Source organism: Podarcis pityusensis, assembly GCF_964106645.2.
Source record: "Podarcis pityusensis genome assembly, chromosome: 13".
Taxonomy (NCBI): Eukaryota; Metazoa; Chordata; class Lepidosauria; order Squamata; family Lacertidae; genus Podarcis; species Podarcis pityusensis.
In genome coordinates this window covers 32,998,229-33,070,317 of record NC_138038.1, presented here as the reverse complement: position 1 = coordinate 33,070,317, position 72,089 = coordinate 32,998,229, and the positions used below count along the sequence as shown (strand labels likewise).

The window sequence follows — 72,089 nt, the reverse complement described above, 5'->3', positions numbered from 1 at the left end:
TACTAGAATGTAATGAGGGATCGGTGACTATGTTTTACTGTGTTCTGGGCTACATGGGGCTCCTGGCTTTTGTGAGCTTTACTGTGGCTTTCCTTGCCAGAAGGTTGCCTGACAGTTTCAACGAAGCCAAGTTTATCACTTTCAGTATGTTACTTTTTTGCAGTGTTTGGTTATCCTTTATTCCATCCTACCTGAGCACTAAGGGGAAGTACATGGTAGCAGTGGAGATCTTTTCTATCTTAGCCTCCAGTGCTGGGTTGCTGGGTTGCATCTTTTCCCCAAAATGTTACATTATTTTGCTGAGACCTGAGCTGAACAACCGGGAACAGCTAATAAGAAGGAAACCTTGAAGAATGCCTATTTCTGAGTCTTTGTTGTTTGCTGTTAAGTGGTGTTTCCACAGCAAAAAATAAAATAAAAAATTAGCTAAGATATATAATGAATCAAATTACATGTGAGAGTTTGAAAGTCGCCCACGATCCTGTCACTGTCGAAAACATTGTATGAAAAGTATGCATGTACGTATATGGGGAGTTGGCACAGCTTAAATGCAAACATATATACATACAATGAAAGGAAAAAAGAAGGCTGTTGTGAAATTTATTAAGACTTTTTTTTAAAAAAAAACAATTTTCCAAATTATTACAAATCAAACCAAATTACTTTAATTTAATACAATTTCTCAAAATCAGGTTTCCTGCTCCTGTTGCAAACATATGTCAAACATTTCCTCCCTTAGCCGCATCATCTCTTATTTAATGTCCAATTGATCCTTCACTTGTTGTTAGTCCATTCTTCCAGCTGGCCACATTATTTTTTCTCCTTACAGACAGTGCCTTTGTTACATCTTTTAAATAAAAAAATCCATTTCATGTGTGTAGTCCTTCATATACATTGTTGGTTCAGACCTGGTGTGCTGGAAGAAACAATCTTCCATTGTTCAGTTCTTTGCAGTGCTTATCTAGATGGGACAAGGTCACATTCCATTCCTTCCATGTCCATGTCCACTCTCCGCCATTAAAATTCCATTCTGGAGTTCTTTCTTGGCACACAGTTAAAAGCAAAATCTTTTCTCAAATTCGGCCTCTTGACAGATTTATTCAGCAGCCATTCAATCTTCTTGCTCTGCATTGTTCCTTCTCACTCCTGCTCTAATCCAAATATAATTTTCAATAAAGTCCATTCAACCTTGGTCGAGAGGGGAGGGCATAATAAAACCTTGCTAAATTCCTTGTTGAGCATAAATCAAAAGCTTCTCCCCTCCTTTTCATGGTAATAGCCAGAATAACATAGCTACAGCTTCACACATCTCTTTCATTTTACAGGGGAGGACAAGAAAAAAGACCATTTGAAAACCATATGAAAGCAAAAAACACCCTGTCCTCCCCCTTCCTTCCCTGGCTGTTGTGAGGCTTCTCAAGCTTCGGGAAAAACATTCAAATGCCTTCAAAGAGCCAAGCCCAGTCCTTTTGGCAGCTGATTGATTGCAGCCCTTTATCATGTCGGTCCAGGAGCACCTCTTGATTAAACGACAATATTCCAGATTAAGGAGGAACCAACCACAAATCATGCTGGAGAAAGAGGCTCGTACATGGCAGAGACACGCTCCCAGGTCACACGCACTCTGCCTTTCAAGTTGGCAGACACAGGCTTGAGCAGCACAGCCGGAAGCAGCGAGCTCCCCAGACCCCATTGGGGAACATTGCCAGGATTTTTGCCTCATAAATCCTGGCTTTCCCCTGCCTGAACCTTCCCGCTGCCTGTGGAGGGCAGTGGGGAGCTATCGCCATTGACTTGTGGCATAACCGGAAATCGAAATCTATTAAAACTTTAGCTGCTCCAGAGACACTGGCCTCAGCATGAATGTTGAAATCACTCAAACCAGGTTTTATCCGCTGGTTCTTCGTTCCAGCTCTGCTATACACATAGAAGGAAAACAACCATGAAAATAGAATTTCTAAGCCATATAGAGCCAGTGAAAATACATTCAGTAATTTGAAAAGATTGTAGACTCGAGAATAAAAAATATTAATGTACAGTCGTACCTTGGAAGTTTAATAAAATCTGTTCTGGAAGTCCGTTCGACTTCCAAAGTGTGGCTTCTGATTGGCTGCAGGAAACTCCTGCAGCCAATCAGAAGCTGCGGAAGCACCATCAGACATTCGGATTCCAAAAGAATGTTCGAAAACTGTAACACTCACTTCCAGTTTTTGATCGTTGGGGAGCCGACTCCCAAGGTGTTCAGGAGCTGAGATGCAATTGTATCTTCATGTGTGGCAGTTCTGTCACAAAATAATACATTTATTATCTCTTGCCCCAGAACCAAGTGTTTAGCTGCATTCCTTGCTATGATTCAAGAGTATCCAATTACTGAAGATGTGGCAAACATTATTCAGCAGGATTACAGGGAATACACAACTTTGTGTTAAGTAATGTGTGATTATTAGAACAACTACAATGAATTGGGCAACCTGCTAATTTACCTGTGGAGTACTCAGACATTGAAAAATAAGGCATATATAACCCATTACTATTTGAATCAGAAACCTAGAAACAGAGATAGGCAAGGCTCTATCAAATTGGATCCTTAATCACTTGATTCAAGTTAGGTTGTTTTAATCACAGTGACTAATGAAAGCATGCAGTAGAGGTGAATAGAAGACTCTTCAGTCAGATGTAAGATTTCTGTTCAGGATAGGGATAATAGTGATATGTGCTGTTGCTGATTCCATATATGGTGTGCAAACCTGTGGGCAGAATGTGGGCTCCCCACCCCATTTATCACTAGTACTTTCAACCAGGAGAGCTCATCTTCAGTGGCCTTTTTTATCATACTTTCTTTATGAGCACTTCAAAGGCTTTGAATGAACGCCCTCCAGAGCAAGCACACGTTGCGTTCACATGCCCAAGGCTTGCTTAGCACTGAGGGGGATTTTTCTCTCAATGACTGTAGAATGTGGCTGTTTACATGCTCAGTGATGGAGAAGGATTCTTTCAGAGTACACACTTAACACTTTACATTATTGTCCTTTTGTACATCTGCTCTACTGATCAACAACACTGCATGCTCACAGTCTCATATTGAACCATATTGGGGAGGATGTCATTGACATCACTAATTACTACTGAGGAGGGGGGTGTTGCAATGCCTAACTGTCAAACAAGGGTTCAAAGCACTCACATTGTCAGCCTCAAATTCAAAAGCAGCCTATCTTATTATCAGATGTTAATTCATCTATTTGTGGTATTCTTTACTCTTGACGGGTCATTCAAACCCCAAGCGCCGTTCAACACCCTGTCAAGTATAAAAATGAAAGCTTTTGTTCTGATGTCGGAAACATCCCCCCTCCTCCCCCAAAATCACCAGAGTGCCTCTAACTTTAATTTGATGATTATCATACCCTGCAGTTAAAGACCTATAATTATTTTTGTTGTCTTTCAAAAACCCTTGGGGAGCTGTAGTTTTCACTCATAACACAGTCTGCTAAATGTCAAAAAAATAATTTCTAGCATTCAGAGACAGGTCTAGTGATTAAGAATGGATGCATAGATATATATATATACACAGTGTATTTTGAGATTTAGCTTTCAAGTTCATCAGGCCATTGTAATAATGGTGGCACACGTGGCGTTTCTGTAGATGGAAATAAGAGAATCTGCATATAGAATGAGTGTTTGCATTTGTGCTCAGAATGATGGTCCTTGTGGTGTTGCTGCTCATTCGTCTTCCTCATATGGCATGCAAGGCTCCCGTTAAATGCAGGGTCCAGTATCCACACAGTCCACTGCACAAATACCATCAGAAAGGAGACCTCATCATTGGTGTCATTGCCTCTCAAAGTTTCATCGTGTCCAGCTCAATATCATTCACTGAAATACCACCTCCAGTATTGGCTGAAGAGTTGATGTAAGATTTTTTATGTTTCTTTTTCCATTTTCTTCATTTGTGCAGAGTAAGAAGTGTCATGGTGTGAGGAGATCAGTCCTATGAACGTTACTTACTTACTTACTTACCTACTTACTTCTCCAAGGAGCTCAATATGATTCTTTTCCTCCCCATTTTATTATCACAGCAACCCTGTGTGTTCGGCTGAGAGATTGTGAGTGGCCCAAAATCACCCAGAGAGTTTCATGTCTGAGTGCATATTGAAACCCTTGGATCATAACACAGTGCAGACCTTCAGTGATCTGAATCTGTCCTTTTCACTTTGTCTCCTATTAACTACTTAAATACCAAAGGAAATCCTGATCATGGATGTCTTCTCTCTCAATTGTCCTTAACGTTTATGCTTGAAGAAAATATCTGCTTCTTATCATGGATGGGGGAGGCAGTAGTAGAATCAATTTAAGCTCCCACCCAACCAAAAACTATGATCAGTTACTACTTCACAGCAAACTTCTCTAAAATTACTGTATTCAAGCTCACATTTTTCTCTCTCACCTTCATTCTAAGTCCACATTCCTTCTGATATTTTTTCACATAAAAGTAGTTTGTTTCTTTAGTCTGATTTACATCATAAGAATCCTTAAGCATCTGTAATTTGACTACTGCCGCACATAGAAATGGATGGTAAATGTTAATAGTATATAATAAGAAGGTTATTCGTATGAATGTACATACTGTAGGATTAGAACATATTTAGAAATATAATTAGAAACAGTGTTTATGTGTGAGGGAGTGCAAAATAGTGTTTCCAAGCTATTTTAAATCATAGAGATTACAGTAGAGCCTTCTCTACGTAAGTAAATTATCACAACATTATCCAGAATTCCAAGTTTTAACAGTGATGGTGTTAAACAACTGATAGCGTTCATCAAAATGTGAAATTCTGCATACTGTCATTGTAATGTATCTATTCTAATACAGAATGTAACTCTTGTTTTAGAGTAGTACCTAAAAATTACCAGCATATCTTGGCCTTGGAATTTGCAGTAAAGGAGATCAATGAAAACCCTCAGCTCTTACCCAATGTCACTTTGGGTTTCGACATCTATGACAGTCATTTTACTGCAATGAGGACCTATCATGCCACAATGTTACTCATGTCCACATTGGAGAGATTTTTCCCTAACTATGTATGTGACACCCCGAATAACCTAATAGCTGTCATTGGAGGACTGGACTCTGAAACCTCCCTTCATGTGGCAAATATCTTGGATATCTACAAGATGCCCCAGGTAAGATGTTTATGGGTATATTTTTGTGTACACGTCTCTCTCTCTCTCTCTCTCTCTCTCTCTCTCTCTCTCTCTCTCTCTATATGTAGTCTACCATAGAACTGAAACACTTCTGCACACATCCACAATCCTTGCAGATTACACCTCATGTTTGACAACAGAAATAGGTGCATTTTATGTACTCAAATATATTTGAATGCCATATGTTAAGTCAAGGACACTTGAACTTTCACAATGGAGAGGAATAAAATTGTTGTGAATTTAGACTATGATTATATTGGTGACTTTTTTTTTTTAAATGATCAGAATACAGTGGTGCCCCGCAAGACGAATGCCTCGCAAGACGTAAAACTCGCTAGACGAAAGAGTTTTCCGTTTTGGAGGTGCTTCACAAAACGAATCTCCTATGGGCTTGCTTCGCAAGACGAAAATGTCTTGCGAGTTCCTGCGGTTTTTTTCCCCTCCCCCCCTTTTTCTAAGCCGCTAAGCCGCTCATCAGCTGATCCGATAAGCCGATAAGCCGCTAAAAGCCGCTAATAGCGCTAATCCGCTAATCCGTCAATGGGCTTGCTTCGCAAGACGAAAAAACCGCTAGACGAAGAGAATCACAGAACGGATTCTTTTCGTCTTGCGAGGCACCACTGTACTTACCACCCCCACTTTCTTCACATTGTAAAATGATAGATTAGTTGCCAGGATTGACCTTTCCCTTACATGTTGAAGTAGCTAATCTGACAGAACAAAAGATTTAGCCAGAATCTCTTTCCCTGATTCTTAAGAGCAGGGGTCCTCAAACTATGGGCCGTGGGCCAGATCCGGACTGCTGGGGTCCTAGATCCGGACCACCCAGCAACTGCCCTAAGCCCTCTCCCTCCCTCCTTTATTCCTCACCCCATGAAGGCACATTAACCCTTCGGCGCCCATGCAGTGCGGCTTCCTCCCATTTTCTCCCACTAACATGGGGAGGGGCAGGAGGGAAACCGCCAAGGGAGGTGACGCTGAGCAGCCGTCGGTTAAATGCCCTTGCGCAGCAGGGTGGCAGAGGTGGTGTTGTTTGTGAAGCAAGCTTTCTGGAGGCTGGGCAGCGGCGTGATAGCCTCCAGCCTGTTGGGCTCCGCGGCAAGCAAGACCAGCCTGGAAGCCGCATGTGTGGAAATGGAGGCAGGGAGGAGGGTGGCCAGAGTCCAGCGGGGACAGGGCTGCTGCTGGACCCTGGAAGTGCAGGGATTGGGAAGGGGGATGTTTGCTGGTGTCGCTGAAGCCTGATGCAAGCGGCGACTTCCCAAAGGTGAAGGAGGAGCCCCTTCCTTTTTCACCTCTCCACATCCTCCCTTTCTCCGGGGTCTCCTCTTCTCTGGTCTCCCGAGGCCAGAAGGGAATCATCTGCTGGCGGGGACAGCGTTGGTTTCGCCGCGCTGTGCACCCAGCAGTTGGGGAAGGAGCCTCCTGCATCTTGCACACCTGGCGAATGGGACGGATTCTGCCCCTTTACACGCACGACTCCAGCATTACACTAAAGCTTTCCTTATGAGTCACCCCTGCCCCTACTCCGACACAAGAAAAGCTCTCTGCCCCCCCCTCGCCCAGTTATCAGAACAGTGACAAAATAATTTCTCCCGCTTTGCAGTGGCAAAAATAGGTGACAGTGTAGAAGTGGGTGCACTCTGAGACATATCTTAATTTCAGGAACCATGCACTTAAAATTGCAACCATCTTTGGCAGCACCTATGTCTGTGAACAGACTTTTCCCTGAATGAAACATCTGAAATCTCCAGCAAGATCCAGACTAACTGATGAACACTTGCATCACTTGCTACGACTAGCAGTGACAAATATGGAACCGGATATTGACCATCTCATTAGCCAAAACCAGGCCCGTGCTTCCCATTGAAATACTTATAAGTTTATGTTGATTAAAGTCGTTCTTCATTTTAAATATTGTATTGATTTTCCTGTATTTTTTGCACTATAAATAAAATATGTGCAGTTTGCATAGGAATTCATTCATATTTTTTTCAAACTATCGTCTGGCCCCCAACAGTGTCTGAGGTACAGTGAACTAGGCACCTGTGTAAAAAGTTTGAGGACTCCTGCTTAAGAGTTATGTAGCTGTTAATGAATGAACATGATCCTCAGCAACTGGCATCCAGAGGTATACTGCCTCCAATGCTGGAGGCAATATATACACATAATAACGGAAGAAATGTAATGTTTAATGAATTGGCATTATGAGCTGGGTAATCCCCATTCCAATACTTCCGTCAACGATACATATATGGAGCAGAGGTATTTCAAAAGTGTGCTGCCAATATGGCAGTTGTGTTGCAAGATTGGACCTAGTGGTCTTCATCAGAGTTGCTTCTATGTGACCCTCACCTGATGGAAGTGTGGAGCCCTATGAGAATGTGATTTTTCAGTGGTGAAATCATATGTGGGGACGATTGTCTCTAGTGTGAGCTGCCTAGCACCATCTTTAGTCCTCAAGTCCACTTTGCTGACCTTGGACTTTTGTTCATTAATGTTGCCTCCAACGGTAGTAGCGGTTACCTTTTATTTTTATTTTCTTCATAATTTTTTTTATTCACCCTCCACCATTTTAACAATATAGAACATTTATATACTCTCAATCTGAAAAATACAAGAACAAATACATATGCATATACATATACATTATTTGTTCTTGGTTTTGTTCTAGTGCTTACATTTAAGTGGGGTGGGTAGGACTTCTACTTGTTAATATGTTACTAAATGAACATTTTAAGTATTGTATTGTTTATTAACTTAAATTGTTATGTATTAAATTTCTTTTATGTGGCATATTTTTTCTGTGCAAGTCACTTTGTGACTTTTTACTGTATAAAGTGACTGATAAATGCAAGCAACAACAATGCTGATGATTGCTGTTATAAAGAAAGCAAATAGTTCAGAACACTAGAAAGGCCCATAACAATTGTATACTTATTTTATATTTACTTTATCTTCATTTCCTTCTCTCTTAAATCTTCTTTTAGCTAGTATATAGCCCTGCCCCGGTGATGAATGATAAAACACCAGGCCTCCCTTTCTATCAGATGATTCCGAAGGAAACCATTCAGTATGAGGGGATTCTCTCTTTGCTTCTGCATTTCAAATGGACATGGGTTGGGGTTGTTGTTATGGATACTACTGAAGGAGAAAGATTTGTGCAAACTGTGGTTCCAATGTTTTCCCAGAATGGCGTCTGTTTTGATTTCATAGTAAGAATCCCCACACTAACTTTTGTCCCCAATGTTAAAGAGATTCTTGCCCATGGGGCAAAAATATATGTCAAGGTGATGGCCAGCAAAGCCAGTGCTATGCTGGCATATGGGCCGTCTTATTCCATGGCATTTTTTAGATTTTTCCCATTTTTATCAGAAGAAAAGCAAGTGTCAGATTATCCAAAAGGCAAAGTGTGGATTAGAACAGCCCAGGTGGAGCTCACTTCATTTGTTTTTCAGAAGGATTGGGATATGCAAATTTTCCCTGGAGCCATATCCTTACAAATTCACTCCAGTGATCTCCCACGTTTTCACCAATTTGTTGAGAGCAGAAAACCCTCTAACACGGCAGGAGATGGTTTCATCAGGGACTTCTGGCAAAATGCCTTCGGCTGTGTGTTTCTGCATCAAGATATGGATGTGGTGGAAGGGGACATTTGCACTGAGGAAGAGAAGCTGGAGAGCCTTACGGCACCATTTTTTGAAATGAGTATGATTGGCCACAGCTACAGCATCTACAATGCTATCTATGCTGTGGCCCATGCTTTGCATGCCATGCCCTCCTCTAGACTCAAATACATGGGGTTGTTGAATGGAGGGAGACTGAAGCTTCAGAATCTACATCCATGGCAGGTAATGTAGGAATTCTTTGCCAACTTGGGCTCCTTTGGGAGGAAGGATGTATAAATGTAATAATAATAAAATGCTTAACATCCTCATATGGCGGTGCATACCTTTTTTGGGGCAGGGGATGAAACTACACCTTCATCCATGTACTAAATGTCTCCCCAAACTGTATCAGTGTTCCCATTTTCACCCTCCTTCCACTCTATACAATTAAATTATTTGTCTCCATTATCTCTCTGTGTAACATAAGCACAGTACAGTATATATATCTGCACAGGGCTTTTTTCCAGCAGGAACTCAATGGAATTGAGTTCCTGCACCTCTCTAGTGAGCATGATTGCCAGTCTAAGAGAATGGGGGAGGTGTTCAGGGTGAATTCCAGCCCCTCTTTTTCTAGAAAAATAGCGCTGAGTCTGCATTGTCTGAATGACATACTCCTGCTATCTCAGAGTCAATAAGCATTGAGATGAATGAGCTCTTCCATCACACATTGGATTGGTTCAGAAAAGAACCATACTATTCCTAATTAAATTGGAAAATAGTTTCATTCTTTGCTGTTGGAACCCAACTGTTTCTGTTGTTTGCTATGGAGTTGATATGGGCAACTGTCTATAGCAAAGTTGAGTTGGGTCCCAATATTTATCATCAAAAGGGGTCCATTTTACATTTTGGCCAACAGGGATATATAAATAAACCATCCATTGAATCGAACCCCTAGTTTTCTTGGGTTCACATCTTCAAAGCTGCTTCAAATAGAAAAGCCTGAGAAAACCATAGCTAGGAGAAGAAGCCCAATCCTAGACAAAGCACAGTGATCAGTTAAGTATGAGATGATCAAAACTATACATAGAGAGGCCAATTTTACTTAGTTCAAAGGGACATAGCAGCGCTGGATTTAAGGCAGTGCAGGCAGTTCCCACACACAGCAGCAAGCCAATGAGGGCACAAAATAATAATGAATAAAAATGAATTATTGTTAAAACAAGAAATATTTTGGGAGCACCACATTTTGTCCTTGGCCAAGGTGCCCTGGACAGAGTCTTAGATAAGTGTGAATGAAATAGCAATGAATATAAGTAACAGCATTTCTCCCAATCTACCCTTTTCCTTTTCAATTTAGGTCCATCATTCCCTGAGAACTGTCTCATTTAACAACAGTGCTGGGGACACAATTTCTTTTGACAAGAATGGAGAGCTAGTGGCTAGATTTGATGTCATCAACTGGATTTTTTCGTCAAACCAAACTAAACAGAAAATTGGCCAGTTAGATCCTGAGGCTCTTTCAGACCAAGGGTTCACTATCAATGAGGATGTCATAATTTGGCACAGCTGGTTTAACCAGGTAAATTGCTGCTGTTAGCAGTTGAGGAACTGAGCTTTGATCCCTATATGACTGCTGTCCTCCTGTGCAATGTGAATTTTTTGGGAGTTTTCTGGATTTCATTTATCTCTGAAGTAACAATTTATAATTCCCCAGCCTCCAGCAACTTGTGATAACCATTCTAGCATCTTGTGAAATAAGCTGTAGTCCACAAAAGTTTGTGCTCAAATACATTTGTTCATCTTTAAGGTGTGAAAGGCACTTTGGTGTTTTTGTTGCAAGAGAACAAATTTGCACCTCTGGTAATTATATCAAATACCATTTTGAAGTCTCCAGCCCTAGGAGCCTTCATAAGGGAGCTATTCCCAGAGGAAGAACCTTAAATGGAGAGAGATTCTGTGTTGGCCATCACCTGTGGTTCTTCTGCTCCAGCAGAAGAAGCCTTCAGAAGAGAGTTGCTGCCATGGGTGTTATGTGTATCTTCATGAGATGAATAGGGTGAAAGATTATGAGTCCGGATGGTATGGAGAGTGTGTATGAACTTAGCAGTGCTTAGTTTATTATTTGGTTGCTATTTGGTAATATTGTTAGTATGGTTTTCAGATGCTGTATTGATTAGTTAATCATACAATACGGCTTTTCCTTTAATTATGATGTTCAGCTTATTTTTTTAGTTGTTGCTTTGTTAAGTGTTTTCTGGATGGTTTCACTAATGATATGTTAATTATTCTATATGATTTATGCTGCATCGGTGTTCTATCATGTTGTTGTTGTTGTTTGTTTGTAAGCCACTTTCGGATTCATTTGAATGAAAAGCTGCATAGAAATATAATCAAAGAAATAGTGCATTAGTGTTTTTATCAGCTCAGAACTTAACAATCTTTTCTGGGCTTACCAAAGCGCATTGTTTTCAAAACTGCTATTGCGTGTCGAGACCCCGCAGCCAACCCCTCGTTGGGAAATAACTCACACAAGGACATGGATATTAGGTTTATGTTACTGGGCAAATTTGGCCAGAACTTTATTGAATTACAGAATATAAGTGGTATTGGCTCAGGCATTGATTGGACCTGACTATATCTGACTCCTGCCCACTGCACAGGAAGTCTGGTAAAGGTAAGCCACCGGAAGGGGGAGCCCTGTCGATGCGTACCAACTAGAGCTCCCCCTAGTGTTCCCATCTGGGTCGTGTCATGGCCCTAGCCCCTGACTGGGCTTCGGACAAGATCAACACCCCCGGGTTCCTTTAACGGAATACCTTTAAGCATGGAGGGGCAGGTGATGGCCACACCTCCCCTCCCCCCCACAAGGTCAAACAATGCCTAACCACCACAATTCTCTTTCATTTGCCTTCTTAGACTCGTCCACTCTCAGTTTGTACTGACAGCTGCCATCCTGGTTTTAGCAAGAAAGTGAAGGAGGGGAAACCATTTTGCTGCTATGATTGCATTCCATGTCCAGAAGGGAAGATTTCAGACCATGAGGGTAAGAAACACACTTTACCTAGAATGGATGTAATTTGGCAAAACATGAATTCTGGGGTTGCTTTTCTTTGGTATTTACATTGGGTTGCCATACATGGGGAAAACTCAAACGTATGGCAGCCCTAATTTACAAGTTCCATACAAATCTTTCTTTAATAGAATGATTTGGTAACTCTGGATAGAAAATTAAAGAAAAAGATAATTCTGATGATATTTGAGGACTGTTCAGTGTTGCATATTCAGTTTTACTTTTGACTTTTGTTTTGAACACCATCAGTAAAATGATGAGTCATTGCCATTTGCAAAAGCTATCATTTTGTTTAAAGTCTTCAGATACTTTAATTGAAAAGAAATGTCAAACTCAAAGTGCAAAATTGTAACATTCATTTCGATAAGAAGCTAATTAAGTGTTTCCCATGTTTTGCTTGTATCTGTCTTAACATTTTTTAAATTGAAAGGTGGAATGTAAATGACAAATAAATCCCTTGTATCTACGCAAGAGGAACTGTTATGGCATGTTGAATAAATTTATTACACATATCTGAGAGTGAGAGCACACCTTTATTTTTCAGACCTGAGCGACTGTTATGAATGCACAGATGAAACTTTTCCAAATAAAAATCAGGATCTATGCATTCCCAAGCGCATCAGCTACTTGACTTTTGGAGAACCTTTGGGGATCATCTTAGCCTCTTTTGCTCTTTGCCTTTTTTTGATCACAGCTTTGGTGCTGGGAATATTTGTGAAGTGGAAGGATACTCCCATTGTCAAAGCCAACAACCGGAACCTCACCTACACCCTTCTCGTTTCACTTCTGCTCTGTTTCCTGAGTGCTCTGCTATTTATTGGCAAGCCTCACATTGTGACATGCTTCTTCCGGCAAACTGCTTTTGGCATCATCTTCTCAGTGGCTGTTTCTTGTGTGTTGGCAAAAACCATCACAGTAGTTCTGGCTTTCCTGGCCACCAAACCAGGATCCAGGATGAGGAAATGGGTGGGGAAAGGACTGGCAAACACCATTGTGTTTTCTTGCTCCTTTGTTCAAGTAGGCCTCTGCATCATGTGGCTGGTAGCCAATCCTCCATTCCCAGATGTTGACATGCACTCATTGACTGAACAAATTGTACTAGAATGTAATGAGGGATCGGTGACTATGTTTTACTGTGTTCTGGGCTACATGGGGCTCCTGGCCTTTGTGAGCTTTACTGTGGCTTTCCTTGCCAGAAGGTTGCCTGACAGTTTCAACGAAGCCAAGTTTATCACTTTCAGTATGTTACTTTTTTGCAGTGTTTGGTTATCCTTTATTCCATCCTACCTGAGCACTAAGGGGAAGTACATGGTAGCAGTGGAGATCTTTTCTATCTTAGCCTCCAGTGCTGGGTTGCTAGGTTGCATCTTTTCCCCCAAATGTTACATTATTTTGCTGAGACCAGAGCTGAACAACCGGGAACAGCTAATAAGAAGGAAACCTTGAAGAATGCCTATTTCTGAGTCTTTGTTGTTTGCTGTTAAGTGGTGTTTCCACAGCAAAAAATAAAATAAAAAATTAGCTAAGATATATAATGAATCAAATTACATGTGAGAGTTTGAAAGTCACCCATGATCTTGTCAATATCCAAAAGTATGCATATATGTATATGGGGAGTTGGCACAGCTTAAATGCAAACATATACACATACAATGAAAAAAGAAGAAGGCTGTTGTGAAATCTTTTAAGACTTTAGCTGCTCCAGAGATACTGGTCTCAGCATGAATATTGAAATTACTCAAACCAGGTTTTATTCATTTGTTCTTCATTCCTCCTCTGCTATACACATAGCAAGAAAACAACCATGAAAATAGAATTTCTAAGCCATATAGAACCAGTGCAGATACATTCAGTAACTGAAAATAAATCTTGGTTATCTTTATGTTTCCTGAATCATGATTTTACTTTAGGAAGGTTTCATTGTCTGTGCAAAACTCCATTCTTTCCTACAGGAAACTTTACTGATAACAGAGGATTAGTGCGCTGATCTGTACTGCAGGTATTAAGAGGTCCAGATACTTAGTTATAACTTCCTGGTCATGATTAGGATAAAGACAAGTACCAGGTTCAAGATCCTTCATTGAGTGTCTTCTGTATAAACTACAGAAGAAGTTCAGATTGGCATGCACCATTACAATTATATTTGTTAACACTACAGTGGTACCTCTAGTTGTGCTTCGAGCCCCCAAACCCATCCTGAATGGAAATAAAGACACAGTGGAGACAGAATTTAGTTTAAATGTCAATGGACAAATTTTGGCCACAACTTTATTAAAATACACAAATGTGACTGGTATTGGCTTAGGCATTGGTATCAAACTATATCTGGCTCCTGCCACACCCTACAGGAAGTATGGAAGGGTAAACAACCAGCAGGGGGATCTCCGTCAGTGTATATTGACTGGTTCTCACCCCTGGGCTTCCCAGGGGTCCTGGCATGGCCCTAGCCCCTCTCCAGGCTTCAGATGAGATCCAGACCCCCAGATTCCTTTAATGGAATACACTATTCATTGGAGGGGCAGGTGATGGCCGCACCTCTCCTCCCCACATTCCCCTAAACCAATGCCTAACCGCTAAACCTTACAAAGTTGTGACGATTGCTAAGAGGTAGGCAAAAACCAAGTGGCCACAGCCAATCTGCCACATTGGAAAAAAATTCCTACCTGGCCCCCATTCCAAAAACAGGTGACCAACCGAAGTCCAAAGCAAGGCCAAACACGACCTAATTAATGGGTGGGTGGGCGGGTGTTCGGCAGCGCGAAGCAAAAGGAGGTCCCTACATTGTGCTGCCAAATAGATACCCCCAACCCCCAATCTTGCCATTCCGCTGATTGGCAAAAGGCCATTGGCATAACTGTGGCACCACCGGCTTGGAGTGGGGCAAGCCCTGCCCACAAGCTGGTTAGGGAAGAGTTTCAGGGCCGAGCACAACATGAACCCTCTGTTAGGAGGATCCAATTTATGAACTTAATTCGTTCTGGAGGTCCGTTCTTAACCTGAAACGGTTCTTAACTAGAGGCGTGCTTCCGCTAATGGGGCCTTTTGCTGCTGCCACTATGCTGCCGGTACACAATTTCCCTTCTCATCCTGGGGCAAAGTTCTCAGCTCGAGGTAACTCGAGGTTAGCGGAGTTCGTAACCTGAAGCGTTTGTAACCTGAAGCGTTTGTAACTTGAGGTACCACTGTAGTTGAATTGTGGTTGCTGCTGACGCTGTTTTTAAAATAGGATGTAGTTTTTTCTTAAGCATTCGTACCACTTGAACTTCATTAATGCTACTTAATCTTTACAAGAGTCTTCTTCTGTATGTTTAAGCTCAGTCTCTCCATATACTTAATGTCTGGATTCCTAGAACCAGTGGGTAATGTGGGAAAGACATTGGCCTAATAGTCCATGACGTATAGCCACGCAAAGGCGGTGATCGCGCAAAGATTAAGGGATATTGCCAGACAGGAGGACATAGCCCGTGTGAAACCTGGGTTGTTTCTGGGGGAGCAGTTGTATCGGGCTGCTCCAGCTCGCTACCTGGCGGATATCCACTACGTGGAATACCGCAGACTATTTACTGCGGCTAGGCTGAATGTTCTTGACTCGGCGGTCCTGAAGGGAAGATATGGAGGAGTCCCATATGACCAGAGATTATGCCACTGTGCATTGGGTGAGGTAGAATCCACAGAGCACATTTTATTGAGCTGTCCCTTCTACAACGATTTAAGACAGTATCTTATAACTCCATACTTACCCCAGCTCAGTTCCCGACAAAGAGGAAAGCAGACAGCATATCTGCTAAATAAGTCTTCTGGGAAAACAACCTTGTCAGTGGCTAAATTTCTTTTCCTGGCACTCAAGTGTCGGAAACGTATAATTGAATGCTTTGACGTGGGTTATCTGTGAGAGGTCTAGTACTGTGGCCCTACCTTACTTATGTACCTTATGTAACTTATGATGTTATAGTTTATAATTATTGTGTAATGTTTTAATTCTGACTATCGGTCGAATAAAGAAATTGATTGATTGACATTGGCCTAATGTCCATCTGCGGGGTAATGGGAGTAATGTCACTCCTTGAGTAGCATGATAATATGACAGAGTTAGGAGAGTATTCATTGCAATGCTGTTCCTATCGTTGAGTGGGGGTAAATCTGCCACACCCCAATTTTCATATGGAGAAGACATAAGTTTATTTATAATATATTGCCTTTCATCAGGGGATCAGAGAGTGCTTTACAGTAAAAGGTGACGTGTTCCAGCGGAGGAACATGGGTAGGCATGTAGATCCCAACAGGCCAATCAAGAAGGGGGAGGAACCAGATTGGCTCCACATCCAAACTCTTCCACTTTTCTTCCTTTTCATACCATCCCTCCCATTGCAATGTTGATTTTTGCTGGTAGAGTATTTGGAGGCCGAGTAGGAATTTTTGTGGGAAACTCCTGATTGGCCTTGGGGTTCATATTTTTCACCATTTCACATTGTTGGGAATTCTTGCCTGTTTGGAGTGGTGGTCCTCCCCTTATTTGGATTAATTGGCTTGTAGTTTGAGTAGGACAGAAAATCTAAACAACTGGTGAGTAAATACCTGAGACATGATGGCAAGGCATTGCTGCTGCAGGAGAGGAAGCTCAGGGTGTTTGTTACAAGAGAGGAAATTCAGGGAAAGTTAAATGCAGCTCCTGAAGTTATATTGTCCTGCACAATCATAAGATACATTGCAAATTTCTATTACACCAAGGTTAATAAAGATGTGGAGTTAGTTAAGCAAATAAAAAGTGCCTCATATTCTTATTTTGGAAGTCGTTGCGGCGGTAGGCCGCAAGTATGCTACCTTAGTCAACAGCATAACAGACCAAACAGGAACATCTTCCTCCCCACCCTACCCCATGAATAATATAAAATCAAGCTGTTCATAAGACTGGCAATCTTTGGGCTCATCTTCCCCATTCAAGTTATTTCAGCAGGTTCTTTACTCCCCATTGCCATGGACAGAAAGCTAGGACAATGGCCTCCAGTAGTCCATAATTGAGAAAAGACATTTTGGGGTGCCAAAATTTTGGGCCCATCCTGGGAACCATATTATGAATGATTACCAAAGTCCTCCTCTAACAACTTGTTGGTTAGCTTCTGAGATAACCAATTATAACATATTGTTAGTAGGCTGTTGCTTCATCATGTCCTTATTAGGAGGTCTTAGAGAAAGAAGAGACATAGGTGACACCACCCAAGTTCCAGTGATCATGGGTAGCAGAAAACATGGACATGTGGCGGGTGTGTATGCGAGTGACAAGGGTGAGGTTGTTTCAACCTTGTTCTTAACTCCCATACCTCCTATAGGAGGTATGATTGCTCATCTACTGTTCTCATCAGTTTCTGTGTGATGTTGCTTATTGCCAGATTGGTACAAAATAAAGTCTTCATAAATTTATGGTTTGGTTGTGGACAAGGGTTCCAGTTTTGCTTGCATAACTGAGACCTGAGTATGTGAGTTGATATGACCCAACTGTACCCACTCAGATACTCAGTGCAGCATCTGCACTGACTTTAGGGATCAGATGGGGCAGGGCTATGATCCACAGAAATCCCATCTCCAACACCAGGAAACTCCAGGTGTCAGGCTGAGAAGAAAGTATCATTCCAACTCCATATCCTGTTTTCAACCAAGTGTAAGAGAAAAGTTTTATTTAGATGTAACAGATTTTCTTCAACAAGTCCTCAGAGAAATCCTCTTTTTTTGAATTGACAATTATCTTACCCTTTGATTGTCATAAGGACTATAATTGTTTTTCATTGCTGTGCAAAACCCCTGTGGAGATGTTAGTTATGACAGCAGAAACTCCATCGCGGTCTTCAAATAATAATGTCATAAATGCACCCTCTAGCATTCAAACATAGGGCTAGAGACTAGGAGTGAGCACATGTGTACCAATAATTGCATTTCAGGATCTAGACATCAGGTCTATCAGGAGACAGGCCTATCAAGCCATTTTTATCCTGCAGGCTGTTGTGACAGTGTTGTATGAGGAAACAGGAGAATCTGCATGTAAAAGAAAGATTTGCACTTGTGCTCAAGATGACCGTACTAGTGGTGCTACTGCTGGTACTGGTTCCTCACATGGCATGCAAGGCTCACAGAGTTAAATGCAGGGTCCAGTATCCACATCGTCCACTGCACAAATATCTTCAGTCAGGAGACCTCATCATTGGTGGCATTGTTTCTCATGGTGGTTTCATCTCCAGTTCAATAGAGTTCACTGAAGAACCTTCACCACCATTGCCAGAAGAACTTGTGTAAGAATTTAACTTTTCTTTGTTATCTTCATTTACTTTGCCAGCAGAGTGGTCAGTGCTAGAGCTCCATCCTCAGAACAGTAACTTTGGCTATACATAAAGCAAATAAATTATAAAATTACTCCCCAATTTTAAAATTACTCCCCTAACCCACTCCCACAAGTCTATTAACTCTTTATGGCCAAATTGTGAAGCCTGCATATATGTGGTCCTGATATAGACTGAGGCCAAGGAAATTATGGCAGAAATTTAAGTATGTCCAATCCTATTTTGACAAATAATCAAATGAATATTCTTGGTTTTAGCAAGGGACTGGATAGGAAACCACAGTATATCTGTTATACTTTTTTGTTCTCTGTTAACCCTTACATCATGCCAAATTCCTCTGCAGTTCTTCATTTTATGCCTTCTTTCTCTCTTCCAATATTTTAAATTCCTCCTCATATTTTCATCATATATTGCAGGGACAATTTCTTGTGACCTGCAACCACTATCTCACTTCATTTTTCAATAATGAAATTAGTAATGGATTGATTCCTGATTCCTTGATGTCATTTCCTTTTTAGAGCCCTGTTTTACAGAAGGTAGCTTCATAAGAAATGATGAGTGTGTGGAATAAAAGAAAATGTACTTTAACTGTAGGATATGTTTTGGTACCTCTTGCTCTAAATAGCATCTTAATCAGAACATATAGTAATATTTGTTGTTAATAATATTGTTAATATTATTGTTGTTGCTGCTGTTATTTCTTTATATAGAGTTTTTAGGAGGCTAAATATTGCCTCAGAAATATGGTATATAAATATTGCAGTAATTATTAATTTAGATGATGATACAGTGATGATCAAGTGTGTATTCCTCTGATGCAGAATGTACCTCTAATTCTAGTGTCTTGTCTAAGAATTACCAGCACATTCTGGCCTTGACCTTTGCAGTGAAAGAGATAAATGAAAACCCTAGAATCTTACCCAATATAACTTTGGGCTTTCACATTTATGACAATTATTACAATGCTAAGTGGAGCTTCCATTCTACAATGTTGCTTATTTATACACTGGAGAGATTTTCCCCAAACTATAACTGTGATCTTCAGAATAAACTAACTGCAGTAATTGGGGGACTGGATTCCGAAACTTCTCTTAATATGGCAATTGTCTTGGATATCTACAAGATTCCACAGGTAAGATATTTAAACAGGACACCATTTTCTTTACCTTGCCAGATACAATTCTGTTGCTTGAAAACCACAATGAGTGCATTTGAAGCAATCAGTTGGACCTGATTTTTTGTGTGTCATGTTTAGGATAGTGCAGTATTTATGGTCTTTTCATGATCTAGGAAAATATGTAGCTTCAAATTGGGACTAGATTCCTATGTGTTATGATAAGAGCTGAAGCATGAAATAGTCTCTGTAATGTAACAGAGGTCATGTTAATATTCAGTTCCAAATATCAAAAATACAATGTCCTTAATTACTTCCCCCAATATTGTTCATCCTGTGAATTCACATAAGTCATTATTATCGCATCCCGCTCTCATCGTAGTAAAACAACAACTAAAAAGTATTATTAAAAACATCTACTCTAGACAAGAAGGACTGACCATGTCTAAGGCTGCTTGTGATGGAAGGAAGGCCTTAGAATCTTCCCTGTGCTCAGCTGCTTACTGCAGTGTAGGCAAATGGCATACCTGGCTGGAATCCATTTCCAACTTAAAGTGATCCCAGGGTTTGTGTGTGATTGTATTTCTTGCTTTTAAAAATGAGTGGGATTTATATAGGCAGCAAATTGAAAAAAGATGCCACCTCCTAGTGCCAAAAAAGAACAAACTAAACAAACAAAAAAGCATCCCTGTGGAGAAGCAAGCCCTCACTTTATTGCCACAATCCAATTTTTAACAGGAGGACCCAATATGAGGATTGTTTCTGCACATGATAGACTAATATTGGAAGAGATATTTGTTTAGGTACCAGGGGCACAAGCCATGAAGGGGTTTGTATGTTGAAGCTACAATCTTGAACTGGGCCAGCAAATGCAAGAATACGTAAGCTTTCAGTTTTGCTGCCTCATTATTTCTCCTCCTCCTCCTCCTCCTCCTCCTCCTCCTCCTCCTTCTTTACATGCCACCCTTTATCCAAAGATCCCAGAGCAGTGTACAACACGAAGAACATAATTTATACAGCATAATAATAATTTCCAGGGCTCTTTAGCATTTCTCCATACTTTCACTGGGTTCGTAGTTCAGCTTCCTTTGCTGTTGTGTAATGACTGAGGGTGCTGTGCAGTTTCCACCCCTGTTAGTCATTTCTCCAGTGCTAATGGGTAACAGAGTAGTCAATGAAAGGGAATGGTGACCTAAGCTGATATTATGCATATTCAGTGATTTGAATAACTGAAAGTGGTAATTAAATACTATGGTTATTTTCTCTCCCATCTCACCCTCAATGCATATTTAGATAACATATAGCCCTGCTCCAGTGATGAACGATAAAATCCCAGGCCTTTACTTTTACCAGATGGTCCCTAAGGAAGACCTTCAATATGAGGGGATTCTCTCTTTGCTTCTGCACTTCAGGTGGTCATGGATTGGCGTTGTTGTTATGGATACTGACAATGGAGAGAGATTTGTGCAAACTGTGCTTCTAGTGTTTCCCCAAAAAGGTATTTGTATAGACTTTATTGAAAGAATCCCCACTCCAACTTTTATCCCTGATCTAAAAGGCATGCTGGATCGGGGGAAAGAAATACACGATACTCTAATGAACAGCAAAGCCAATGTAATACTGGCATTTGGAGAATCTTATTCCTTATCATTTTTTAGATGGTTGTCATTTCTATCAGAAATGCACAGCCTGTCAAAGAAGCCAAAAGGAAAAGTTTGGATAACTACAGCACAGGTGGAGGTCACGTCATTTTCCTATCAAAGGACTTGGGATGCAGAGATATTCCATGGTGCCATAGGCTTCACATTCCACTCCAGTGATCTGCCAGAATTTCGCCAGTTTGCTAAGGGTAAAAACCCATCCAGCACTTCAGGAGATGATTTCATCAAGGACTTTTGGCACACTGCTTTTGGATGTGTATTTCTAAACACAGCTGTGGATGAGGTAGAGGGGGATATTTGCACAGGGGTGGAGAAGCTGGAGGACCTTCCTATCCCCTTCTTTGAAATGAGCATGACTGGACATAGCTACAATGTCTACAATGCAGTCTATGTTGTGGCTCATGCTTTACATGCCATGTCCTTAGCCAGATTCAAACAGAGATCCCTGTTGGCTGGACCGGAATTGAAGCTGCAGAATCAACCATTTTGGCAGGTATTTAGCTAAACATCTTAATGGTTTTGGGTGTGATGGGCTCTGATATGTATAGCAATCTACCTTCACAAACATCCAAGGGCAAGCATGGGGAGGACCAGGGGGGCTGTGGCCCTTGGCACACATCTATGAAAGGGTGTAAGGGGCACAATCATGTACCCCACAACAGGCTTCCTTACTTGCCAAGCTTTGCCCAGGCCAGACCTTCAGGGCTGGAGCAATGATGTTGCCTCCTTACACTTGTGGCCAGTGAAGGGGGCGTCTGGCTGAGAGGGAGGGGGTGCTGCCATTGCTGCCCACCCAGGAGAAGTGAGAGGGTCTGGCAGCTGCCTCCTCCTCTGTGAACAGGGTGCCTCTTCAAGCCTTTCTCCCTCACCTCACTCTCCACTGGCTCAGACCACTGGCTTAGTCAGCAGTGAGGGCTTGGCTTGGTGTGGCCATGCTACCTATGTCCTGGGTTCCAATAACCGACACTATGCTGCTGCAAACTTCAGCTGATTTTATCAGTCAACTATTCTTTAGTGGCCACCAATTTCTTTCCCTAGAGTCCACTGTATGTTGTATATTTGAACATTCCAGGAAATAAATGGCCCAGGCAAGAAGGGGCTGCTACTTTTTTTTGTTTGTTTTTTTGTAAGCTTGTCCCAACCCAAATCAGATGCACCATTGTGATCCAGGAAAATCATAAAATGGCGGCCAACAAGAGAGACTAAAATTTGTTCAGGGGATAGGGTGGGAATCCCTACCTTAAATAACAAAGTCAATTTTGCAAATAAGAAATAAATGAATAAATTATGAAAGGTGTGACCTAAATTAATGAAAAAATAGAAGAAAGATATTTCTTGCTCACCTCTCCCATTTGTAGCCTTTTACGTGTCGAGGTCCCCAAGCCACCCCTCAAATAACCCACAACTCACACATAATTTTTGTTTAAGGTTTTTAGCATAATTTTGGCCACAACTTTATTAAAATACATATCTGTGAGTGGTTGCTTAGGCATTGGTTAAGACTATCTGTCCCCCCACCTGGGACAGAACTGACTTCCGAATTCCCTCGGAAGCCAGTGAAGGGAAAACAATATTGGGGAGCAATGGAGCTGAGTCACAGGCCCTCACCGCTCACCCACATGCTCCCCAGGGCTTGCCGGCCTTAGTCTCATTTCAGGGATTCTGACGAAATCGTGGCAAGCCCCTGGATTCCTTTAATGGAATTCCCTTGCGCACCAGCATTGGAGGGGCAAGACCAGCCTGTCCTTACCCCTCCTCCAACCAATTTATAACCAATGCCTAACCGCAACCTTACAAGTTGTGACGATTTGCTACGTAGTAGGCAAAAACCAAATGGCTCAGCCAATCAGCCATATGGACAAAATTCCTACTAGGCTCCTGCCCCAACGGCAGACGACCCCATGACAGGCATAGCAAGGTCAAACAAAACACCCTGAACTCAGGGCGGGCGGGGGGTGATCCGATGCACTCAGCGAAAGAGAAAGCAATAAGCTGAGTGCCCCAATATTTAAAGCCTTCGGACCCACCCACCACATTGCAACATGCAATTTGCCCCAGCAAACCAGCCATCCAATCATTGCCCCAGGCAGCCTTTTTTTACCCCTGCCTGGCAACAGAGGGATGGCTCGGCAGACCCCACCGCAACACGTGCTCTCATTTCAGGCAGAACACGCTTTCTAAAACCATTATTTTTCAGTCTAGCTGCATCACTTTCTGCGAGGTGCCTCATTTAACAACAATGCTGGGGACAAGATTTCATTTGACAAGAATGGGAAATTAGTAGCTGGATATGATATTATCAACTGTTTACTGTTATCAAATCAGTCAAAAGTGAAGATTGGGAAGGTGGATCCACAGGCTCCTGCTGACCAAGTGTTAGCCATTAATGCAGATGCCATCACATGGCATAGCTGGTTTAACCAGGTAGGATACAATATATAGCAATTTGGGGAGTCTTTGGTTCTTTTCTGAGTACAGGATCTCAGTCATAACAGACAGAATTACTTTCACTAGATACTGCTAATTTAATGGTACTTTAGGGATTTGATCTTTATGAATTGCAATATGATTTAGTCTCATCATACCTCCTGGAATAATTTGCACCTGAATGTGTGCATCGGAATGTTATCTTATTCCAAAAGAAAAGGTAAAGGACCTCTGACAGTTAAGTCCAGTCACAGACGACTCTGGGTTTGCAGCACTCATCTTGCTTTACAGGCCGAGGGAGCCGGCGTTTGTCCGCTGAAAGTTTTTCCTGGTCATGTGGTCAGCATGACTAAGCCGCTTCTGGAGCAATGGAACACCGAAACCAGAGCAGCACATGGAAACACCGTTTATCTTCCTGCCGAAGCAGTACCTATTTATCTACTTGCACATTTTTTGGGCATGCTTTCGAATTGCTAGGTTGACAGGAGCTGGGACTGAGCAACGGGAGCTCACCCTGTGGTGGAGATTCGAACCGCCAACATTCTGATCGGCAAGCCCAAGAGGCTCAGTGGTTTAGACCACAGTGCCACCCTCTTTCCCAAATGTTGCTCAGAAGCATCAACAGGCTCAAACAGCTGCAGTCAGATTTTTGAGTGGGGCTGGTTATAGGGAATATATGCCTCTGTTGTTACAGCACCTCCACTGGCTACCACCATTCTGTCTCCAGGCACAATTCAAAGGGCTGGTTATGGCCTATAAAGCCCTACAAAGCTTAGACCATATTTCCTCATACAAAGCTGCCCAGGTTTTGAGCTCCTCAAGGGCCCTTCTCTCAGTCCAACCCCTCTTACAGGAAGTTTTGTGGGGATGCAGGAAAGGACCTTCTCAGTGGTTGCTCCCAGACTCTGAAACGAACTTCCTGAAGAAACTAGACTGGCTCCCTCCTTTTTGTCCTTCTGCTGAGAGAAAGAACATCTTGTTCTAACAGACTTTTGGGAATTGATTGTTTTTAATGAAAGGGTTGGCGCTGTGCTGTTTTTATTGTAATCATTTGTATGTTCTAAGCAGATTTTATATATGTATATGGTTTTAATTCTATTAAATTGTTTTTTTATATATTTTTTTTACCAAATCTTGTTTTTATATGGAAGCTGCCTTGATGCCTGTCAGGAGAAAATGCAGTGGTAAATAGATATATAATAATCTAATAACACACAATCTATAAAAGCTATAGACAGATCAACATAATTATATCTATATCTATATCTATATCATCTATATCTATATCTATATCTATATCTATATCTATATCTATATCTATCTATCTATCTATAATCTATATAGATATAGATATATGTATACATATATACATATATACACAGTAGGACAATGACTATAGCTTTTCTAGATCTATAGGGTAGGAGGGAAAAACATTTTGAATAATTAAACATGGCGGATGGCCATCTCAGTTACGAAGATGCAAGCAAGAGAACAAGGGAAAAGGTGCACCTCAAAAAAGCAGAATAATACTTGAAATTTATTTAAATATGAGGTGACTGAAGTAGTACTTTCTGAATGTCCTGAATCATCATCAGATGTCTATGAGTTCCAGTGTTATGAGGGTGAAACACTTTTCTCTATGCACCTCCCCTATGCCAAGCTTAACTTTGTAAATTTCTACTAAATCACCTCTCATTCATTTTTCATTTAAATTAAAGAAGTCCCAAACCTGTAACCTTTCTTTGTAAGGGAGTCACCCCATCCACTTGATTGTATTAGTCCCCCTTTTCCGAACTTTCCCCAGCTCTACAATGTCCATTTTGAGGTGATCTGAACTGTACACAGTATTCCAAATGTGGTTGCACCATAGATTTGTGTAATGGCAATATGATTTTGGAAATTCGATATTTTATATTTTATTAGGCTTGGTGTCACAGGTCTATTTTTTCAGGTGGGTAGGGCTGCCCACCTCTTAATCATATGACATCATTAGGATATAACATGATAGTTGGACAGCTTCACTGCCCACCTCTCAAAATCTCTTGTGCAGGGATGGGAAACCAAATGTGGCCTAGAAACCCTCCCCAATTTGCACCTGAGGCAAATTGTTTTGAACTGTGTTTTGTTCAGAGCATGCCCATTTGTCCCAGACCTCATATCATATATATCATATGTGGGACATGTAGAGATGTACCTGGATCCAACCCACCTATTAAATTTGGCTTCTTTTTTGGTAAACAAAGATCTGGGCCCCCTCTGCCCTACAACCTCAGAACTTCCAAGGTAATAATATTAAAATATAATTGTGGTCCTCTTTCATTTGTGGATTAGACACGACCTCTTTCCCTATGCACTGAGACTTGCAAGCCAGGTTTTAGCAAGAAAGTGAAGGAAGGGGAGCCATTTTGCTGTTATGATTGCATCTCATGCCCAGCAGGGAAGATTTCATATGAGGGTAAGACCCAGAGTTTTCTTAATATGATTGGCTATATGTAAAGAAATAGGCCTCTAAAATAAGGAACACAAAGTGATTATGGTAAGTCTGAGTCAGAGGGACTTGTTGGAGATGCAAAAATCCAATATGGTTTTCTTGGTGGAATCATTTGACCTTGTTTCGAATGTGAGCTGGTCGCCCATGGCCTCCTTGCCTAAACTTCATCCCAAGACCTCAGAACAGGTAAAGAGAGGGGTTGGTCTCATCTGACATCCTTGTATGAGTTTCTGTGTTTATGAGCAATCTCCTCCTTGAAGTCTCATTCAGGTTCACAAATGCAGTGTGGCTAGTTATTTATCGACTCAACAATAGGGAAGTTGGGATAGGCTTGGAAGATTATGGCCTCTGTGGTTCATATTTATCTTCCAAAATCCTGTTGTCTCATTATTGGAAAACAAGAGGGTTGGCTTCTGGAAATTTTGTTTATATAAAATACAGTTGCATATAAAAATATGCAATATACATATTAATTTCCCTTCTGACACACTCCGCCTCCCAGCCTCTGGGTCCTCATGTAGGGTCCAAACTCTCAGCTCACCCACAAAAGTCTTGCAATGAGAAGAGTTCCTGGAAACAGTGGGCATCACCCTAGTCTCTTGTTTCTTATGAGCAGGCACAAGCGGGATGGTACTTCCTCAGGCTGCCCACAACTATGTCCCATTCAGTTGCACTCTCCACAACCAGTTCCAGGAGCAGCAGGTTTGTTGAGTTTCTCAGGTGGTCCAAAGAATGGGGAAGGGATCCCCTCACTCAGAGCCCCCCATTTGTATTATTATTGAATTTATATACCGCCCTATACCAGAGGTCTCTCTCTTCACCTCTGTCCTTTTCTCCTCCAGCTGCTAGAGAGAGAGAGAGAGGTGTGAGATGAGAAGTGAGCACAATGTACTAGTTGAGAAGAAAGTATACATTTTAATTCATTTTAGATTAAAAAAATGAAAATAGCATAAAGAGTAAAACAAAACAAAAAACAGCATAATGGTTTACTAAATTGTCTTCAACATTGATTATAAACTGCCTTAGAAAAGGAAAATCAGGACCTGGTGTAACATTGTCCTTGGTAATGCACTACATCTGAGGTTTTGTTGTATATATTCAAAAATGCCCAATTTTCATAGATAAGTCATTGCTTGGAGTCTCTTGGGATGACAGGATTACATAAACTTTAATCTATGCAAGATTAGCATGGATTGTATGGTTTGGGACACAAATATAAACCTCATAACTCATTGCTTCCTCTTCAGATATGAATGACTGTTTTAAATGTCCAGATGGGTTTCTTATTTCTTATTTCTTATTTCTTATGGAGAAATTGTTCTAGAATGCAATGAGGGTTCTGTAACTATGTTTTATTGTGTCCTGGGTTACATGGGCTTTCTGGCTATGGCCAGTTTCAGTGTGGCTTTCCTTGCCAGGAAGTTGCCCGACAGTTTCAATGAAGCCAAGTTCATCACTTTCAGCATGTTGGTCTTTTGCAGTGTTTGGTTATCCTTTATTCCCTCCTACCTGAGCACTAAAGGAAAATATATGGTAGCTGTGGAGATCTTTTCTATCTTAGCCTCCAGTGCTGGGGTGGTGGGGTGCATCTTTTCCCCTAAATGCTATATCATTGTTTTAAGGCCTGAACTGAACGATAAGGAACAGCTGATAAGACGAAAGGCTGGATGAATGTGTGGGTGTGTTTTGCTTTAGTCTGCACAACCAATAGATATTTGGTTGTTTGGGTGTTTATGAATTTTTTTTCTTGGTAGATCTGTTCTATTTAAATTTTCTTTGGACCTCTCTATCTTTTAAACATATATACACACTCTCTTTCCTAAAAAACAAAACCCTTGCACTCTGTAGCAAGATCTCCTTATGTATATACATGTGGCCATACATTTGAATTATTTAGAGCAAGTCATCTTGCAACCCATGAACCTATAACACCAGTGGCGTAGCGTGGGTTGTCAGCACCCGGGGCAAGGCAAGTAATTTGTGCCCCCTAACCCGTGGATTTTAGCACTCGAGTCTCTTCCGCCCCCCCCCCCGATGTTGTGCCCGGTGCGGCCGGCCCCCCCTGCACCCCCCACGCTACGCTATTGTATAACACAGAGTTGAGCAGAGTTGTGTAACTTAAACTCTAAGAGTAAGGATTCAGAGAATTTAGCCAAATAATGAATGTGCATAGCCTGGACACAATGAGGAGAACACTCCACAAATAGGGAATCACTGCAAAAAAGGCCTGTTCTCCTGTTGCCACCCTCTGGATCTCTTGTGGAGCAGGCACAGGAAGAAGGGCCTCATATGATGAGCACATGGTCTGGGTCAGTTCATTTGGGGAGAGGCAGTCCTTGTGACATTGTGATCCTGAACAACTGAAGGCTTCATTGGAAAAACCAGCACTTTTATTTGACCTGGAAACTAATGGGTAGTGTGGCAGTTGTGCCATTATTGTTGTTATATGCTCAAACATTCTTGCACCGGTGAGCAACCTGGCCACTGAATTCTACACTAGCTGTAGTTTCCAAACAATCTTCGGAGGCAGACCCTTATATAACACATTGCTGTGATCTCACCTAAAAGTTACCTTTCAAGTACTCATCCAAGCCAAAGCATCCTTTGATACTCAAGTAAATGGAAGGAAAGAGGAAATCTTCAGATGTAACAAACAAGTTTCCTTCTGCAATTACACAGAGGAACCCCAACCTTGACTTTGTAATTATTTCCCTCTGTTATTACAGCAATTACTATTATTAATTATGTTGCATGTTGAACCTCCTGTGGAATTTGAATAGGAAAGAAATTGAAAGTTGTTATTTAGTCAATATACCCATTAGAATTTATAACTACTGTAAGGGTATAGTGGTGATTAAACTTCAGGGTTCTGGCCTATTTGAAAACTGAATAAACATTTAAATCAGCTGGTGACATTCAAATAATGGAATTTTCAGTGAAAAGAATGTCATGTTTCTCAAGTGAATATTTGCCTTCAGACTCAGGATGGCGACATTTGCTATTTTGCTGCTGACACTGCTTCCTGAAATGACATGCAAGAGTCACATGGTGAAGTGTCATGTCCATGATCCACACCCTCCACTTCACAAGTATCACCGGTCAGGAGACCTCATCCTTGGTGGCTTAGCTTCTCACAGCTTCATCATTTCCAATGCATTAGCCTTCACTAAAGAACCCCCACAGGCATTGCCTGAAGAGCTTGCGTAAGGAGTTGCTCTTTCTTTTATCTCTTTCTGTTTTTCTTAGCTTCTTTCTCTGAATATTGAAAGCTAGGGCATATGGATTTTTGAACATAGAAAGCATAAAGAATTCAATTAAGGATATGTCCCTTGTTCCCCATAGCAAGATAATAGAATATGATAAATATAAATTTCTTTCACTGACTAATATAGGCTTGCAAAGACTAGTTCCATATCTATTTTGAAATCTGTTGTGGTCCATCTTAACAGGGAAAGGAATCTCAGTGATATGTGATAGATTTTGTATTCTTCCTTTATATGTTCCAGAGTTTAAAAAATGTTTTTAACACATAAAAGGGGGTTAATAGGTTTACTGAAAAACAAAAACCAAGCAATTTTGTACACTACCCTGGACTGCATCTACAAATGTGGTTTAAAATACTCTACTATTTCATAAAGCAAACAATGATAAGAATTCAATAATTGTGATTTATAAAATGAGAGATATCTTTTTGATTCGTATTTCAGAGTAGTGACTAAGAATTACCAGCACATCCTAGCCTTGGAATTTGCAGTGAAGGAGATCAATGACAACCCTCAGATCTTACCCAATACCACCTTGGGCTTCCACATATTTGACAGCTATTTCATTGCAAAAGGGACCTATCATGCTACAATGCTGCTAATGTCCAGCCCAAACAGATTGGTCCCCAACTACAAATGCGACATCCATCATCATTTGATAGCAGTTATTGGGGGACTGGACCCCCTAACCTCTCTTCATGCTGCAACAGTCTTGGATATCTATAAAATTCCACAGGTATAATGTATCCATCTCTGTGCTGAGCATCATGGATTTAAAGTTGTTGTTTTACTTTCATGGTTGCATTGCCTGCCATATTTCAACTTGTGGTTCAGAGGCCAAAATATATGAACTGGTGTGGTGAATAAAGCATAAGCATAAGCTTCAATACCACAGCAAGACTCTTATACAGGGGATACGGTTTTAAATTTATTGATACAATTTGGAAAACACACACGAAATAAATACTTTTTATTTGAAGAGAGACTAATTACGCAGGTTGATTTCCATTCAGTCACCAATCTTTTGGGGGGAAATGTACAAAAGTCTCCGGGTTGTAAACATAATTGTCTCACAAATTTAATACAAGGAGATTGAAATGATGGTGATTGAGTGGGAGTTGAAAACGGCAGCTTTCGGATTGTGCTTCTCAGAAGCGGAGTAACAAGTTATGGAGCATAAATCCCATCAAAGGAAAATTTAGATGAGAATTCATGGGACTATGCTAAAATTAACCCACATGTGGTATCGAATATCTACTAGACTGTACTACATGAAGTTGATGTTATGTCCACATTGTATGTCTTTATGAAGGAAATTTGTATTTACTAAGGATTTGTGGTGCCGTAGCATAGGATCAACATGGGCATGCAAAATGTTGGCAGAAGGGTGTCTGTGTGTCTTTATGCCGGGAGTATAAGCCCATGTTATAACAGAAGCTGGGAAATGTGTTTTGACTGAAAAAGAAAACTACAACAATGTAGAGTGTCCAGGGTTTAAATACAGCAGGACACTTCTTTTCTTGGAAACATGGTACCTTTCTTGTTCTTCTTTATAGTGACTGTCTTCAACCTCCAATTTTCACTTTTATTTGGTGTGTATGCTTAATTTCCAACAGTAACACAAAATAATTTCAGTATTATTATTTTCAGCATCTTGTATTGAGTGATGGAGCAACATTGTCCTTACTCAAAAGGTAACTTAAATGTTGAATAAAAATGACTGAATATATTCATAAAACTATTCCTATTCTTTCTTTCCTTTTCTGCAATCCCTTTTAGCTCATATATAGCCCTGCTCCAATCATGGAGGATAAAACTCCAGGCCTTTCCTTCTACCAAATGGTCCCACAGGAAGCCCTTCAGTATAAGGGGATTCTCTCCTTACTTCTGCATTTCAGGTGGACCTGGGTTGGACTTTTTACTATGGATCTTGAGAACAGAGAAAGATTTGTGCAAGCCGTGGTTCCAGTGTTTACTTCTAGTGGCATTTGTTTTGCCTTTATTGAGAGAGTATCCAAATTATCTCTTGTCACTGATCTTAAAGACTTAATACAGCAGGGTGCAAAAATATATGATAAAGTAATGAGTAGCAAAGTCAATGTGATAGTCCTCTATGGAGAATCCTATTCTATGATATTTCTGAGATGGCTTCCATATTTATCTGAGCAAGAACATGTGAAAATTAACCCAAAGGGTATAGTGTGGATAATGACAGCCCAGGTGGAGCTGACTTCTCTTGTTTATCAAAGGACTTGGGATAAAGAAATAATCCACGGGGCTCTGTCCTTTGCAATTCACTCCAATGATATATCAGGATTTCAACAATTTACTGCCAGCAGAAAACCTGCCACCTCAAAAGAAGATTATTTCATCAAGGATTTCTGGCAGCAGGCATTTGCCTGTTCATTCCCAAGTACAGGTGCAGAAGATATGGATGGGGATATCTGCACCGGAGATGAGAACGTGGGGACTCTTCCTGGGCCTTTCTTCGAATTGAACATGATTGGCCATAGCTACAGTATCTACATGGCTGTTTATGCCATGGCGCATGCTGTTCATGACATGGTCTCATGGAGACTCAAATCAAGAATGTTAAAAGACCAAGGGCAGTTGTCATTTCAAAATCAACAGCCATGGCAGGTAATGAAGCAAATTTTCTCTTGCAATAGGGCACCATATAGAATCATAGAATCATAGAGTTGGAATAGACCATAAGGGCCATCGAGTCCAACCCCCTGCCAAGCAAGAAACACCATCAGAGCACTCCTGACATATGGTTGTCAAGCCTCTGCTTAAAGACCTCCAAAGAAGGAGACTCCACCACACTCCTTGGCAGCAAATTCCACTGTCGAACAGCTCTTACTGTCAGGAAGTTCTTCCTAATGTTTAGGTGGAATCTTCTTTCTTGTAGTTTGAATCCATTGCTCCGTGTCCGCTTCTCTGGAGCAGCAAAAAACAACCTTTCTCCCTCCTGTATATGACATCCTTTTATATATTTGAACATGGCTATCATATCACCCCTTAACCTCCTCTTCTCCAGGCTAAACATGCCCAGCTCCCTTAGCCGTTCCTCATAAGGCATCGTTTCCAGGCCTTTGACCATTTTGGTTGCCCTCCTCTGGACACGTTCCAGTTTGTCAGTGTCGTTCTTGAACTGTGGTGCCCAGAAGTGGACACAGTACTCCAGGTTAGGTCTGACCAGAGCAGAATACAGTGGCACTATTACTTCCCTTGATCTAGATGCTATACTCCTATTGATTCAGCCCAGAATTGCATTGGCTTTTTTAGCTGCCACGTCACACTGTTGGCTCATGTCAAGTTTGTGGACAACCAAGACTCCTAGATCATGGGTGCTGAAATAGTCCATGGTTTGTTCACTAAATTATCTCCCTGATTTTTTTCGGTTTGTTTCTTTGTTTGTTCTTTTTTGAGACTGTTGCCACTGAATATATTTGTAAGACTGATACACATCCTCTTCTTCTCATTTCCTTTTTAAAATATAGTTCCATCATTTCCTCAGAGGTGTATTATTTAATAATAATGCTGGAGATGAGGTTTCCTTTAACCAGAATGGGGAGTTGAAAGTTGGGTTGGATGTTATTAATTGGATTGTTTCCCTAAACCAATCCTTTCATAAAATTAAAGTTGGGAGGATGGATCCCCAGACTTCTTCACATCAAGCTTTCACCATCCATGAGGATGCTATAACATGGCAAAGGCGGTTTAACAAGGTAGGGAGATATCCAATTTGGAATGAACATTGACTTCAGTACTGTTTGCAAACATCATTTCACTTGACCACAATGATTTTGTGATGTATGAAGAATTCTTGAGCTGGTCAGGGAAATTACACTTCATGAACTTATTCACCACGGTAGTGTTACAGATAATTAATATTTTGAGAATTATTATTTTTTTGAGAAATTGATAGATGAACTAAATATATTTATCTTTTGCTTTGAATATATGTCAAATGATGATCTTTGGTTGAGATCCAAAGTTTGTCATGCACATTGATTTCATTGTATCAGTTCAGAGCACTCCATCTTTGAATATCACTTAAGATCATTTTCATTCAAAACATTCAAAATTCCATCAATAAGACCAAAGTACAGTAGTACCTCGGGTTACAAACTTTGCCCCAGGATGAGAATGGAAATCGTGTGCCGCGTTGCGGCGTCAGTAGGAGGTCCCATTAGCGAAAGCACACCACAGGTTGAGAACAGACGTGCAGAATGAATTAAGTTCATAACCCGAGGTACCCCTGTATATGTGACCTTTACTCATTTTATTTATGAAATAATCTTTGGCAGTGTGGTTGAAACCAGCTCTATGAAAAGGAGGAAGTGAGAAAACCAGGTAGAATCTCCTCTTTTGTTCCCCACCTTTCCATCAAGTGGAAAACATTATTTCTTGCTTGCCTCTATCAAACCAGAACTTCACTATTTAGAACACTAACTCTATCATCTTCCTAATGCCCAATGAAAAAGGCAATTAGAAGCATTTCTTTTTACTTCTTTCCTTCTTAAACAAGAAACCGATTTAGAATTCTTCTCCTGTCCTGTACCTTTTGGTTAAAAAAGGAAATAAAATCAATCTCTTTCTCTCTCTCTCTCTCTCTCTCTCTCTCACACACACACACACACACACAGAGAGAGCGAGCGAGAGAGAGAGAGAGACAGACAGACAGACAGACAGACAGACACAAACACAAGCTAGGGATGGGATCTATGCAAATTTACAAAGGGCAACCATCATATGAAGAATGCAGGGTTCTTATTTGCTTATGGTGAGCAGTCAACAGCCGGCCCTGCAACTGCTTTTTTGTTTGTTTGTGTGCCTTTGAGGCTTCTCCTGCTTTACCTTCTAAGAGAGTAAAAGGAGCAGACAATTGCTATGCCTGTCATATTTTAAGGTCTTTCCTTTCATTAAGTGTCTTCCCTCTCTGCAGACAAAGTTTGAATCTGCTGCTCGTGGTTTTTATTACTGGATGTTAGACATGAACATCTAGAAAACATCTCAGTTACAGAAAATGCATTCATATGATTGTGGGTGACAGGAGAAAGCCTGAACCATCCTTGGTGATTGGGGAGGGAGTTGGATTCTTCTCAGGTCTCTGCCCACTTTTCTAGTAACAGGAGTCAGCTCTACTGGAACCATAAAGATTCCCAGCTCTATATTTTATTTTGTTTCACGGATTAGGCAAGGCCTATTTCTGTATGCAGTGAGAGTTGCAGCCCTGGTTCAAGCAAGAAAATGAAGGAGGGGGAGACATTTTGTTGCTACGATTGCACTCCCTGTCCAGAAGGGAAGATTTCAGACCAGATAGGTAAGCAATATCACATACAGAAATAGGAAGCAGATGGCCAGTAATTCAGAGGAAGGGGAATAAATATATGCATACAATATGGTTACAGGTTTTATTCTTTTTTTTAAAAAAAAAGATTTTTTTGAGGTGGGGAATGGTAAATCTGAGTGATGCAGAGGGCCTTGTTGAAGATGCAAAAATCCAACCTGGTTTCCTTGGTGGAATAATTTGCCCTTGTGTTGAATGTAAGTTGATCGGTCCATGGCCTCCTTGCCTCATCTTCATCCCGTGAGCTCCGAACAGGCAAAAAGAGGGGTTGGTTTTACCTGTCTTCCTTGTATGAGTTTCTGTGTTTATAAGCAATCTCCTCCTTGAAGTCTCATTCAGATCCACAAATGCAGTGTTGCTAATAGTTTATCCGCTCAACTATAGGGATGTTGAGATGGGCTTGCAAGATTATGGCCTCTGTGGTTGATAATCACCTTCCCCAATCCTGTTGTCTCGTAATAGGAGAAAAAGGGGTTTGGCTTCTGGAAACTTTGTTTATATAAAATACACAATTGCATATAAAAATGTTACATTTACACACACACGCACAAGCGCGCGCGCACACACACACACACACACACACACATTTTCCTTCTGACATACCCTGCCTCTCAGCCTCTGGGTTCTCACCTAGGATCCATGCAAACTCTCAGCTCAACTAAAAAAGTCTAGCAATGAGAAGAGTTCCTGGAAACAGTGGACATCACCCTAGTCTCTTGTTTCTTATGGGCAGGCACAGGGGAGTTGGTTCTTCCTCAGGCTGCCGTCAGCTGTGTCCCATTCAGCTGCACACCCAGTTCCAGGAGCAACAGGTTTGTTGAGTTTCCCAGGTTGTCGAAAGGGTGGGGAAAGGGCACCTCTTCACTCACACCCCATTGATTGACTGATTGATAAATGAATCTGTACACACCCTAAACCCAGAGGTCTCTTCCTTTTTTACCTTCTGTACCGCTTTATATTTTTAAGAAAAATCTAAAAAAGGCTTTACAGCTTATTAAATCAATAAAATATAAATAAAACAATCTGAAGAAAGTCAAATATACAGTATGAAGTCAAAGAAACATAACAGCAAACTAAAATATTATCTTAATGATTTCAAAGAAAAAACATTTCAAAGGAGGTCAACTACAGAATACATATTTAACACAGCTGGGTGAATGTGGACCCCACCTCCTAGGCCAGGTGGAAAGGGCCTTGCAGGGAGCAGCCTTCATGCCTTCTTCACCCTCTGTCCTTTTCTCCTCCAGCTGCTGGAGGGAGAGAGAGAAAGGTGTCACATCAGAAGAGAGCACAATGTATTCATTGAGAAGAAAGTTTACATTGTAATTCACCTTAGATTAAGTTTTTTTTTTAATGGCATAAAGTGTAAAGCAAAACAAAAAAGAGCAGAATGCTTTAATGAAATGTCTTGAACATTTATGATAAACTTCCTTGGCAAAGGAAAATCAGGACCTGGCGTAACATTGTCCTTGGTAATGCACTACATTTGAGGATTTGTTGTATATATTAAAAAATGCCCAAATCTCGTAGATAAATCGTTGGTTGGAGTCTCTTGGGATGACAGGACTACATAAATTTTAATCTATGCAAGATTAGCATGGATTGTATGGTTTGGGACACAAATATAAACCTCATAACTCATTGCTTCCTCTTCAGATATGAATGACTGTTTTAAATGTCCAGATGAATATAATCCCAACAAAAAACAGGATTTGTGTATTCTGAAGAAAATAAGCTTCTTGTCTTATGAAGAACCTTTGGGGATCAGTTTAGCCACTTTTTCTCTTTCCTCTTCAATCATCGCAGCTCTGGTGCTAGGGACGTTTCTGAAGCACCACAACACTCCCATTGTCAAAGCCAACAATCGGGACCTCACCTACATGCTCCTCCTCTCCTTCCTGCTCTGCTTCCTTTGTGCATTGCTATTCATTGGACAGCCTCAGAAGGTGACATGTCTTCTGCGACAACCTGTTTTTGGCATCATCTTCTCAGTGGCTGTTTCCTGTGTGCTGGCAAAAACGATCACAGTGATTCTGGCTTTCATGGCCACCAAACCAGGATCCAGGATGAGGAAATGGGTGGGGAAGAGGCTGGCCAACTCCATTGTGATTTCCTGCTCCTTTATTCAAGCAACCATTTGTATCATGTGGTTGGCATTTTCTCCCCCATTCCCAGATGTTGATAAACACTCTATTTACGGAGAAATTGTTCTAGAATGCAATGAGGGTTCTGTAACTATGTTTTACTGTGTCCTGGGTTACATGGGCTTTCTGGCTATTGCCAGTTTCAGTGTGGCTTTCCTTGCCAGGAAGTTGCCCGACAGTTTCAATGAAGCCAAGTTCATCACTTTCAGCATGTTGGTCTTTTGTAGTGTTTGGTTATCCTTTATTCCCTCCTACCTAAGCACTAAAGGAAAATACATGGTAGCTGTGGAGATCTTTTCTATCTTAGCCTCCAGTGCTGGGGTGCTGGGGTGCATCTTTTCCCCTAAATGTTATATCATTGTTTTAAGGCCTGAACTGAATGATAAGGAACAGCTTATAAGACGAAAGGCTGGATGAATGTGTGGGTGTGTTTTTCTCTAGTCCGCACAACCAAAGGATATTTGGTTTTTTTGGGTGTTTATGAATTATTTTCTTCGTAAATTTGTTCCATTTCAATTTTGTTTGGACCTCTCTATCTTTTAAACATAAAAACAAAACATAAAAACAAAACCCTTGCACTCTGAAGCAATATTTCCTTATATATATACATGTTGCCATAAACCTGAATTATTTAGAACAAGTCATCTTTAAACCCATGAACCTAAAAGAAATCTTGATCAGAGTTGTGCAACTTATACTCTAAGAATAAGGGCTTAGAGAATTTAGCCAAATATTGCATGGCCTGGTTATATAGGATTTTGCCTAGTGCCTAAAGATATATAATGACGGTACATTGCTGACACCAGGTGAGCCACCCTGGGAAGAGCACTCCACAAATAGAAAATCACAGCAGAAAAGGGCTGTTCTTGTGTTGCCACCCTCTGGACCTCTTGTGGAGCAGGCACAGGAAGAAGGGCCTCAGATGATGAGCACACAGTCTGGGTCAGTTCATTTAAGGAGTGGAAGTCCTTGTGACATTGTGGTTCTGAGTAACTGAAGGCTTAATAGGTCAAAACCATAACTCATTGCTTCTTCTTCAGATATGAATGACTGTTTTAAATGTCCAGATGAATATTATCCCAACAATAAACAGGATTTATGTATTCTGAAGGAAATCAGCTTCTTGTCTTATGAAGAACCTTTGGGGAACAGTTTAGCCTCTTTTTCGCTATCTTCAGAGGCAGACCCACATATAACACTTTGCAATAATCTAACTTACAAGTTACCAAAGCTTAGACGAATTACATTAGGCCTTACTTGTCCAGATAGGAGCACAACTGGGCCACCAAGGCCACCTGAGCTTCAAGTGACAGCAGTGAATTGATAATTATTCCCAGGTGTATACAATTTCCTTCAGAGGGAGTGTAACAATCAAGAGTAGGCCACCGTCCATCCATACAGTCTAAGGAGCCCCCCACCAATGTTCTGCAATGGTAGATACTGCCATACGCTAGCTCTTCAAATACACTAAGAATTGCATTACATGGTAAAGAAATATGGGCCATAAAGGCTGCAAATTAGAAGAAACCCAGAAGATCGCAAATTCATAGAGTAAGCAGTAGTATAATCACCTGGTGCTAAGCACTAAGGCAAACACAGTGACTTGCTGGGTTGTCACCTCTCAAGGCTCCAGAGCTCTGGTGGAATCCTCATTAACTTGTGCATGGTGCCCAGTGCCAAATCCCTGAACTGTTCCAACTGAAACAGAGAGGGTACTTCATTATACGATTTTCAGCAGTTGCTGGTCTCATCTCTTTACTCTGGCTTTTGACACTTGATATGCCAATTTCTACCACCCCCATATTTACTAAATGCTAAGTTGTTTAAAATACTGCTTCATTTGTTGTAACCCACCCCTGAGTGGGAGGACAGGAAATGTAATAGAGGGAACAAGCAAAACCCTTGTGAAGCTACAGACATGGGCAAGCTTCTTGGGACCCTACATCAGTGCCCCCTCTGTCTTCCCAAAGGCTAAGGTGTCCTTTCTCTGGCATTCAGAAGAAAGACAAGAAAAAAGTGGCAAAGGAGGGATTTGAGGCTACAGATTGAAAGGACTCAACAGCTGGGTTGCTACCAATTAGGCCTTGCTCTTCTAAAAGTAAAGGAATCACTCTGCCTTCCACCACATTTCCTATTTAGAAAATGCCTCCCTCTCCACAAGCTGTGGTATGTGTTGGTAAGTTGCCTTTAAATCTTCAGCACAGTGCTCCTAATACATGTTTAAGTGTACATTAATCCAAACTATGATGTTATACGTCTGAAGCCTTGCCGCCTTCCCCATCCAAGCCATAGTATCATTTGATACTCAACTAGGTGGAAGGTGTGGGGGAATCTTCAGATGTAACAAACAAGTTTCCTTCTGCAGTTACACAGAGGAACCCCAACGTTGACTTTGTAATTATTTTCCTCTGTCATTACAGCAATGATTATAATTAATTTTGTTGCACGCTGAAACCCCTGTGGAATTCGAACTGGAAAGTTGTTATTTGGTAAGTATGCACACAAGAATTTATATCTACCGCTAGAGATTAGTAGTATTTATACTTCAGAGTTTTGGCCTATTTAAAAACGGAATAAACATTTAAATCAGCATTTGCAACTGGTGACATTGAAATGAGGGAATTTTCTGGGGAAAGAATGTCATGTTTCTCAAGTGAAGATTTGCCTTCAAACTCAGGATGGCGACTTTGCTTATGTTGCTGCTGGCACTGCTTCCTGAAATGACATGCAAGACTCACATAGTGAAGTGTCATGTCCATGATCCACACCCTCCACTTCACAAGTATCACCGGTCAGGAGACCTCAACCTTGGTGGCTTAGCTTCTCAAAGCTTCATCATTTCCAATGCATTAGCCTTCACTAAAGAACCCCCACAGGCATTGCCCGAAGAGCTTGCGTAAGGAGTTGCTCTTTCTTTTATCTCTTTCTGTTTTTCTGAGTTTCTTTCTCTGAATACTGAAAGCTGTGGCATACTGATTTTCAGCAAAAAAAAAATATAAATAATGCAATTAAGGATATGTATCTTGTTCCCAATAACAAGATAATAGAACATAATAAAGATAAATTCATTTCACTGACTTTTATAGGTATAGCCTAGCTTCATATCTATTAATTTTGAAATCTGTTATCATCCATCTTATCATGGAAATGAATCTCAGTGACGTGTGATGGATTTTGTTTTCTTCCTTTATATGTTCCAGAGTTCTTAAAATGTTTTTAACACATAAAAGGGGGCAAATGGACTTACTAAAAAAAAAACCAAGCAAACAATTTTATACACCACTGTGGACTGCATCCTCAGATGTGGTTTGAAATACTGTACTATTTCATAATGCAAACATTGATGAGAATGCAATAATTGTGATTTATAAAATGAGAGATATCTTTTTGATACAGAGTGCAATTCTCATTTCAGAGTAGTGACTAAGAATTACCAGCACATCCTGGCCTTGGCATTTGCAGTGAAGGAGATCAATGCTAACCCTCAGATCTTACCCAATACCACCTTGGGCTTCCACATATTTGACAGCTATTTCATTGCAAAAGGGACCTATCATGCTACAATGCTGCTAACGTCCAGCCCAGACAGATTGGTCCCCAACTACAAATGCGACATCCATCATCATTTGATAGCAGTCATTGGGGGGCTGGACCCCCTAACCTCTCTTCATGCTGCAACAGTCTTGGATATCTATAAAATTCCACAGGTATAATGTATCCATCTCTGTGCTGAGCATCATGGATTTAAAGTTGTTGTTTTCCTCCCATGGTTGCATTGTTTGCTATATTTCGCTTTATAGTCCAGAGGCCAAAATATGTGAACTGGTGTGGTATTTAAGAATATGCTTAAATAAGTCAGCAAGACTCTTAAACAGGAGAAGCAATTTGAATTTATTGATACAATTTGGGGGAAACCAAATAAATACTTTTTAATTTGCAGAGAGGCTAATGATGCAGGGTGTTTCCCAAAGAGTCACCAACCTTTTGGGGAAATTTTTACAAAAGTCTCAGTGTTGTAAACGTCATTGCCTCACACATTTAAATATGAGGATTGATTTTTCTGATGGTGTGTGGTGGGAGTTGAAAATGGCAGCTTTTGGATTGTTCTTCGCAAAAGTGGAGTAAAATGTTATGGAGCATAAATCCCATCAAAGAACACTTTGATGAGAATTCATGAGGCTGTGGTAAAATTAACCCACCTGCGGCATTTAATTCTACTAGACTGTACTACATAAATTTGATGTTATGCCCGCATTGTGTTCACAGGAATGCAGGCAGAAAGGTGTATTTATGTCTTTATGAAGGCAGTGTGCATTTGCTAAGGATTTGTGGTGCCATAGAAAAGGCTCAACATGGGCATGCAAAATGTGGGCAGAATGGTGTCTGTGTGCCTTTATGCCAGGAGTACAAGTCCATTTTATAACAGAAGCTGGGAAATCTGTTTTAACTAAAAAATAAAGCTACAGCAATGTAGAGTGCCCAGGGTTTAAATACAGTGGAACACTTCTTTTCTTGGAAACATGGTACTATTTTTCCTCTACTTTATCAACTTAGTGACAGTCTTCACCCTCAAATTTTCAGTTTTATTTGGGGGGAGTACCCTATATTGGCTACAGTAACACATATGACTCCAGATGTATTTCAGTATTATTACTTTCTGCATTGTATTGAGTAATGGAGCAACACAGTCCTTACTCTAAAACCCATGGGTTTGTAGTTTTTGCATATTCTGCTGGTGTACATTTTAAACTGTTGAATAAAAATGACTTAATATATCCATAAAATCATGCTTATTCTTTCTTTTTCTTCTGCAATCGATTTTAGCTCATATATAGTCCGGCTCCAGTCATGGTGGATAAAACTCCAGGCCTTTCCTTCTACCAAATGGTCCCACAGGAAGCCCTGCAGTATGACGGGATTCTCTCCTTACTTCTGCATTTCAGGTGGACCTGGGTTGGACTCCTTACCATGGACCTTGAGAACGGAGAAAGATTTGTGCAAACTGTGGTTCCAATGTTTTCTTCTAGTGGCATTTGTTTTGCCTTTATAGAAAGAATCTCCAAATTATCTCTTGTCACTGATCTTAAAGACTTGTTCCAACAGGTTGCAAAAATACATGATAAAGTAATGAGTAGCAAAGCCAATGTGATGATCATCTACGGAGAATCTTATACTATGATATTTCTGAGATGGCTTCCATATTTATCTGAGCAAGAACATGGGAATATTAAAGCAAAGGGTACAGTGTGGATATTGACAGCCCAGGTGGAGCTGACTTCTCTCGTTTATCAAAGGACTTGGAATAAAGAAATAATCCACGGGGCTCTGTCCTTCGCAATTCACTCCAATGATATATCAGGATTTCAACAATTTACTGCCAGCAGAAAACCTGCCACCTCAAAAGAAGATTATTTCATCAAGGACTTCTGGCAGCAGGCATTTGCCTGTTCATTCCCAAGTACAGGTGCAGAAGATATGGATGGGGATATCTGCACCGGAGATGAGAACGTGGGGACTCTTCCTGGGCCTTTCTTCGAATTGAACATGATTGGCCACAGCTACAGTATCTACATGGCTGTTTATGCCATGGCACATGCTGTTCATGACATGTTCTCATGGAGACTCAAATCAAGAATGTTAAAGGACCAAGGGCAGTTGTCATTTCAAAATCAACAGCCATGGAAGGTAATGAAGCCATTTTTCTCTTCCAGTAGAGCACCATATCATGGGTGCTGAAATAGTCCATGGTTTCTTCAATAAATTGTCTCCCTGATTTTTGTTTGTTTGTTCTTCTTTGATTCTGTTGCCACTGAATATATTTCTAAGACTGATACACATCCTCTTCTTCTGATTTTCTTTTTCAAATATAGTTCCATCATTTCCTCAGAGGTGTATTATTTAATAATAGTGCTGGAGATGAGGTTTCCTTTAACCAGAATGGAGAGTTGAAAGTTGGGTTGGATGTTATTAATTGGATTGTTTCCCTAAACCAATCCTTTCATAAAATTAAAGTTGGGAGGATGGATCCCCAGACTTCTTCACATCAAGTGTTCACCATCCATGAGGATGCTATAACATGGCAAAGGCGGTTTAACAAGGTAGGAAGATATCCAGTTTGGAATGAACATTGACTTCAGTACTGTTTGTAAACATCATTTCACTTGAGCGCAATGATTTTGTGATGTATGAATAATTCTTGAACTGGTCAGGGAAATTACACTTCATGAACTTATTCACCATGGTAGTGTTACAGATAATTATTTTTTTAAGATTTATTTTTTTGAGAAATTGATAGATGAACTAAATATATTCATCTTTTGCTTTGAATATATGTCAAATGATGATCTTTGGTTGAGATCCAAAGTTTGTCATGCACATTGATTTCATTGTATAGGTTCAGAGCACTCCATCTTTGAATATCACTTAAGATCATTTTCATTCAAAACATTCAAAATTCCATCAATAAGACCAAAGTACAGTAGTACCTCGAGTTACAAACTTCGCCCCAGGATGAGAACGGAAATTGTGTGCCGCGTTTTGGCGGCAGAGGGAGGCCCCATTAGCGAAAGCGGACCACTGGCTAAGAACGGACGTCCAGAACGAATTAAGTTCATAACCCGAGGAACCCCTGTATATGTAACCTTTATTCATTTTATTTATGAAATAATCTTTGGCAGTGTGGTTGAAACCAGCTCTATGAAAATGAAGGAAGTGAGAAAACCAGGTAGAATCTCCTCTTTTGTTCCCCACCTTTCCAAGTGGAAAACATTATTTCTTGCTTGCCTCTATCAAACCAGAACTTCACTATTTAGAACACTAACTCTATCATCTTCCTAATGCCCAATGAAAAAGGCAATTACAAGCATTTCTTTTTACTTCTTTCCTTCTCAAACAAGAAACCGATTTAGAATTCTTCTCCTGTCCTGTACCTTTTGGTTAAAAAAGGAAATACAGTCAATCTCTTTCTCTCTCTCTCTCTCTCTCTCTCTCACACACACACACACAGAGAGAGAGAGAGAGAGAGAGAGAGAGAGAGACAAACACAAGCTAGGGATGGGATGATCTATGCAAATTTGCAAAGAGCAACCATCATATGAAGAATGGATGGTTCTGATTTGCTTATGGTGAGCAGTCAAAAGCCGGCCCTGCAACTGCTTTTTTGTTTGTTTGTGTGCCTTTGAGGCTTCTCCTGCTTTAGCTTCTAAGAGAGTAAAAGGAGCAGACAATTGCTATGCCTGTCATACTTTAAGGCCTTTCCTTTCATTGTGTCTTCCCTCTCTGCAGACAAAGTTGGAATCTGCTGCTCGTGGTTTTTATTACTGGATGTTAGACATGAACATCTAGAAAACATCTCAGTTACAGAAAATGTATTAATGTGATTGTGGGTGACAGGAGAAAGCCTGAACCATCCTTGGTGATTGGGGAGGGAGTTGGAATCTTGTCAGGTCTCTGCTCACTTTGCCAATAATAGGGGTCTTCTCTACAGGAACCATAAAGATTCCCAGCTCTATATTTTCTTTTGTTTCATGGATTAGGCAAGGCCTATTTCTGTATGCAGTGAGAGTTGCAGCCCTGGTTCAAGCAAGAAAATGAAGGAGGGGGAGCCATTTTGTTGCTACGATTGCACTCCCTGTCCAGAAGAGAAGATTTCAGACCAGATGGGTAAGCAATATCACATACAGAAATAGGAAGCAGATGGCCAGTAATTCAGAGGAAGGGGAATAAGCATAAATATATGCATACAATATGGTTACAGGTTTTATTCTTTTTTGGGGGGGAATGGAAAAGAAAAAAATGGGGGGGGGTGGTAAGTCTGAGTGATGCAGAGGGCCTTGTTGAAGATGCAAAAATCCAACCTGGTTTCCTTGGTGGAATAATTTGACCTTGTGCTGAATGTGAGCTGATCAGTCCGCGGCCTCCTTGCCTCATCTTCATCCCGTGATCTCAGAACAGGCAAAAAGAGGGGTTGGTTTTACCTGTCTTCCTTGTATGAGTTTCTGTGTTTATAAACAATGTCCTCCTTGAAGTCTCATTCAGATCCACAAATGCAGTCAGGCTAATAGTTTATCCGCTCAACTATAGGGAAGTTGAGATGGGCTTGCAAGATTATGGCCTTTGTGGTTCATATTCACCTTCCCCAATCCTGTTGTCTCGTAAAAGGAGAACAAGGGGTTTGGCTTCTGGAAACTTTTATATAAAATACACAGTTGCATATAAAAATGTTACATTTACACACACACACACACATTTTCCTTCTGACATACGCTGCCTCTCAGCCTCTGGGTCCTCACGTAGGGTCCAAACAAACTCTCAGCTCAACTACAAAAGTCTTGCAATGAGAAGAGATCCTGGAAACAATGGATATCACCCTAGTCTAATGGACAGGCACAGGGGGGTTGGTTCGGGGTTGATTCTTCCTCAGGCTCCCCACAACTATTCAGCTGCACACCCAGTTCCAGGAGCAATAGGTTTGTTGAGTTTCCCAGTTGGTCCAAAGGGTGGGGAAAGGGCACCTCTTCACTCACAGCCCATTGATTGATTGATTGAATCTGTATACCTCCCTATACCAAGAGGTCTCTATCTTATTTTTTATTTTTCTATTTTTCTATACCGCTTTATATTTTTAAGAAAAATCTCAAAACGCTTCACAGCTTATTGAATCAATAAAAAAAGAAATAAAACAATCTGAAGAAAGTTGAATATAGAGTATGCAGTCAAAGCAACATAACAGCAAACTAAAATATTATCTTAATGATTTCAAAGAAAAAACATTTCAAAGGAGGTCAACTACGGAATACATATTCAAGATAGCAGGGCTGAGTGAATGTGGGATCAACCTCCTATGCCAGGTGGAAAGGGCCTTGTAGGGAGCGGCCTTCACAACTTCTTCACCCTCTGTCCTTTTCTCCTCCAGTTGCTGGAGGGAGACAGAGAAAGGTGTGACATCAGAAGAGAGCACAATGTATTAGTTGAGAAGGAAGTTTACATTTTGATTCACCTTTGATTAAGATTTTGTTTTAATGGCATAAAGAGTAAAGCAAAATTAAAAAGAGCAGAATTCTTTATTGAAATCTCTTGAACCTTCATGATAAACTGCCTTGGCAGAGGAAAATCAGGTCCTGGTGTAAAATTGTCCTTGGTAAAGCACTACATTTGAAGTTTTGTTGTATATATTCAAAAATGCCCAAATCTCATAGATAAATCATTGCTTGGAGTCTCTTGGGATGACAGGATTACATAAACTTTAATCTATGCAACATTAGCATGGATTGTATGGTTTGGGACACCAATATAAACCTCATAACTAATTGCTTCTTCTTCAGATATGAATGTTTTAAATGTCCAGATGAATACTATCCCAACAATAAACAGGATTTATGTATTCTGAAGGAAATCAGCTTCTTATCTTATGAAGAACCTTTGGGGATCAGTTTAGCCTCTTTTTCGCTTTCCTCTTCAATCATCGCTGCTCTGGTGCTCGGGACGTTTCTGAAGCACCACAACACTCCCATTGTCAAAGCTAACAACCGGGATCTCACCTACATGCTCCTCCTCTCCCTCCTGCTCTGCTTCCTTTGTGCATTGCTATTCATTGGACAGCCTCAGAAGGTGACATGTCTTCTGCGACAACCTGTTTTTGGCATCATCTTCTCAGTGGCTGTTTCCTGTGTGCTGGCAAAAACGATCACAGTGATTCTGGCTTTCATGGCCACCAAACCAGGATCCAGGATGAGGAAATGGGTGGGGAAGAGGCTGGCCAACTCCATTGTGATTTCCTGCTCCTTTATTCAAGCAACCATTTGTATCATGTGGTTGGCATTTTCTCCCCCATTCCCAGATGTCGATAAGCACTCAGCTTATGGAGAAATTGTTCTAGAATGCAATGAGGGTTCTGTAACTATGTTTTACTGTGTCCTGGGTTACATGGGCTTTCTGGCTATTGCCAGTTTCAGTGTGGCTTTCCTTGCCAGGAAGTTGCCTGACAGTTTCAATGAAGCCAAGTTCATCACTTTCAGCATGTTGGTCTTTTGCAGTGTTTGGTTATCCTTTATTCCCTCCTACCTGAGCACTAAAGGAAAATACATGGTAGCTGTGGAGATCTTTTCTATCTTAGCCTCCAGTGCTGGGGTGCTGGGGTGCATCTTTTCCCCTAAATGTTATATCATTGTTTTAAGGCCTGAACTGAACGATAAGGAACAGCTGATAAGACGAAAGGCTGGATGAATGTGTGGGTGTGTTTTGCTCTAGTCTGCACAACCAATGGATATTTGTTTGTTTGGGTGTTTATGATTTTTTTTTCTTGGTAGATCTGTTCTATTTCAATTTTCTTTGGACCTCTCTATCTTTTAAACATATATACACACACTCTTTCCTAAAATACAAAACGGTTGCACTCTGTAGCAAGATCTCCTTATGTATATACATTTGGCCATATACTTGAATTATTTAGAGCAAGTCATCTTGCAAGCCATGAACCTATAACACAGAGTTGAGCAGAGTTGTGTAACTTAAACTCTAAGAGTAAGGATTCAGAGAATTTAGCCAAATAATGAATGTGCATGGCCTGGACAGATTTTGCCTGGTGCCTAAAGATATATAATGATGGTAGCAGGTGAGCCACAATGAGGAGAGCACTCCACAAATAGGGAATCACTGCAAAAAAAGGCCTGTTCTCGTGTTGCCATCCTCTGGACCTCTTGTGGAGCAGGCACAGGAAGAAGGGCCTCATATGATGAGCACATGGTCTGGGTCAGTTCATTTGGGGAGAGGCAGTCCTTGTGGCATTGTAATCCTGAATAACTGAAGGCTTCATTGGAAAAACCAGCACTTTTATTTGGCCTGGAAACTAATAGGTAGTGTGGCAGTTGTACCATTATTGTTGTTATATGCTCAAACATTCTTGCACCGGTGAGCAACCTGGCCACTGAATTCTACACTAGCTGTAGTTTCCAAACAATCTTCGGAGGCAGACCCTTATATAACACATTGCTGTGATCTCACCTAAAAGTTACCTTCCAAGTACTCATCCAAGCCAAAGCATCCTTTGATACTCAAGTAGATGGAAGGAAAGAGGAAATCTTCAGATGTAACAAACAAGTTTCCTTCTGCAATTACACAGAGGAACCCCAACCTTGACTTTGTAATTATTTCCCTCTGTTATTACAGCAATGACTATTATTAATTATGTTGCATGTTGAACCCCCTGTGGAATTTGAATAGGAAAGAAATTGAAAGTTGTTATTTAGTCAATATACCCGTTAGAATTTATAACTACTGCTAGGGTATAGTGGTGTTTAAACTTCAGGGTTCTGGCCTATTTGAAAACTGAATGAACATTTAAATCAGCTGGTGACATTCAAATAATGGAATTTTCAGTGAAAAGAATGTCATGTTTCTCAAGTGAATATTTGCCTTCAGACTAAGGATGGCGACATTTGCTATTTTACTGCTGACACTGCTTCCTGAAATGACATTGTGAAGTGTCATGTCCATGATCCACACCCTCCACTTCACAAGTATCACAGGTCAGGAGACCTCATCCTTGGTGGATTAGCTTCTCACAGCTTCATCATTTCCAATGCATTAGCCTTCACTAAAGAACCCCCACAGGCATTGCCTGAAGAGCTTGCGTAAGGAGTTGCTCTTTCTTTTATCTCTTTCTGTTTTTCTTAGCTTCTTTCTCTGAATATTGAAAGCTAGGGCATATGGATTTTTGAAGATAGAAAGCATAAAGAATTCAATTAAGGATATGTCCCTTGTTCCCCATAGCAAGATAATAGAATATGATAAATATAAATTTCTTTCACTGACTAATATAGGCTTGCATAGACTAGTTCCATATCTATTTTGAAATCTGTTGTGGTCCATCTTAACAGGGAAAGGAATCTCAGTGATATGCAATAGATTTTGTATTCTTCCTTTATATGTTCCAGAGTTAAAAAAATGTTTTTAACACATAAAAGGGGGTTAATAGGCTTACTAAAAAACAAAAACCAAGCAATTTTGTACACTACCCTGGACTGCATCCACAAATGTGGTTTAAAATACTCTACTATTTCATAAAGCAAACAATGATAAGAATTCAATAATTGTGATTTATAAAATGAGAGATATCTCATTTTATAAATCACAATTTAACAAACAAAACCCTTGCACTCTGAAGCAATATCTCCATACACACACACACACACACACACACACACACACGTTTCCATAAACCTGAATTATTTATAATAAGTCAACTTGAAACCAATGAACCTAAAACAAATCTTGATCAGAGTTGTGCAACTTATACTCTAAGAATAAGGGCTTAGAGAATTTAGCCAAATATTGCATGGCCTGGTTATGTAGGAAAGAATTTGCCTGGTGCCTAAAGATATATAATGACAGTACCAGGTGAGTCACCCTGGGAAGAACACTCCACAAATAGAGAATCATGACAGAAAAGGCCTGTTCTCATGCTGCCACCCTCTGGATTTCTTGTGGAGCAGGCACAGTAAGAAGGGCCTCAGATGATGAGCACACAGTCTGGGTCAGTACATTTGGGGATGTGCAGTCCTTGTGACATTGTGGTTCTGAGTAACTGATGGCTTAATAGGTCAAAACCATTACTTTTATTTGGCCTTGGCAACCAATTGTGCCAGAATTGGTATTATATGCTTAAACTTTCTTGCACTGGTGAGCAACCTGGTTACTGAATTCTACACCAACTGTAGTTTCCAAACCATCTTCAGAGGCAGCCTCAAATTCATAGAGTAAGCAGTATTATAATCACCTGGTACTAAGCACTAAGGCAAACACAGTGACTTGCTGGGTTGTCAACTCTCAAGGCCCCAGAGCTATGGTGGAATCCTCATTAACTTGTGCATCGTGCCCAGTGCCAAATCCCTGAACTGTTCCAACTGAAACAGAGAGGGTACTTCATTATACAACTTTCAGCAATTGCTGAAGTCTCATCTCTTTACCCTGGCTTTCGACACTTGATATGCCAATTTCTAACACCCCCATATTTACTAAATGCTAAGTTGTTTAAAATACTGCTTCATTTGTTGTAACCCACCCCTGAGTGGGAGGACAGATAATGTAATAGAGGCAGCAAGCAAAACCCTTGTGAAGCTACAGACATGGGCAAGCTTCTTGGGACCCTACATCAGTGCCCTCTCTGTCTTCCCAAAGGCTAAGGGGTTCTTTCTCTGGCATTCAGAAGCAAGACAAGAAACAAGTGGCAAAGGAGGGATTTGAGGCTACAGATTAAAAAGACTCAGCAGCTGGGTTGCTACCAATTAGGCCTTGCTCTTCTAAAAGTAAGACTCACTCTGCCTTCCAACTTCATTGATGAGCCCGCCCACCACATTTCCACCACATTTCCTAATTAGAAAATGCCTCCCTCCCCACAAGCTGCGGTATGTGTTGGTAGGTAAAGGTAAAGGGACACCCGACCATTAGGTACAGTCGTGGCTGACTCTGGGGTTGCGGAGTTCATATCACTTTACAGGCAGAGGGAGCCGGCATTTATCCACAGACAGTTTTTTCGGGTCATGTGGCTAGCATGACTAAGCCACTTCTGGCAAACCAGAGCAGCGCAAGGAAATGCCATTTACCTTCCTGCCGGGGCGGTACCTATTTATCTACTTGCTTTCAAACTGCTAGGTTGGCAGGAGCAGGGACTGAGCAATGGGAGCTCACCCTGTCGCGGGGATTCGAACCGCCAACCTTCTGATTGGCAAGTCCTAGGCTCTGTGGTTTAACCCACAGCGCCATCCGCGTCCCTATGTGTTGGTAAGTTGCCTTTAAATCTTCAGCACAGTGCTCCTAATACAAGTTTAAGGATACATGAACGCCAAACTATGATGTTACACGTCTGAAGCCTTGGTGCCTCCCTTATCCAAGCCAAAGTATTATTTGATACTCAACTACGTGGAAGGTGTGGGGGAATCTTCAGATGTAACAAACAAGTTTCCTCCTGCAATTACACAGCGGAACCCCAACGTTGACTTTGTAATTATTTTCCTCTGTCATTACAGCAATGACTATTATTAATTTTGTTGCATGCTGAAACCCCTGTGGAATTCGAACTGGAAAGAAAAAAAGAAAGTTGTTATTTGGTAGATATGCATACAAGAATTTATAACTACCGCTAGGGCTTAGTGGTATTTATACTTCAGAGTTCTGGCCTATTTAAAAACTGAATAAACATTTAAATCAGTCGTTGCAACTGGTGGCATTGAAATGAGGGAATTTTCTGGGGAAAGAATGTCATGTTTCTCAAGTGAAGATTTGCCTTCAAACTCAGGATGGCGACTTTTGTTATGTTGCTGCTGGCACTGCTTCCTGAAATGACATGCAAGACTCACATTGTGAAGTGTCATGTCCATGATCCACACCCTCCACTTCACAAGTATCACCAGTCAGGAGACCTCATCCTTGGTGGCTTAGCTTCTCACAGCTTCATCATTTCCAATGCATTAGCCTTCACTATAGAACCCCCACAGGCATTGCCCGAAGAGCTTGCGTAAGGAGTTGCTCTTTCTTTTATCTCTTTCTGTTTTTCTGAGTTTCTTTCTCTGAATACTGAAAGCCGTGGCATACTGATTTTCAACAAAGAAAAATATAAATAATGCAATTAAGGATATGTTCCTTGTTCCCAAAAACAAAATAATAGATCATAATAAAGATAAATTTCTTTCACTGACTTTTATTGGCTTGCATAGCCTAGCTTCGTATCTATTAATTTTGAAATCTGTTGTCATCCATCTTATCATGGAAATGAATCTCAGTGATGTGTGATGGATTTTGTTTTCTTCATTTATATGTTCCAGAGTTCTTAAAATGTTTTTAACACATAAAAGAGGGCAAAAGTACTAAAAAACAACAACAACCAAGCAAGCAATTTAATACACAACTCTGGACTGCATCCTCAAGTGTGGTTTAAAATACTGTACTATTTCATGATGCAAACATTGATGAGAATGCAATAATTGTGATTTATAAAATGAGATATATCTTTTTGATACAGAGTGCAATTCTTGTTTCAGAGTAGTGACTAAGAATTACCAGCACATTCTAGCCTTGGGATTTGCAGTGAAGGAGATAAATGACAACCCTCAGATCTTACCCAATACCACCTTGGGCTTCCACATATTTGACAGCTATTTCATTGCAAAAGGGACTTATCATGCTACAATGCTGCTAATGTCCAGCCCAAACAGATTGGTCCCCAACTACAAATGCGACATCCATCATCATTTGATAGCAGTCATTGGGGGACTGGACCCCCTAACCTCTCTTCATGCTGCAACAGTCTTGGATATCTATAAAATTCCACAGGTATAATGTGTCCATCTCTGTGCGGAGCATCATGGATTTAAAGTTGTTGTTTTCCTCCCATTGTTGCTTTGTTTGCTATATTTCGCTCTGTGGTTCAGAGGCCAAAATATGTGAACTGGTGTGGTGAATAAAGCATAAGCTTAAATACCACAGCAAGACTCTTATACAGGGGAATCAATTTGAATTTATTGATACAATTTGGGGGAAACCAAATAAATACTTTTTAATTTGCAGAGAGGATAATGATGCAGGCAGTTTCCCAAACAGTCACCAACCTTTTGGGGAAATTTTTACAAAAGTCTCAGCTTTATTGGCCGAGGGAGTTGTAAACGTCATTGCCTCACACATTTAAATATGAGGGTTGATTTTTCTGATGGTGTGCGGTAGGAGTTGAAAATGGCAGCTTTTGGATTGTTCTGCGCAAAAGTGGAGTAAAATATTATGGAGCATAAATCCCATCAAAGAACACTTTGATGAGAATTCATGAGGCTATGGTAAAATTAACCCACCTGCGGCATTTAATATCTACTAGACTGTACTACATAAATTTGATGTTATGCCCACATTGTGTTCACAATAATGCAGGCAGAAAGGTGTATTTATGTCTTTATGAAGGCAGTGTGCATTTGCTAAGGATTTGTGGTGCCATAGAAAAGGCTCAACATGGGCATGCAAAATGTGGGCAGAATGGTGTCTGTGTGCCTTTATGCCAGGAGTACAAGTCCATTTTATAACAGAAGCTGGGAAATCTGTTTTAACTAAAAAATAAAGCTACAGCAATGTAGAGTGCCCAGGGTTTAAATACAGTAGGACACTTCTTTTCTTGGAAACATGGTACCATTTTTCCTCTACTTTATCAACTTAGTGACAGTCATCACCCTCAAATTTTCAGTTTTATTTGGGGGGAGTACCCTATATTGGCTACAGCAACACATATGACTCCAGATGTTTTTCAGTATTATTACTTTCTGCATCGTATTGAGTAATGGAGCAACACAGTCCTTACTCTATAACCCATGAGTTTGTAGTATTGTTTATTCTTTTGGTGTACATTTTAAACTGTTGAATAAAAATGACTTAATATATCCATAAAATCATGTTTATTCTTTCTCTTTTCTGCAATCCCTTTTAGCTCATATATGGCCCTGCTCCAGTCATGGAGGATAAAACTCCAGGCCTTTCCTTCTACCAAATGGTCCCACAGGAAGCCTTGCAGTATGAGGGGATTCTCTCCTTACTTCTGCATTTCAGGTGGACCTGGGTTGGACTCCTTACCATGGATCTTGAGAACAGAGAAAGATTTGTGCAAGCCGTGGTTCCAATGTTTTCTTCTAGTGGCATTTGTTTTGCCTTTATTGAGAGAGTATCCAAATTATCTCTTGTCACTGATCTTAAAGACTTGTTTCAACAGGGTGCAAAAATACATGATAAAGTAATGAGTAGCAAAGCCAATGTGATGATCTTCTATGGAGAATCTTATTCTATGATATTTCTGAGATGGTTTCCGTATTTATCTGAGCAAGAACATGTGAATATTAACCCAAAGGGTACAGTGTGGATAATGACAGCCCAGGTGGAGCTGACTTCTCTCGTTTATCAAAGGACTTGGGATAAAGAAATAATCCACGGGGCTCTGTCCTTCGCAATTCACTCCAATGATATATCAGGATTTCAACAATTTACTGCCAGCAGAAAACCTGCCACCTCAATAGAAGATTATTTCATCGAGGATTTCTGGCAGCAGGCATTTGCCTGTTCATTTCCAGGTACAGTCGCAGAAGATGTGGATGGGGATATCTGCACCGGAGATGAGAACATGGGGACTCTTCCTGGGCCTTTCTTTGAATTGAACATGATTGGCCATAGCTATAGTATCTACATGGCTGTTTATGCCATGGCACATGCTGTTCATGACATGTTCTCATGGAGACTGAAATCAAGAATGTTAAAGCACCAAGGGCAGTTGTCATTTCAAAATCAACAGCCATGGCAGGTAATGAAGCCAATTTTCTCTTCCAGTAGAGCACCATATCATGGGTGTCAAATAGTCCATGACTCATTTAATTAATTATCTCCCTGATTTCTGTTTCTTTTTTTCTGTTCTTTAGTGAGACTATTGCCACTGAATATATTTGTTAGACTGATACACAGTCTCTTCTTCTGATTTTCTTTTTCAAATATAGTTCCATCATTTCCTCAGAGGTGTATTATTTAATAATAGTGCTGGGGATGAGGTTTCCTTTAACCAGAATGGGGAGTTGAAAGTTGGGTTGGATGTTATTAATTGGATTGTTTCCCTAAACCAATCCTTTCATAAAATTAAAATTGGGAGGATGGATCCCCAGACTTCTTCACATCAAGTGTTCACCATCCATGAAGACGCTATAACGTGGCAAAGGCGGTTTAACAAGGTAGGGAGATTTCCAGTTTGGAATGAACATTGACTTCCATACAGTTTGTAAAGATTGTTTCACTTGACCACAATGTTTTTGTGATGTATGAAAAATTCTGGAACTGGTTAGGGAAATTACACTTCATGAATTTATTAACTGGGGCAGTGTTCTAGATTTTATTTATTGAGAAATTGTTGTATGAGCTAAATATATTCATATTTTGTTTCAAACATATATCAAATAATGATCACTAGCTGAGTTCCAAAGTTAGTCATGCACATTGATTTCACTGAGTCAGCTCAGAGCACTCCGTCTTTGAATATCACTTAAGATCGTTTTCATTTGAAACCTTCGAAATTCCATCAATAGGACCAAAGTATATGTAACCTTTATTCATTTTGTTTATGAAATAATCTTCAGCGGCATGGTTGAAATCAGCTCTGAACGAAGTGAGAAAACCAGGTAGAATCACCTCTTTTGTTCCCCATCAAGTGGAAAACTTCATTTCCTGCTTGCCTCTATCAAACCAGATCTTCACTATTTAGCACACTAACTCTGCCCCCTAACTAATGAACAATAAAAAAGGCAATTAGAAGCATTTATTTTTACTTCTTCCCTCCTCAAACAAGGAAATCCATTAGAATGCTTCTCCTGTCCTCTACCTTTCGGTTAAAAAAAAGAAATAAAATTAAGCTCGCTCTTTCTATCTTTCTCTCGCTCTCTCTCTCACTCTTTCTCACAGACACAAACACAAGCTAGGGAAGGGATGATCTATGCAAATTTGCAAAGAGGACCAATCATCTGAAGAACGGATGGGTCTAATTTGCTTATTGTGGGCAGTCAAAACCCTGCCATGAAACTGCTTTTTTCTTGTTGTGCCTTGAGGCTTCTCCTGCTTTACCTTCTAAGAGAGTAAAAGGAGCAGACAATTGCTATGCCTGTCATACTTTAAGGCCTTTCCTTTCATTAAGTATCTTCCCTCTCTGCAGACAAAGTTGGAATCTGCTGCTCGTGGTTTTTATTACTGGATGTTAGACATGAACATCTAGAAAACATCTCAGTTACAGAAAATGTATTAATGTGATTGTGGGTGACAGGAGAAAGCCTGAACCATTCTTGGTGATTGGGGTGGGAGTTATATTCTTCTCAGGTCTCGGCCCATTTTTCTAGTAACAGGAGTCAACTCTACTGGAACCATAAAGATTCCCAGCTCTATATTTTCCTTTGTTTCATGGGTTAGGCAAGGCCTATTTCTGTATGCAGTGAGAGGTGCAGTCCTGGTTCAAGCAAGAAAATGAAGGAGGGGGAGCCATTTTGTTGCTACGATTGCACTCCCTGTCCAGAAGGGAAGATTTCAGACCAGATGGGTAAGCAATATCACATACAGAAATAGGAAGCAGATGGCCAGTGATTTAGAGGAATGGGAATAAACATAAATATATGCATGCAATATGGTTACCGGTTTTATTGTTTAAAAAAAAGGAAGAAGAAAGATTTACTTATTGAATTTATATACCGCCCTATAACCAAAGGTCTCTTTCTTTTTTCCTTTTACTTTTTTAAAAAAATTCCCTATCGCTTTGTATTTTTAAGAAATATCTCAAAGCGTTTTACAGCATATTAAATCAATAAAAGGATTCCAGGTGGAATCCTTTCCAGGTGGAAAGGGCCTTGTAGGGAGCGGCCTTCACGCCTCATGCCTTCTTCACCCTCTGTCCTTTTCTCCTCCAACTGCTGGAGGGAGAGAGAGAGAGGTATGACATCAAAAGAGAGCACAATGTATTCATTGAGAAGAAGGGTTACATTTTAATTCACCTTAGATTAAGAATTTTTTTAAAGAAAAGGCATAAAGTGTAAAGAAAAAGAAAAACCACAGAATTTTTTTAAGGAAATGTATTGAATATCCATGATAAACTGCTTGGCAGATGAAAATCAGCACCTGGTGTAACATTGTCCTCGGTAAAGCACTACATTTGAGGCTTTATTGTATATATTAAAAAATGCCCAATTCTCATAGATTAATCATTGCTTAGAGTCTGTTGGGATGACAGGACTACGTAAACTTTAATCTATGCCAGATTAGCGTGGATTGTATTGTTTGGGACACCAATATAAACCTCATAACTCATTGCTTCTTCAGATATGAATGACTGTTTTAAATGTCCAGATGAATACTATCCCAACAAAAAACAGGATTTATGTATTCTGAAGGAAATCAGCTTCTTGTCTTATGAAGAACCTTTGGGGATCAGTATAGCCTCTTTTTCGCTTTCCTCTTCAATCATCACAGCTCTGGTGCTAGGGACATTTCTGAAGCACCACAACACTCCCATTGTCAAAGCCAACAACCGGGATCTTACCTACATGCTCCTCCTCTCCCTCCTGCTCTGCTTCCTTTGTGCATTGCTATTCATTGGACAGCCTCAGAAGGTGACATGTCTTCTGCGACAACCTGTTTTTGGCATCATCTTCTCAGTGGCTGTTTCTTGTGTGCTGGCAAAAACGATCACAGTGATTCTGGCATTCATGGCCACCAAACCAGGATCCAGGATGAGGAAATGGGTGGGGAAGAGACTGGCCAACTCCATCGTGATTTCCTGCTCCTTTATTCAAGCAACCATTTGTATTATGTGGTTGGCATTTTCTCCCCCATTCCCAGATGTCGATAAGCACTCAACTTATGGAGAAATTGTTCTAGAATGCAATGAGGGTTCTGTAACTATGTTTTACTGTGTCCTGGGTTACATGGGCTTTCTGGCTGTGGCCAGTTTCAGTGTGGCTTTCCTTGCCAGGAAGTAGCCTGACAGTTTCAATGAAGCCAAGTTCATCACTTTCAGCATGTTGGTTTTTTGCAGTGTTTGGTTATCCTTTATTCCCTCCTACCTGAGCACTAAAGGAAAATATATGGTAGCTGTGGAGATCTTTTCTATCCTAGCCTCCAGTGCTGGGGTGCTGGGGTGCATCTTTTCCCCTAAATGTTATATCATTGTTTTAAGGCCTGGACTGAATGATAGGGAACAACTGATAAGACGAAAGGCTGGATGAATGTGCGGGTGGGTTTTGCTCTAGTCTGCACAACCAATGGATATTTGTTTTTTTGGGTGTTTATGAATTATTTTCTTGGTAAATTCGTTCTATTTCAATTTTCTTTGGACCTCTCTATCTTTTAAACATATATAGACACTCTCTTTCCTAAAATACAAAACGGTTGCAGTCTGTAGCAAGATCTCCTTATGTATAAACATGTGGCCATACACTTGAATTATTTAGCGCAAGTCATCTCGAAACCCAAGGACCTAAAACACATCTTGATCAGAGTTGTGCAACTTATACTCTAAGAGTAAGGGCTTAGAGACTTCAGCCAAATATTGCACGGCATGATTATATAGGATTTTGCCTGGTGCCTAAAGATATATAATAATGGTACCAGGTGAGCCACCCTGGGGAGAGGACTCCACAATCTGGGAACCACAGCAGAAAAGGCCTGTTCTCATGTTGCCACCTTCTGGACCTCTTGTGGAGCAGGCACAGGAAGAAGGGCCTCAGATGATGAGCACATGGTCTGGGTCAGTTCATTTGGGGAGGGGCAGTCCTTTTGACATTGTGGTTCTGAGCAACTGAAGGCTTAATAGGTCAAAACCATTACTTTTATTTGGCCTGGGAAAACAGGGTAATTGTGCCAGGATTGGTATTATATGCTCAAACTTTGCAAGAAAGTTTCTTGCACCAGTGAGAAACCTGGGTACTGAATTCTACACCAGCTGTAGTTTCCAAACCATCTTCAGAGGCAGCCCCACATATAAGACTTTGCAATAATCTAACTTACAAGTTACCGAAGCATAGACGAATTACATTAGGCCTTACTTGTCCAGCCACCAAGACCACCTGAGCTTCAAGTGACAGCAGTGAATTGATAATTATTCCCAGGTTGTGTACAGTTCCCTTCAGAGGGAGTGTAACAATCAAGAGCAGGCCACCTTCAATCCATACAGTCTAAGGAGCCCCCCGCTAATGTCCTGCAATGGTAGATATGCCATACACTAGCTCTTCAAATACACTAAGAATTGCATTACATGGTAAAGAAATATGGGCCATAAAGGCTGCAGATTAGAAGAAACCCAGAAGATCTCAAATTCATAGAGTAAGCAGTAGTATAATCACCTGGTGCTAAGCACTAAGGCAAACACAGTGACTTGCTGGGTTGTCAACTCTCAAGGCTCCAGAGCTCTGGTGGAATCCTCATTAACTTGTGCATGGTGCCCCGTGCCCAGAACAGTTCCAACTGAAACAGAGAGGGTACTTCATTATACAATTTTCAGCAGTTGCTGGTATCATCTCTTTACCCTGGCTTTCAACACTTGATATGCCAATTTCTATCACCCCCATATTTACTAAATGCTAAGTTGTTTAAAATACTGCTTCATTTGTTGTAACCCACCCCTGAGTGGGAGGACAGATAATGTAATAGAGGCAGCAAGCAAAACCCTTGTGAAGCTACAGACATGGGCAAGCTTCTTGGGACCCTACATCAGTGCCCTCTCTGTCTTCCCAAAGGCTAAGGGGTTCTTTCTCTGGCATTCAGAAGCAAGACAAGAAACAAGTGGCAAAGGAGGGGTTTGAGGCTACAGATTGAAAGGACTCAGCAGCTGGGTTGCTACCAATTAGGCCTTGCTCTTCTAAAAGTAAGACTCACTCTGCCTTCCAACTTCATTGATGAGCCCGCCCACCACATTTCCACCACATTTCCTAATTAGAAAATTCCTCCCTCCCCAAAAGCTGGGGTATGTGTTGGTAGGTAAAGGTAAAGGGACCCCTGACCATTAGGTCCAGTCGCGGCTGACTCTGGGGTTGCGGAGTTCATATCACTTTACAGGCAGAGGGAGCTGGTATTTATCCACAGACAGTTTTTTCGGGTCATGTGGCCAGCATGACTAAGCCACTTCTGGCAAACCAGAGCATCTCATGGAAACGCCGTTTACCTTCCCGCCGGGGCGGTACCTATTTATCTACTTGCTTTCAAAGTGCGAGGTTGGCAGGAGCAGGGACCGAGCAACTGGAACTCACCCTGTCGCGGGGATTCGAACCGCCTACCTTCTGATCGGCAAGTCATAGGCTCTGTGGTTTAACCCACAGCGCCACCCACGTCCCTATGGGTTGGTAAGTTGCCTTTAAATCTTCAGCACAGTGCTCCTAATACAAGTTTAAGGGTACATGAACGCCAAACTATGATGTTATACGTCTGAAGCCTTGGTGCCTCCCTCATCCAAGCCAAAGTATTATTTGATACTCAACTACGTGGAAGGTGTGGGGGAATCTTCAGATGTAACAAACAAGTTTCCTCCTGCAATTACACAGAGAAACCCCAACGTTGACTTTGTAATTATTTTGCTCTGTCATTACAGCAATGACTATTATTAATTTTGTTGCACGCTGAACCCCCTGTGGAATTCGAATAGGAAATAAAAAAAGAAAGTTGTTATTTGGTAAATATACACACAAGAATTCATAACTACCGCTAGGGCTTAGTGGTATTTATACTTCAGAGTTCTGGTCTATTTAAAAACCGAATAAACATTTAAACCAGCCTTTGCAACTGGTGACATTGAAATAAGGGAGTTTTCTGTGGAAAGAGTGTCATGTTTCTCAAGTGAAGATTTGCCTTCACACTCAGGATGGCGACTTTGCTTATGTTGCTGCTGGCACTGCTTCCTGAAATGTCATGCAAGACTCACATTGTGAAGTGTCATGTCCATGATCCACACCCTCCACTTCACAAGTATCACCGGTCAGGAGACCTCATCCTTGGTGGCTTAGCTTCTCACAGCTTCATCATTTCTAATGCATTAGCCTTCACTAAAGAACCCCCACAGGCATTGCCTGAAGAGCTTGCGTAAGGAGTTGCTCTTTCTTTTATCTCTTTCTGTTTTTCTTAGCTTCTTTCTCTGAATATTGAAAGCTAGGGCATATGGATTTTTGAAGATAGAAAGCATAAAGAATTCAATTAAGGATATGTCCCTTGTTCCCCATAGCAAGATAATAGAATATGATAAATATAAATTTCTTTCACTGACTAATATAGGCTTGCATAGACTAGTTCCATATCTATTTTGAAATCTGTTGTGGTCCACCTTAACAGGGAAAGGAATCTCAGTGATATGCAATAGATTTTGTATTCTTCCTTTATATGTTCCAGAGTTAAAAAAATGTTTTTAACACATAAAAGGGGGTTAATAGGCTTACTAAAAAACAAAAACCAAGCAATTTTGTACACAACCTGGACTGCATCCACAAATGTGGTTTAAAATACTCTACTATTTCATAAAGCAAACAATGATAAGAATTCAATAATTGTGATTTATAAAATGAGAGATATCTTTTTGATACAGAATGTAATTCGTATTTCAGAGTAGTGACTAAGAATTACCAGCACATCCTAGCCTTGGAATTTGCAGTGAAGGAGATCAATGACAACCCTCAGATCTTACCCAATACCACCTTGGGCTTCCACATATTTGACAGCTATTTCATTGCAAAAGGGACCTATCATGCTACAATGCTGCTAATGTCCAGCCCAAACAGATTGGTCCCCAACTACAAATGCGACATCCATCATCATTTGATAGCAGTCATTGGGGGACTGGACCCCCTAACCTCTCTTCATGCTGCAACAGTCTTGGATATCTATAAAATTCCACAGGTATAATGTGTCCATCTCTGTGCGGAGCATCATGGATTTAAAGTTGTTGTTTTACTTTCATGGTTGCATTGCCTGCCATATTTCACCTTGTGGTGCAGAGGCCAAAATATGTGAACTGGTGTGGTGAATACAGCATAAGCTTCAATACCACAGCAAGACTCTTATACAGGGTATACGATTTTGAATTTATTGATACAATTTGGAAAACACACACGAAATAAATACTTTTTATTTGAAGAGAGACCAATTATGCAGGTTGATTTTCATTCAGTCACCAATCTTTTGGGGTGAAATGTACAAAAGTCTCACGGTTGTAAACATCATTGCCTCACAAATTTAATACAAGGAGATTGAAATGATGGTGATTGAGTGGGAGTTGAAAACGGCAGCTTTCGGATTGTGCTTCTCAGAAGTGGAGTGACAAGTTATGGAGCATAAATCCCATCAAAGGAAAATTTAGATGCGAATTCATGGGACTATGCTAAAATTAACCCACATTTGGTATCGAATATCTACCAGACTCTACTACATGAAGTTGATGTTATGCCCACATTGTGTTCGCAGCAATGAAGGAAGAAGGGTGTATGTATGTCTTTATGAAGGAAATTTGCATTTACTAATGATTTGTGGTGCCGTAGCATAGGATCAACATGGGCATGCAAAATGTTGGCAGAAGGGTGTCTGTGTGTCTTTATGCCGGGAGTACAAGCCCATGTTATAACAGAAGCTGGTAAATGTGTTTTGACTGAAAAAGAAAGCTACAAAAATGTAGAGTGTCCAGGGTTTAAATACAGCAGGACACTTATTTTCTTGGAAACATGGTACCTTTCTTGTTCTTCTTTATAGTGACAGTCTTCAACCTCCAATTTTCACTTTTATTTGTTGGGTACGCTTAATTGGCAACAGTAACACAAAAGGCTCAAGAAGTATTTCAGTATTATTTTCAGCATCTTGTATTGAGTGATGGTGCAACATTGTCCTTACTCAAAAGGTAACTTAAATGTTGAATAAAAATGACTGAATATATTCATAAAACTATTCCTATTCTTTCTTTTTCTTCTGCAATCCATTTTAGCTCATATATAGTCCGGCTCCAGTCATGGAGGATAAAACTCCAGGCCTTTCCTTCTACCAAATGGTCCCACAGGAAGCCCTTCAGTATAAGGGGATTCTCTCCTTACTTCTGCATTTCAGGTGGACCTGGGTTGGACTTTTTACTATGGATCTTGAGAACGGAGAAAGATTTCTGCAAGCCGTGGTTCCAATGTTTACTTCTAGTGGCATTTGTTTTGCCTTTATTGAGAGAGTATCCAAATTATCTCTTGTCACTGATCTTAAAGACTTAATACAGCAGGGTGCAAAAATATATGATAAAGTAATGAGTAGCAAAGTCAATGTGATAGTCCTCTATGGGGAATCTTATTCTATGATATTTCTGAGATGGCTTCCATATTTATCTGAGCAAGAACATGTGAAAAGTAATCCAAAGGGTACAGTGTGGATAATGACAGCCCAGGTGGAGCTGACTTCTCTCGTTTATCAAAGGACTTGGGATAAAGAAATAATCCACGGGGCTCTGTCCTTCGCAATTCACTCCAATTATATATCAGGATTTCAACAATTTACTGCCAGCAGAAAACCTGCCACCTCAAAAGAAGATTATTTCATCAAGGATTTCTGGCAGCAGGCATTTGCCTGTTCATTTCCAAGTACAGGTGCAGAAGATATGGATGGGGATATCTGCACCGGAGCTGAGAACGTGGGGACTCTTCCTGGGCCTTTCTTCGAATTGAACATGGTTGGCCACAGCTACAGTATCTACATGGCTATTTATGCCATGGCACATGCCGTTCATGACATGTTCTCATGGAGACTCAAATCAAGAATGTTAAAGGACCAAGGGCAGTTGTCATTTCAAAATCAACAGCCATGGCAGGTAATGAAGCCAATTTTCTCTTCCAGTAGAGCACCGTATCATGGGTGCTGAAATAGTCCATGGTTTGTTCAATAAATTATCTCCCTGATTTTTGTTTGTTCTTCTTTGATTCTGTTGCCACTGAATATATTTGTTAGACTGATACACATCCTCTTCTTCTGATTTCCTTTTTCAAATATAGTTCCATCATTTCCTCAGAGGTGTATTATTTAATAATAGTGCTGGAGATGAGGTTTCCTTTAACCAGAATGGGGAGTTGAAAGTTGGGTTGGATGTTATTAATTGGATTGTTTCCCTAAACCAATCCTTTCATAAAATTAAAGTTGGGAGGATGGATCCCCAGGCTTCTTCACATCAAGTGTTCACCATCCATGAAGACGCTATAACATGGCAAAGGCGGTTTAACAAGGTAGGAAGAGATCCAGTTTGGAATGAACATTGACTTCAGTACTGTTTGTAAACATCATTTCACTTAACCACAATGATTTTGTGATGTGTGAAAAAATCTTGAGCTGGTCAGGGAAATTACACTTCATGAACTTATTCACTGTGGTAGTGTTACAGATTATTATTTTAAGAATTATTATTTTTTTGAGAAATTGATAGATGAACTAAATATATTCATCTTTTGCTTTGAATATATGTCAAATGATGATCTTTGGTTGAGATCCAAAGTTTGTCATGCACATTGATTTCATTGTATCAGTTCAGAGCACTCCATCTTTGAATATCACTTAAGATCATTTTCATTCAAAACATTCAAAATTCCATCAGAAAGACCAAAGTACAGTAGTACCTCGGGTTACAAACCTCGCCCCAGGTTGAGAACCGAAATCATGTGCCGCGTTGCAGCGTCAGTAGGAGGCCCCATTAGCGAAAGCGGACCACAGGTTAAGAACGGACGTTAGGAACAAATTAAGTTCATAACCGGAGGTACCCCTGTGTATGTAACCTTTATTCATTTTATTTACGAAATAATCTTTGGCAGCGTGGTTGAAACCAGCTCTATGAAAAGGAGGAAGTGAGAAAACCAGGTAGAATCTCCTCTTTTGTTCCCCACCTTTCCATCAGGTGGAAAACATTATTTCTTGCTTGCCTCTATCAAACCAGAACTTCACTATTTAGAACACTAGCTCTATCATCTTCCTAATGCCCAATGAAAAAGGCAATTAGAAGCATTTCTTTTTACTTCTTTCCTTCTCAAACAAGAAACCGATTTAGAATTCTTCTCCTGTCCTGTACCTTTTGGTTAAAAGGCGTGAGCTAACACCCCAGAGGACAGGATCACACTTCAAAACGACCTTGACAGATTAGAGAACTGGGCAAAAAAAAACAAGATGAATTTTAACAGGAAGAAATGTAAAGTATTGCACTTGGGGGGGAAAAATGAGAGGCACAAATACAAGATGGGTGACACCTGGCTTGAGAGCAGGACATGTGAAAAGGATCTAGGAGTCTTGGTTGACCACAAACTTGACATGAGCCAACAGTGTGACGAGGCAGCTAAAAAAGCCAAGGCAATTCTGGGCTGCATCAATAGGAGTATAGCATCTAGATCAAGGGAAGTAATAGTGCCACTGTATTCTGCTCTGGTCAGACCTCACCTGGAGTACTGTGTCCAGTTCTAGGCACCACAATTCAAGAAGGACACTGACAAACTGGAACGTGTCCAGAGGAGGGCAACCAAAATGGTCAAAGGCCTGGAAACGATGCCTAATGAGAAACGGCTAAGGGAGCTGGGCATGTTTAGCCTGGAGAAGAGGAGGTTAAGGGGTTATATGATAGCCATGTTCAAATATATAAAAGGATGTCACATAGAGGAGGGAGAAAGGTTGTTTTCTGCTGCTCCAGAGAAGCGGACACGGAGCAATGGATCCAAACTACAAGAAAGAAGATGCCACCTAAACATTAGGAAGAACTTTCTGACAATAAGAGCTGTTCGACAGTGGAATTTGCTGCCAAGGAGTGTGGTGGAGTCTCCTTCTTTAGAGGTCTTTAAGCAGAGGCTTGACAACCATATGTCAGGAGTGCTCTGGTGGTGTTTCCTGCTTGGCAGGGGGTTGGACTCGATGGCCCTTGTGGTCTCTTCCAACTTTATGATTCTATGATTCTATAAAAAAGGAAATACAGTCAGTCTCTTTCTCTCTCTCTCTCTCTCTCTCTCTCTCTCTCTCACACACACACAGACAAACAGAGAGAGAAACACAAGCTAGGGATGGGATGATCTATGCAAATTTGCAAAGAGCAACCATCATATGAAGAATGGATGGTTCTGATTTGCTTATGGTGAGCAGTCAAAAGCCGGCCCTGCAACTGCTTTTTTGTTTGTTTTTGTGCCTTTGAGGCTTCTCCTGCTTTACCTTCTAAGAGAGTAAAAGGAGCAGACAATTGCTATGCCTGTCATACTTTAAGGCCTTTCCTTTCATTGTGTCTTCCCTCTCTGCAGACAAAGTTGGAATCTGCTGCTCGTGGTTTTTATTACTGGATGTTAGACATGAACATCTAGAAAACATCTCAGTTACAGAAAATGCATTCATATGATTGTGGGTGACAGGAGAAAGCCTGAACCATCCTTGGTGATTGGGGAGGGAGTTGGAATCTTGTCAGGTCTCTGCTCACTTTGCCAATAATAGGGGTCTTCTCTACAGGAACCATAAAGATTCCCAGCTCTATATTTTCTTTTGTTTCATGGATTAGGCAAGGCCTATTTCTGTATGCAGTGAGAGTTGCAGCCCTGGTTCAAGCAAGAAAATGAAGGAGGGGGAGCCATTTTGTTGCTACGATTGCACTCCCTGTCCAGAAGAGAAGATTTCAGACCAGATGGGTAAGCAATATCACATACAGAAATAGGAAGCAGATGGCCAGTAATTCAGAGGAAGGGGAATAAGCATAAATATATGCATACAATATGGTTACAGGTATTATTTTTTTTGGGGGGGGGGAATGGTAAATCTGAGTGATGCAGAGGGCCTTGTTGAAGATGCAAAAATCCAACCTGGTTTCCTTGGTGGAATAATTTGACCTTGTGCTGAATGTGAGCTGATCAGTCCGCAGCCTCCTTGCCTCATCTTCATCCCGTGATCTCAGAACAGGCAAAAAGAGGGGTTGGTTTTACCTGTCTTCCTTGTATGAGTTTCTGTGTTTATAAACAATCTCCTCCTTGAAGTCTCATTCAGATCCACAAATGCAGCATGGCTAATAGTTTATCTGCTCAACAATAGGGAAATTGAGATGGGCTTGCAAGATTATGGCCTCTGTGGTTGATATTCACCTTCCCCAATCCTGTTGTCTCGTAATAGGAGAAAAAGGGGTTTGGCTTCTGGAAACTCTGTTTATATAAAATACACAATCACATATAAAAATTTTACATTTATACACACACACACACACACACACACACACACACATTTTCCTTCTGACATACCCTGCCTCTCAGCCTCTGGGTTCTCACCTAGGATCCATACAAACTCTCAGCTCAACTAAAAAAGTCTAGCAATGAGAAGAGTTCCTGGAAACAGTGGACATCACCCTAGCCTCTTGTTTCTTATGGGCAGGCACGGGGGAATTGGTTCTTCCTCAGGCTGCCCTCCCCTGTGTCCCATTCAGCTGCACACCCACTTCCAGGAGCAACAGGTTTGTTGAGTTTCCCAGGTGGTCCAAAGGGTGGGGAAAGGGACCTCTTCACTCGCACTGCATTGATTGACTGACTGATTGATTGATTGATTGAATGAATGAATCTGTACACCCCCCTATACCCAGAGGTCTCTTTCTTTCTTTCTTTCTTTCTTTCTTTCTTTCTTTCTTTCTTTCTTTTATTTTTCTGCACCGCTTTATATTTTTAAGAAAAATCTCAAAACGCTATACAGCTTATTAAATCAATAAAACATAAATAAAACAATCTGAACAAAGTCAAATATAGAGTATGAAGTCAAAGAAACATAACAGAAAACTAAAATATTATCTTAATGATTTCAAAGAAAACATTTCAAAGGAGGTCAACTACAGAATACATATTTAACACAGCTGAGTGAATGTGGACCCCACCTCCTAGGCCAGGTGGAAAGGGCCTTGCAGGAAGCAGCCTTCTTGCCTTCATCACCCTCTGTCCTTTTCCCCTCCAGCTGCTGGAGGGAGAGAGAGAGAGGTGTGACATCATGAGAGAGCACAATGTATTAGTTGAGAAGAAAGTTTACATTTTAATTCACTTTAGATTAAGATTTTTTTTTAATGGCATAAAGAGTAAACAAAACAAAAAAGTGCAGAATGCTTTATTGAAATCTCTTGAACGTTCATGATAAACTGCCTTGGCAGAGGAAAATCAGGACCTGGTGTAACATTGTCCTTGGTAAAGCCCTACATTTGAGGTTTTGTTGTATATATTCCAAAATGCCCAAATCTCATAGATTAATCATTCTTAGAGTCTGTTGGGATGACAGGACTACATAAACTTTAATGTGTGCAAGATTAGCATGGATTGTATGGTTTGGGACACCAATATAAACCTGATAACTCATTGCTTCTTCTTCAGATATGAATGACTGTTTTAAATGTCCAGATGAATATTATCCCAACAATAAACAGGATTTATGTATTCTGAAGGAAATCAGCTTCTTGTCTTATGAAGAACCTTTGGGGATCAGTTTAGTCTCTTTTTCGCTTTCCTCTTCAATCATCGCTGCTCTGGTGCTAGGGACGTTTCTGAAGCACCACAACACTCCCATTGTCAAAGCCAACAACCGGGACCTCACCTACATGCTCCTCCTCTCCCTCCTGCTCTGCTTCCTTTGTGCATTGCTATTCATTGGACAGCCTCAGAAGGTGACATGTCTTCTACGACAACCTGTTTTTGGCATCATCTTCTCAGTGGCTGTTTCTTGTGTGCTGGCAAAAACCATCACAGTAGTTCTGGCTTTCATGGCCACCAAACCAGGATCCAGGATGAGGAAATGGGTGGGGAAGAGACTGGCCAAGTCCATTGTGATTTCCTGCTCCTTTATTCAAGCAACCATTTGTATTATGTGGTTGGCATTTTCTCCTCCTTTCCCAGATGTCGATAAGCACTCTATTTATGGAGAAATTGTTCTAGAATGCAATGAGGGTTCTGTAACTATGTTTTACTGTGTCCTGGGTTACATGGGCTTTCTGGCTGTGGCCAGTTTCAGTGTGGCTTTCCTTGCCAGGAAGTTGCCTGACAGTTTCAATGAAGCCAAGTTCATCACTTTCAGCATGTTGGTCTTTTGCAGTGTTTGGTTATCCTTTATTCCCTCCTACCTGAGCACTAAAGGAAAATATATGGTAGCTGTGGAGATCTTTTCTATCCTAGCCTCCAGTGCTGGGGTGCTGGGGTGCATCTTTTCCCCTAAATGTTATATCATTGTTTTAAGGCCCAAACTGAATGATAAGGAACAGCTTATAAGACGAAAGGCTGGATGAATGTGTGGGTGTGTATTGCTCTAGTCTGCACAACCAATGGATATTTGTTATTTTGGGTGTTTATGAATTATTTTCTTGGTAAATTTGTTCTATTTCAATTTTCTTGGACCTCTCTATCTTTTAAACATAAAAACAAAACCCTTGCACTCTGAAGCAATCTCTCTCTCTCTCTCTATATATATATATATATGTACACACACACACACACACACACACACACACACATGTTTCCATAAATCTGAATTATTTATAATAAGTCAACTTGAAACCCATGAACCTAAAACAAATCTTGATCAGAGTTGTGCAACTTATACTCTAAGAATAAGGGCTTAGAGAATTTAGCCAAATATTGCATGGCCTGGTTATGTAGGAAAGAATTTGCCTGGTGCCTAAAGATATATAATGACAGTACCAGGTGAGTCACCCTGGGAAGAACACTCCACAAATAGAGAATCATGACAGAAAAGGCCTGTTCTCATGTTGCCACCCTCTGGATTTCTTGTGGAGCAGGCACAGTAAGAAGGGCCTCAGATGATGAGCACACAGTCTGGGTCAGTACATTTGGGGATGTGCAGTCCTTGTGACATTGTGGTTCTGAGTAACTGATGGCTTAATAGGTCAAAACCATTACTTTTATTTGGCCTTGGCAACCAATTGTGCCAGAATTGGTATTATATGCTTAAACTTTCTTGCACTGGTGAGCAACCTGGTTACTGAATTCTACACCAACTGTAGTTTCCAAACCATCTTCAGAGGCAGCCTCAAATTCATAGAGTAAGCAGTATTATAATCACCTGGTACTAAGCACTAAGGCAAACACAGTGACTTGCTGGGTTGTCAACTCTCAAGGCCCCAGAGCTATGGTGGAATCCTCATTAACTTGTGCATCGTGCCCAGTGCCAAATCCCTGAACTGTTCCAACTGAAACAGAGAGGGTACTTCATTATACAACTTTCAGCAATTGCTGAAGTCTCATCTCTTTACCCTGGCTTTAACCCTTGATATGCCAATTTCTAACACCCCCATATTTACTAAATGCTAAGTTGTTTAAAATACTGCTTCATTTGTTGTAACCCACCCCTGAGTGGGAGGACAGATAATGTAATAGAGGCAGCAAGCAAAACCCTTGTGAAGCTACAGACATGGGCAAGCTTCTTGGGACCCTACATCAGTGCCCTCTCTGTCTTCCCAAAGGCTAAGGGGTTCTTTCTCTGGCATTCAGAAGCAAGACAAGAAACAAGTGGCAAAGGAGGGATTTGAGGCTACAGATTAAAAAGACTCAGCAGCTGGGTTGCTACCAATTAGGCCTTGCTCTTCTAAAAGTAAGACTCACTCTGCCTTCCAACTTCATTGATGAGCCCGCCCACCACATTTCCACCACATTTCCTAATTAGAAAATGCCTCCCTCCCCACAAGCTGCGGTATGTGTTGGTAGGTAAAGGTAAAGGGACACCCGACCATTAGGTACAGTCGTGGCTGACTCTGGGGTTGCGGAGTTCATATCACTTTACAGGCAGAGGGAGCCGGCATTTATCCACAGACAGTTTTTTCGGGTCATGTGGCCAGCATGACTAAGTCACTTCTGGCAAACCAGAGCAGCGCAAGGAAATGCCATTTACCTTACTGCCGGGGCGGTACCTATTTATCTACTTGCTTTCAAACTGCTAGGTTGGCAGGAGCAGGGACTGAGCAATGGGAGCTCACCCTGTCGCGGGGATTCGAACCGCCAACCTTCTGATCGGCAAGTCCTAGGCTCTGTGGTTTAACCCACAGCGCCATCCGCGTCCCTATGTGTTGGTAAGTTGCCTTTAAATCTTCAGCACAGTGCTCCTAATACAAGTTTAAGGATACATTAACGCCAAACTATGATGTTACACGTCTGAAGCCTTGGTGCCTCCCTTATCCAAGCCAAAGTATTATTTGATACTCAACTACGTGGAAGGTGTGGGGGAATCTTCAGATGTAACAAACAAGTTTCCTCCTGCAATTACACAGAGAAACCCCAACGTTGACTTTGTAATTATTTTCCTCTGTCATTACAGCAATGACTATTATTAATTTTGTTGCATGCTGAAACCCCTGTGGAATTCGAACTGGAAAGAAAAAAAGAAAGTTGTTATTTGGTAAATATGCATACAAGAATTTATAACTACCGCTAGGGCTTAGTGGTATTTATACTTCAGAGTTCTGGCCTATTTAAAAACTGAATAAACATTTAAATCAGTCGTTGCAACTGGTGACATTGAAATGAGGGAATTTTCTGGGGAAAGAATGTCATGTTTCTCAAGTGAAGATTTGCCTTCAAACTCAGGATGGCGACTTTTGTTATGTTGCTGCTGGCACTGCTTCCTGAAATGACATGCAAGACTCACATTGTGAAGTGTCATGTCCATGATCCACACCCTCCACTTCACAAGTATCACCAGTCAGGAGACCTCATCCTTGGTGGCTTAGCTTCTCACAGCTTCATCATTTCCAATGCATTAGCCTTCACTATAGAACCCCCACAGGCATTGCCCGAAGAGCTTGCGTAAGGAGTTGCTCTTTCTTTTATCTCTTTCTGTTTTTCTTAGTTTCTTTCTCTGAATACTGAAAGCTGTGGCATACTGATTTTCAACAAAGAAAAATATAAATAATGCAATTAAGGATATGTTCCTTGTTCCCAATAACAAGATAATAGAACATAATAAAGATAAATTTCTTTCACTGACTTTTATTGGCTTAGCTTCATATCTATTAATTTTGAAATCTGTTGTCATCCATCTTATCATGGAAATGAATCTCAGTGATGTGTGATGGATTTTGTTTTCTTCATTTATATGTTCCAGAGTTAAAAAAATGTTTTTAACACATAAAAGAGGGCAAAAGTACTAAAAAACAACAACAACCAAGCAAGCAATTTAATACACAACTCTGGACTGCATCCTCAAGTGTGGTTTAAAATACTGTACTATTTCATGATGCAAACATTGATGAGAATGCAATAATTGTGATTTATAAAATGAGATATATCTTTTTGATACAGAGTGCAATTCTTGTTTCAGAGTAGTGACTAAGAATTACCAGCACATTCTAGCCTTGGGATTTGCAGTGAAGGAGATAAATGACAACCCTCAGATCTTACCCAATACCACCTTGGGCTTCCACATATTTGACAGCTATTTCATTGCAAAAGGGACTTATCATGCTACAATGCTGCTAACGTCCAGCCCAAACAGATTGGTCCCCAACTACAAATGCGACATCCATCATCATTTGATAGCAGTCATTGGGGGACTGGACCCCCTAACCTCTCTTCATGCTGCAACAGTCTTGGATATCTATAAAATTCCACAGGTATAATGTGTCCATCTCTGTACTGAGCATCATGGATTTAAAGTTGTTGTTTTCCTCCCATTGTTGCTTTGTTTGCTATATTTCGCTCTGTGGTTCAGAGGCCAAAATATGTGAACTGGTGTGGTGAATAAAGCATAAGCTTAAATACCACAGCAAGACTCTTATACAGGGGAAGCAATTTGAATTTATTGATACAATTTGGGGGAAACCAAATAAATACTTTTTAATTTGCAGAGAGGATAATGATGCAGGCAGTTTCCCAAACAGTCACCAACCTTTTGGGGAAATTTTTACAAAAGTCTCAG

At 40.7% G+C, this 72,089-nt stretch overlaps 2 protein-coding genes, 1 long non-coding RNA gene and 1 pseudogene across 4 annotated transcripts in view; 3 read left to right on the top strand and 1 right to left on the bottom strand.

Annotated features, from left to right (window-relative positions):
• The window catches only part of LOC308460860 (vomeronasal type-2 receptor 26-like), a gene marked incomplete at both ends in the record, with an annotated part of 16,912 nt that extends 16,562 nt beyond the window's left edge, over nt 1-350 (top strand). Inside the window, one exon of the mRNA XM_080977394.1 lies at nt 1-350. This exon is cut by the window's left edge and continues 552 nt beyond it. Coding sequence (XP_080833520.1) covers nt 1-350 — 350 coding nt within the window.
• Nucleotides 351-43,747: 43,397 nt separating this feature from the next.
• Nucleotides 43,748-46,901, top strand: LOC308461298 (vomeronasal type-2 receptor 26-like; annotated as a pseudogene). Its single transcript, XR_013991509.1, has 3 exons — nt 43,748-43,786; nt 44,198-44,324; nt 45,986-46,901. The product of XR_013991509.1 is annotated as a vomeronasal type-2 receptor 26-like (transcript).
• Nucleotides 46,902-51,756: 4,855 nt separating this feature from the next.
• On the top strand, nt 51,757-55,897 carry LOC308461297 (vomeronasal type-2 receptor 26-like). The gene is made up of 2 exons (XM_080978091.1): nt 51,757-51,989; nt 53,122-55,897. Exons 1-2 carry the CDS (start codon nt 51,846-51,848, stop codon nt 54,055-54,057), a joined length of 1,080 nt encoding a protein of 359 aa, XP_080834217.1. The 5' UTR covers nt 51,757-51,845; the 3' UTR covers nt 54,058-55,897.
• A 9,596-nt stretch (nt 55,898-65,493) lies between these two features.
• Nucleotides 65,494-68,072, bottom strand: LOC308461302. Its single transcript, XR_013978865.1, has 3 exons — nt 67,303-68,072; nt 67,060-67,139; nt 65,494-66,343 (listed from the first exon to the last, which is right to left on the bottom strand). It is a non-coding gene; the product is annotated as an uncharacterized lncRNA (long non-coding RNA).
• Nucleotides 68,073-72,089: the final 4,017 nt, after the last annotated feature.

Excerpts from the sequence above, each read along its gene's own strand:
- LOC308461297 (XM_080978091.1), top strand. The coding sequence starts at position 51,846 with ATGCTGCTAATGTCCAGCCCAAACAGATTGGTCCCCAACTACAAATGC. Across the intron at positions 51,990-53,121 it reads ATATCTATAAAATTCCACAG|CTCATATATGGCCCTGCTCC; the intron begins GTATAATGTGTC and ends AATCCCTTTTAG.